The sequence below is a fragment of the Babylonia areolata genome, chromosome 21, assembly GCF_041734735.1.
Source record: "Babylonia areolata isolate BAREFJ2019XMU chromosome 21, ASM4173473v1, whole genome shotgun sequence".
NCBI lineage: Eukaryota > Metazoa > Mollusca > Gastropoda > Neogastropoda > Buccinidae > Babylonia > Babylonia areolata.
In genome coordinates this window covers 16946080-17018168 of record NC_134896.1, presented here as the reverse complement: position 1 = coordinate 17018168, position 72089 = coordinate 16946080, and the positions used below count along the sequence as shown (strand labels likewise).

The window sequence follows — 72089 nt, the reverse complement described above, 5'->3', positions numbered from 1 at the left end:
TTTCCATAGATAAGTATGTGCTTTGTCTTCTGACAAGATATGTTTATATGCTTGTCATCTGACAAGAGATTTTACATGCTTTGTCTCTGGGCGACGGAGAGGGTTTTTTTCTGTTTTGTTTTTTCTTCTTTTGTTGATCGTGTAGTGTTGACATAAACTTCAGTTGACAGGAGGCTGACGTTGTGTTGCGTTTTTGTGTGGCATGCAGTGTGATCTGAGACTTCAAACTTTCAGTCTTTTCCATGTTCTGTTAAGTAAAATTTCCTTGCCACCACGTAAAAACATAGAATACACTGAGCACAAAGACATACCCGCGCATGCAGCCCCCCCCCCCCTCCCCCCCCCCCCCTCCACATCCCCCCGCCCCCAACCCCCAACTCCACCCTTTCGACCATCTATGTTTGATGATGATGGTGATAATAATGATAACAAATACATTTATACAGCGCTAAATCTCGTGCGGAAACTAATTAAAGCGCTTTCACACACACCTTTCACACTCATGCATATCTCCTGAAACACAGGAACGAAAGACAAGGCTTACAAATTCATGAAGGTAAAAGGCTAGAAAGACAATGGGCAGAAAAAAAGGGGGGTGGAGGAGCTATGTTGTTAAGGAGGAGTATGTTTTAAGGCCGGACTTAAAAGAGCTGCATGGCAGTGAGTGCAGGGACTGACTCGGGTTGAGCAAGCCGGAAAGAGGGAGATCGTTTTCCAACACTCAAGATCTAGTCGAGGCGGGAGTCGTATGTGAGACTCGAACTCGTGGACACGGAGTCGCTTCCTAGTTTAGCGCACTTGATCGCCGCTCCACTGAGCTAGCTATAAATGAATGAGATAGTGAATTGATGTTCAAACCAAAGGGTATTCATCAGCACACAACGACTACTTGATCGACTCCGTTGATCAGTCAACCAACCAGTCAATCAAGCAAGCAAGAAATTTTGATTGACGGATGATTATGGATACATATATAGCGCCTGTCTTCAGTCAGTGACCAAGCTCTAAGTGCTTTACAAACATAGAATTATTTGCACAACAGGCTGCTGACTGGGAGCCGCCTGTATCGCTCCGTCGTTTCCTGCGTCATGTTCAGGCTTCAGTCATACAACACACTTAAACAGTCACTTCAACACACACACACACACACACACACACACACACAACAACAACAACAACAACAACAACAGTATCAGTATCAGTAGCTCAAGGGGGCGTCACTGCGTTCGGTCAAATCCATATACGCTACACCACATCTGCCAAGCAGACGCCTGACCAACAGCGTAACCCAACGCGCTTTGTCAGGCCTTGAGAATTAAAATAAATAAATAAATAAAATAAATAATTAAATAAATAACAACAACAACAACAACAACAAAACAACAGTTGTGTATATTTTTTTTAACCCATCAAACTCTGGGATAAGCTGATAACATCGGCTCATCACTGCACAAACAGTGCAAAGGACAACGTGAACACTTCAGCAGTCAGCAAAGGATGGCCGTCCTCAACATACCGTGCTGTCGATCAGAATCGGGCCATCTCAAAATAATCTTACTTGATTTTTATTTTATTTTTCATTTTATTTTATTTTTATTTGTTACCTCAAAGAGTCTTTTTAACTGACACAACGACAGCCTGCTAATTCGTTCACGAATTCACTGGATGATTCCTCGAAGTTCTCACCATCTTTAGTTTTAGACAGGTAAAAACATTGGCAGATTGGTCGTGGAACCTTTTAAAAAATGAAATAAAATAAAAACACTGAAGGGACTGTGAAAAAGCTCCGCAGCTTGTTTTGTCCCTACCATAACAACAACAACAACAGCTACTACTACCACTACTACTGCTGCTGCTGCTGCTGCTTTTAATTTCACAGGGTATGCCTGACAGTTGTTCTCAACATGCCACCACTGTGTACAAACGCGATATTTTCTAATGCTGTGCACTCTTCTGGAAATTCAGTGCTGCTGTCCACAGCGGATGCGTTGGTTTTCAATTTCAGTTATACATGTTCCTATCGTTTGAGAAACTGGAGAATCCTAACAAAGTCAGGTATATACATGTGCTTCCGACTGAACTAATCAAAACGATACAAATGAAGGGAGACAATCTGTGGACAACTCCTCCAGGTAGCAGAGTGCACCAACCTGGGTTGTTTCCCATTTCTGCGTCCTGCAAATCGAGCTTCACGACTCTGTTTTGCAGACATAGAGCAAGAAATGGTAGATCTTGATAATACTCATGAATTCTATGTACTGTTAATGGGAGATTTCAATGCTCACACTGGTTGTAGTAGTGATTTTATTGACTCAGAAGATGACACTGTCCTAGAATTATTGAATACTGACATGCTTCTTGACAATATTGATCAGAATCCCTCCCTCACATTGAGCAGCCTTGGTATCCCAGTCAATAGAAATACAGAAGATAAACATACTGTTAATAATTTTGGAAAAGCTCTCCTTTATGTATGCCGCTGAAATAACTTATATATTTTTAATGGCAGGCTAGGCGATGACGTTAACCATGGAAAAAAACAAAACACAAACGTAAAAGACCAAAGTACTATTGATTATGTTATTGGTGAAATTCAGTTAATGACACAAGTCCATGATTTCAGGGTAAATGAGTTTGATCCTACACTCTCAGATATTCATTGCTCTGTCCATACAAATTTTGTCATATCAAGTAAATCACGTGTAAATGTAGAAAGTACTGCTCAAGCCGCGGCTAGACATGACAGTGTTACTCAACTGACTTCATGCCAACGCAAGATTGTTTGGCGTGAAGAAAATGTACCAAATGATGCTTTTGTTGTTAGTGATGAAGACATGTTATCCTTAAATAATATGAATGATGATGATGTTAATGACATGTATGATGTCATGAAAAAGGTTATCTTGAACACTTGCGACAAGTATGGCATGCTTTAATCAACACCAAGACCCTCAACAAACACCAAATGTGTACACAACACTAACAAGGCCTGGTTTGACCAAGCATGTAAAATAAGTAGAGAAAGATACAACACATTCAGAAACGCTCATCTGAACGACAAGGACAATGTAATTCTAAAACAAGAGATGAAAGCAGCATGTAAACAGTACAAATCCACAATTCGAAAAGCTGAAAAAAGGTACAGAAAATCTATAGTTAATGATATAAGAAAAATGAAATCACATGATCCAAAACGCTATTGGTCTCTCATAAATGGGAAGAACCATAAACAAGAATACCAATTCCGTTAGACAAATTCAAGGAACACTTTGAAAATTTGTCCAAAATAAATACAAGTGAACAGACCATACTCTCACAGGAAGAAGAAACTGACAGATTATTGGGAGAATTTATCGAATCAGATGAAGCAAAAACAGTTCTAAATAAAAGCTTCACAGAAGCAGAACTTTGTTCTATTGTTAAGAAGTTAAAGAATAATAAATCCCCCAGAATGGATGGAATTATCAATGAAGCCATTTATCATACCTTTGATAAATTAAAACAGTTTTGGTGTAATTTATTCAATCGAATATTTGAAACTGGCACCTTACCAGATGACTGGCTCACTGGTACCATTGTCCCCATTTACAAAAATAAAGGAGACAAAAACGACCCGAATAATTACAGGGACATCACATTACTCTCGTGCAGTGCTAAATTCTTTACTGCTGTACTCAACGAAAGACTGTGCACCTTTTCTGATACTGTAGATATTCTTTCCGAAAACCAGGCTGGCTTTAGACCTAACCACTCCACAACTGATCACATCAGTCCTTGTAATGAAATGTTTGAATGGTATAATGAGAAGCAGGAAGAAAAAATTGTTCTGTGCTTTCATAGGTTATAAGAGAGCTTTCGACAAAGTATGGCATACAGGGTTATGGACAAATCTCATTCGCTCTGGAATCAATGGCAATTCCTCAATATTGTCAGGAACATGTATAAAGGAATTGTTTCATGCTTTTCCTCAAATGGTGCCGTTTCTGAGTCTTTTGCAGTTTACAAGGCGCTAAACGAACTAGAAGCATATTGTAATGACTGGAAAATAAGTGTGAATTGCTCCAAAACAAAAATAATGGTATTCTGCGGCAAGAAACTAAATTACCAGTACCCGTTCACACTTAATGGAAATACTCTAGAACACGTTACTTGCTTGGACTGACTTTCAATGGTAAGTTTAACATAGCTGTGAAACAATTAAAAGATCAGGCCAGACGAGCAATGATGGCACTGTTAAGAAAAAGCAGACAACTTCAGCTCCCTATTTCCTGCCAGTTAGACTTATTCAATTCACTGGTCATGCCAATATTAACTTATGGTTGTGAAGTTTGGGGTAATAACTGCGTTGACATCGCCGAATCATTACACTTGGAATACTGTAAATACATACTCCGGCTTAAGAAAAGTACTGCAAACTGTTTCATCTATGGTGGAACGGGACGTTTCCCCCTGTTTGTGCATGTATATTGCCGAATGGTCAAATTCTGGCACAAATTGTCCATTGACACATTGACTAGTAAAAAAAATTCTCCTCTCGCATGCTGAACACATTAACTGAATGTTTTAATTTACAAATACACAAAAATGACTGGTTACTTAAAATCAAACAGATTCTAGATGAAAATGGGCTGTCTTTTGTGTGGTACTATCCACAATCTGTATCAACCGCATGGCTGATAAACAATCTGACCCAAAGACTTAAAGATAGTTTTACACAAAAATGGGTAGAGACTTGTCGTAACTCTACAAAAGCCAACAACTACAGTTTATTTAAAAGCCAAATAACTTTTGAAGATTATCTAGACATTTTGCCATTGTGCCATAGCATCCCAATGTTGAAACTCAGAACAAGTAATCACAAACTACCAATTGAGAAAGGGAGACACATGAACATACCACAAGAAGCAAGATTGTGTCATCTTTGTGACACGAATCGAGTTGGAGACGAATACCACTTTGTCATGGAATGTCCTGCAATTCAAAATCTCCGCAATCAGTATTTACCTAAGTATTACAGAACACGTCCCAACTTCTACAAATATGCAACGTTAATGTCTATTAGTTGTAAGAAAAAGTTACTAAATTTTGCTAAATTCATTAAAGAAGGTTTTAATGTTTCGTTAGGAGCCAGTTTCAGTCTGGATACTTTGCCACTTATGCCTTGACTGTACTTGTTGAATAGGAATTAGAACAATGACTTGTGTTAATCTTGACACTGCATCCTGTACATATCCATTTGTAACTGCATGATCATATATTTTTTCATATGTCTTTTTCTCTCCTGTATATATCAAACCAATCCCAGTATTACTGGCAAATGGGTGCTAAAATAAGATGCAAATTATTGTGTTTTTTATTTTGTTACACCATGTCATTGTTATTGCTATGCTCCAACTAACCCCCCAGTTCCCAGTTCAGGCTCAACTAGTCAGACACAGAGCCGTATTGTAAATCTAAGTTGTCATCTGTGCATTTGTCTATTCCTATTGCATTGTACCAGACTGATTATTCCATTTGGCATTTTATTTCATTTTATTTTCCCCCCATTTGCATCCCCCCCCCCCCCCCTTTGTTTCTTCTTTTCAAATTATCTCCGCTCTTCCTCTGTGGCCGTCATCCTGTTATTGTCGTGTTTCCTTGTTTCTCTATGACTCAAAAGAGTTAATGAGAATAAACAAACTCTGAAACTCTGATGGTGGAAAATGGGACGTGTCAGATAAAAGACACATACAGCAGTACAGAATATCGAGTGCATTGCTAAAGCTGATGAGAGGGGCACAAATGAAAAGCCTATCACTGAAAGAAGAAACTCCCCTACATACAGTGAAGTCCGGATGTAGTGATAGCCCTCGGGACCAAATTTTTTTATCACTACATCCGGACTATTACTACATCTGGATGTCCGGTTATAGTGATATTTTTGTAGGTTTTATCACTACATCCGGACGTCCGGTTATAGTGATATTTTTGTAGGTTTTATCACTACATCCGGACGTCCGGTTATAGTGATATTTTTGTAGGTTTTATCACTACATCCGGCCAATCGCTTGTAGTTGTAGTGATATCTTCAAAGCTTTTATTGCTACATGCGGCGGCACATTTGGTAAACTAGCTTCAAGGCAGTAATAAGGTGATTTTGGAACCACTATTGATTTCGTTTTGTGACGTTTCTTCTGTCGTCTTTGTCAGGCTTGCAAATGTCCTTTGTTAACCTACCCCCGTCCTAGCAGTTTAACAGCCGGTGTGTGTGTGTGTGTGTGTGTGCGTGCGTGCGTGGGCTGGCTTCATATGTCACTGGTAAATTCTTTATCCCTTTAAAGCAGCGAGGGCAACGGAATTTTCCAATGACCAGCAGAGGACGTTTTTCAGTCCCTGTCATGTTGCAGCACATCGCTATTGTGACTCTTTCTTTGGATAACTTCCCCCCATGACATTTTTCTGCTTTGAATTCAAATGTGCGGTCTGGCAGCAGGCGCCAAAAAAGTCCACTTTCGTCCATGTTGAAAATGTCATTTTCATCATACTCGCTTAGAAGAGGCAAAAGGACATCACTGACCCAACTATCTGTGGCACACTCATCAACGCTGTTTCTCTCACCGCTGATTTTTCTGAACGTCATGCCGTGTCGAGCAGTGAAGCGCTTAACCCAACTTTCGGAACATGTCCAGTCACTCAACCCAATTTCCTTGGCAAACTGTTCTGCCTTCAACCGCAACACAGAGCCATTGACTGGCATGTTGTTGGCCCTTGCCATTCGAAACCAATCCAACAGTGCACTGTCTACTTTCGGTTCCCCAGGGCATCTCTCGCGCTTCCTCTTCGCACTCGTCTCACCACTATAAAACTTCTGCTTTAATTGTTCACCATTTTTCACAATAGTGCATACTGTTGACTGTGCAACCTTGTACTTCTTCGCTATTTCCGTCTGTGTACGTTGTTTTGTTTCAATGTCTTTCAAGAGATCAATCTTCCGCTTCAGGGTAAGCACATTGCGTTGCTGGCGTTTGCTCGCCATTTTGGTAAAGGGAGATTACTCTCGAACATTATCACTACAGCCGGACTTTAGCTTCCCCGGGACTTGAAAATAGTATCACTACAAGCGGACTATCACTATATCCGGCCTGAAAAATATCACTACAACCGGACTAAGTTAACAAAGAACATGAACAACTGGGACCGGGACCCAGAAATTCTATTACTACAGCCGGACTATCACTACATGGGTCTATCACTACAGCCGGACTTCACTGTAGTTTCACTTTCATGGATGCGTCAAAGCGTGCGCCTCCCAAGTCAGTGCAGGTGGACTGAGCTGACCGACCATAAATATACGCTACACCGCGACATCTGCTTTAATTAACTAGAAAAGAACTGGAAAAAAAAAAGAAAGAAAAAAAGAATGGAACAGACACCTGATCTACCCACACACCCAAAGCGCTGGTCAGGCATGGAGAGTCTACCCTAAGTTTGTATATAACATCAATGCCGACGGCGAAAAGATTGACTGACTAGCATAGTTATACTGACGACAAATCCAGTAATCGAATAAGTTAATATATTTTAAACTGACCATGATAGAATCAACATGAACCTCAAGCGTGATGATCGTGTACGGGAGGCTCAGAACGAGCGGCGTGGGAGTAATGCCACTGAAATGGTGCAGATGATCAATGGGGCAGCAGAATGAACTTGATGATGATGAACTAGTGAATGAACTTGATGAATGAACTTGACTTGATGAATGAATGAATGAATGATATAAATACCCGGACTAAACATCGACCGGTCACTCCATCAAGTTGTACACAATACTTTGCAGATCCACCTTTTCAACAACAAGGACAAGGAAACCAAGCACTGAGCCCCTCGATGGGAATAAAAGACTTACTAAGATGCCCACGGCTGACAGGCGTAGAAGACGGCGACTGACTCGATCTAAAATCACTGATGCTTGTTACGGTATTTTTAGATCGTCATAATGTGGCCGTAAATCGACTGAACCGATTACTATTGATAAGCTTTTCATTGGCTGGATTTGTTGGACGCACCCGCACTCACAGCACCGCACACCACATCAAACCGTACTTTGTGAACATGAAAACAAAAAAAGCAGAAATAAACACTTTTTTGTTGTTTTCTGTACTGCAGAGGGTCGCCACCGCCCATAGGTGACAAGACCTACATCGATAAGGATAACCACCCCTTAGATAAATAAATGAAAATAAATAGATAAATAACTTAGATGGCCAAAGAAAGGGGGGTTAATTAGGGGGAAGGGGACATGGAGGGGAGGCAATCTAGTAACCTGCCAAGACTCAGGGAATTATGATAGATATAATATTCTACCGGTTTGCAAGTTTGTGGTTAAGACCCTCTTAAGCTCTCATAAAAATGAATTTAAAAAAAACAAACAAACAAAAAACGGAAGCATTTCAATTCACTTTTGTGCGTTACTATATGATTTGTAGCTTTTTCTTCTTCTTCAATTTTTTTTTCTTGAGAGGTACAATAATTAGGTCTACGTCTCTCAGGCTTGCCGGCCCCCAGGCCCCACAAAACTGAAACAACGAATATTCATTTTGTGTAACACTTCAGTCCCAAAAGATTTCTCTGCTTGACTTTCGGGTTCCCCTTTCAAAGAGGATGATAAACTTGCCACAATCCGGTGCCATCTTTTCAGTTTCTTTACTTTCTTTTTTTCCCCGCCGGCACCTTTATTTGTTTTATCCTGATAACCTCCGTCATTCTGATTCCCTCGCATCTTTTAAATCTCGTCTCAAAACTCACCTTTTCCCTCAGCAATAAGTTCAGTTGTGGCAGGCCCACAACTACATGCATGTATATGAATGTGTATTGTGTGTGCGTGTGTTTATGTACGTATGTGCCTGTCTATGTGTGTGTATGTGTTAGGGTAGCTGTTAGATACACATGTATGTTAAAATGTATGTATGCAATGTGTGTGTGTGTGTGCGTGCGTGCGTGCGTGCGTGTGTGTGTGTGTGTGTGTGTGTGTGTGGTCACATTTTGGTGTGTGTATGTAACATAGATATAATGTTTTATGTTATCAAAAGCGTTTTTGTAAAGCACCTAGAGCAGATTTCTGGATAGTGTGCTATATAAGTATCCATTATTATTATTATTATTCATACTAGTTGTTCTGTGGTGGGTTCTTTTATGTTCGTTGTGAGAATGCTGGACATGGGATCTCGGGTTTATCGGCCTCAACTCAGTATTCAGTGAAAGACTTGCCCCAGTCTGACACGTGACAGGAACTCAGTGAAGACAGGAACTCCTTGTGAAGACTGACACACTGACACCGACAGTCCAGTTATCAAAAACCACTGATGCAGACTGAGGAGCAGGAGGTTGCATGGATCTGACCAGTTCCGATGTCTGAGTTGGGTCACGGTCAGCCCAGGACTTCCCCCTCGAACACCGCGACCGGGAGCGCCAGAACAGCCCACTGTGGACTTCATCCCAACCCCTTTACCCGGCAGCCAGAGCGCAACTCACACCCGTACCGGCAGATCCATTGAGGACCATGACCCCCTCCAACATCAGTACAACCTTCACCAAACTCACTGACACCTCCAACATCAGTACAACCTTCACCAAACTCACTGACCCCCTCCAACATCAGTACAACCTTCACCAAACTCACTGACCCCCTCCAACATCAGTACAACCTTCACCAAACTCACTGACCCCCTCCAACATCAGTACAACCTTCACCAAACTCACTGACACCTCGGACATCAGTACAACCTTCACCATCCTCACTGACACCTCGGACATCAGTACAACCTTCACCAAACTCACTGACACCCTCGAACATCAGTACAACCTTCACCAAACTCACTGACACCTCGAACACCAGTACAACCTTCACCATCCTCACTGACACCTCGGACATCAGTACAACCTTCACCAAACTCACTGACACCTCGGACATCAGTACAACCTTCACCAAACTCACTGACACCTCCAACATCAGTACAACCTTCACCAAACTCACTGACACCTCGAACATCAGTACAACCTTCACCAAACTCACTGACCGCCTCGAACATCAGTACAACCTTCACCAAACTCACTGACACCTCAGACATCAGTACAACCTTCACCAAACTCACTGACACCTCGAACACCAGTACAACCTTCACCATCCTCACTGACACCTCGAACACCAGTTCAACCTTCACCAAACTCACTGACACCTCGGACATCAGTACAACCTTCACCAAACTCACTGACACCTCGAACACCAGTACAACCTTCACCAAACTCACTGACACCTCGAACACCAGTACAACCTTCACCAAACTCACTGACACCTCGGACATCAGTACAACCTTCACCAAACTCACTGACACCTCGGACATCAGTACAACCTTCACCAAACTCACTGACACCTCCAACATCAGTACAACCTTCACCAAACTCACTGACCCCCTCGAACACCAGTACAACCTTCACCATCCTCACTGACACCTCGGACATCAGTACAACCTTAACCATCCTCACTGACAACCTCGGACATCAGTACAACCTTCACCAAACTCACTGACACCTCCAACATCAGTACAACCTTCACCATCCTCACTGACACCTCGGACATCAGTACAACCTTCACCAAACTCACTGACACCCTCGAACATCAGTACAACCTTCACCAAACTCACTGACACCTCGGACATTAGTACAACCTTCACCATCCTCACTGACACCTCGGACATTAGTACAACCTTCACCAAACTCACTGACACCCTCGAACATCAGTACAACCTTAACCAAACTCACTGACACCTCGGACATCAGTACAACCTTCACCAAACTCACTGACACCTCGAACATCAGTACAACCTTCACCATCCTCACTGACACCTCCAACATCAGTACAACCTTCACCATCCTCACTGACACCTCGAACACCAGTACAACCTTCACCAAACTCACTGACACCTCGGACATCAGTACAACCTTCACCAAACTCACTGACACCTCCAACATCAGTACAACCTTCACCAAACTCACTGACCCCCTCGAACACCAGTACAACCTTCACCATCCTCACTGACACCTCGGACATCAGTACAACCTTCACCAAACTCACTGACACCTCCAACATCAGTACAACCTTCACCAAACTCACTGACCCCCTCGAACACCAGTACAACCTTCACCATCCTCACTGACACCTCGGACATCAGTACAACCTTAACCAAACTCACTGACACCTCCAACATCAGTACAACCTTAACCAAACTCACTGACACCTCCAACATCAGTACAACCTTCACCATCCTCACTGACAACCTCGGACATCAGTACAACCTTCACCAAAGTCACTGACACCTCCAACATCAGTACAACCTTAACCAAACTCACTGACACCTCGGACATCAGTACAACCTTCACCAAACTCACTGACACCTCGGACATTAGTACAACCTTCACCATCCTCACTGACACCTCGGACATTAGTACAACCTTCACCATCCTCACTGACACCTCGGACATCAGTACAACCTTCACCAAACTCACTGACACCTCGGACATCAGTACAACCTTCACCAAACTCACTGACACCCTCGAACATCAGTACAACCTTAACCAAACTCACTGACACCTCGGACATCAGTACAACCTTCACCAAACTCACTGACACCTCGAACATCAGTACAACCTTCACCATCCTCACTGACACCTCCAACATCAGTACAACCTTCACCATCCTCACTGACACCTCGAACACCAGTACAACCTTCACCAAACTCACTGACACCTCCAACATCAGTACAACCTTCACCATCCTCACTGACACCTTGGACATCAGTACAACCTTCACCAAACTCACTGACACCGCGAACACCAGTACAACCTTCACCAAACTCACTGACACCTCGGACATCAGTACAACCTTCACCAAACTCACTGACACCTCGGACATCAGTACAACCTTCACCAAACTCACTGACACCTCCAACATCAGTACAACCTTCACCAAACTCACTGACCCCCTCGAACACCAGTACAACCTTCACCATCCTCACTGACACCTCGGACATCAGTACAACCTTCACCAAACTCACTGACACCTCCAACATCAGTACAACCTTCACCAAACTCACTGACCCCCTCGAACACCAGTACAACCTTCACCAAACTCACTGACACCTCTAACATCAGTACAACCTTCACCAAACTCACTGACCCCCTCGAACACCAGTACAACCTTCACCATCCTCACTGACACCTCGGACATCAGTACAACCTTCACCAAACTCACTGACACCTCCAACATCAGTACAACCTTCACCAAACTCACTGACCCCCTCGAACACCAGTACAACCTTCACCATCCTCACTGACACCTCGGACATCAGTACAACCTTCACCAAACTCACTGACACCTCCAACATCAGTACAACCTTCACCATCCTCACTGACACCTCGGACATCAGTACAACCTTCACCAAACTCACTGACACCTCGGACATCAGTACAACCTTCACCAAACTCACTGACACCTCGGACATCAGTACAACCTTCACCAAACTCACTGACCCCCTCGAACATCAGTACAACCTTCACCAAACTCACTGACCGCCTCGAACATCAGTACAACCTTCACCAAACTCACTGACACCTCAGACATCAGTACAACCTTCACCAAACTCACTGACACCTCGAACACCAGTACAACCTTCACCATCCTCACTGACACCTCGAACACCAGTTCAACCTTCACCAAACTCACTGACACCTCCAACATCAGTACAACCTTCACCATCCTCACTGACACCTTGGACATCAGTACAACCTTCACCAAACTCACTGACACCTCGAACACCAGTACAACCTTCACCAAACTCACTGACACCTCGGACATCAGTACAACCTTCACCAAACTCACTGACACCTCGGACATCAGTACAACCTTCACCAAACTCACTGACACCTCCAACATCAGTACAACCTTCACCAAACTCACTGACCCCCTCGAACACCAGTACAACCTTCACCATCCTCACTGACACCTCGGACATCAGTACAACCTTAACCATCCTCACTGACAACCTCGGACATCAGTACAACCTTCACCAAACTCACTGACACCTCCAACATCAGTACAACCTTCACCATCCTCACTGACACCTCGGACATCAGTACAACCTTCACCAAACTCACTGACACCCTCGAACATCAGTACAACCTTCACCAAACTCACTGACACCTCGGACATTAGTACAACCTTCACCATCCTCACTGACACCTCGGACATTAGTACAACCTTCACCATCCTCACTGACACCTCGGACATCAGTACAACCTTCACCAAACTCACTGACACCTCGGACATCAGTACAACCTTCACCAAACTCACTGACACCCTCGAACATCAGTACAACCTTAACCAAACTCACTGACACCTCGGACATCAGTACAACCTTCACCAAACTCACTGACACCTCGAACATCAGTACAACCTTCACCATCCTCACTGACACCTCCAACATCAGTACAACCTTCACCATCCTCACTGACACCTCGAACACCAGTACAACCTTCACCAAACTCACTGACACCTCGGACATCAGTACAACCTTCACCAAACTCACTGACACCTCCAACATCAGTACAACCTTCACCAAACTCACTGACCCCCTCGAACACCAGTACAACCTTCACCATCCTCACTGACACCTCGGACATCAGTACAACCTTCACCAAACTCACTGACACCTCCAACATCAGTACAACCTTCACCAAACTCACTGACCCCCTCGAACACCAGTACAACCTTCACCATCCTCACTGACACCTCGGACATCAGTACAACCTTAACCAAACTCACTGACACCTCCAACATCAGTACAACCTTAACCAAACTCACTGACACCTCCAACATCAGTACAACCTTCACCATCCTCACTGACAACCTCGGACATCAGTACAACCTTCACCAAAGTCACTGACACCTCCAACATCAGTACAACCTTAACCAAACTCACTGACACCTCGGACATCAGTACAACCTTCACCAAACTCACTGACACCTCGGACATTAGTACAACCTTCACCATCCTCACTGACACCTCGGACATTAGTACAACCTTCACCATCCTCACTGACACCTCGGACATCAGTACAACCTTCACCAAACTCACTGACACCTCGGACATCAGTACAACCTTCACCAAACTCACTGACACCCTCGAACATCAGTACAACCTTAACCAAACTCACTGACACCTCGGACATCAGTACAACCTTCACCAAACTCACTGACACCTCGAACATCAGTACAACCTTCACCATCCTCACTGACACCTCCAACATCAGTACAACCTTCACCATCCTCACTGACACCTCGAACACCAGTACAACCTTCACCAAACTCACTGACACCTCCAACATCAGTACAACCTTCACCATCCTCACTGACACCTTGGACATCAGTACAACCTTCACCAAACTCACTGACACCGCGAACACCAGTACAACCTTCACCAAACTCACTGACACCTCGGACATCAGTACAACCTTCACCAAACTCACTGACACCTCGGACATCAGTACAACCTTCACCAAACTCACTGACACCTCCAACATCAGTACAACCTTCACCAAACTCACTGACCCCCTCGAACACCAGTACAACCTTCACCATCCTCACTGACACCTCGGACATCAGTACAACCTTCACCAAACTCACTGACACCTCCAACATCAGTACAACCTTCACCAAACTCACTGACCCCCTCGAACACCAGTACAACCTTCACCATCCTCACTGACACCTCGGACATCAGTACAACCTTAACCAAACTCACTGACACCTCCAACATCAGTACAACCTTCACCATCCTTACTGACAACCTCGGACATCAGTACAACCTTCACCAAACTCACTGACACCTCCAACATCAGTACAACCTTCACCATCCTCACTGACACCTCGGACATCAGTACAACCTTCACCAAACTCACTGACACCCTCGAACATCAGTACAACCTTCACCAAACTCACTGACACCTCGGACATTAGTACAACCTTCACCATCCTCACTGACACCTCGGACATTAGTACAACCTTCACCATCCTCACTGACACCTCGGACATCAGTACAACCTTCACCAAACTCACTGACACCTCGGACATCAGTACAACCTTCACCAAACTCACTGACACCCTCGAACATCAGTACAACCTTAACCAAACTCACTGACACCCTCGAACATCAGTACAACCTTCACCAAACTCACTGACACCTCGAACATCAGTACAACCTTCACCATCCTCACTGACACCTCCAACATCAGTACAACCTTCACCAAACTCACTGACACCTCGGACATCAGTACAACCTTCACCATCCTCACTGACACCTCGGACATCAGTACAACCTTCACCATCCTCACTGACACCTCGAACACCAGTACAACCTTCACCATCCTCACTGACACCTCGGACATCAGTACAACCTTCACCAAACTCACTGACACCCTCGAACATCAGTACAACCTTCACCAAACTCACTGACACCCCGGACATCAGTACAACCTTCACCAAACTCACTGACACCTCCAACATCAGTACAACCTTCACCAAACTCACTGACACCTCCAACATCAGTACAACCTTCACCAAACTCACTGACGCCCTCGAATAACTTGACCTTAAGAGTGTCAGCCAATAGATCAGTCGTACGTTATAAGCTCAACTCTCTTCCATCTGAGTCACGGTGGAGATGCTGTTCAGTCAGTTGACGGCTCTGAAACTGAGTTTCTGATGCCGGGAAAGATTGACTGAATAACACAGTTATCAGTCTCCACTGAAACTCGGTATGTATACTCAGTGACGCAGTGACCAACAATAACTGACGTATTTCTTGGGCATAAATTAGTTTGTGCCAGAATAATGTATTACTTGAACGAAGGCAGCTGAGATCTCACTCTGTCCTCATTCAGTTGATCGTCACGCGCAGCAATGAATCAGAACCGTTTGTACAAGGTCTATTTCTTTATGGTCTCACAGACTCAGTGGACGGAGTACGGCGGCCGCCAGCAGTAGGACTGATTGCACTCATTCCTTTCATCATCCGTGTTGTGACGATTTTGTGACTTCCTTTCGGTAACAAAATAATAATAATAATAATAATTTGTATTTGTATTTCTTTTTATCACAACATATTTCTCTGTGTGAATTCATCATTTCAGTTTCTTCACGGCGGTTTCTCACTGAGTTCAGTTTTATGATACCCGGGCCGAACTGATTACCGGGCCTTTCAGTGGTCCGTAACACTAGTCTAAAACTCTAGTAATGTTGCTCAGTGCTTTTTCAAGTGACATTTTTAGATCTCCGTAACACTTGAAAAAGCAGCAACTTTTTTTTTTCGGATCTCAGTGTCAACTTGAGTCAGTTACCGGGACCGTAATCATTTCGGTATAAAAAGAAAAGTCTTCTTCAGTTTTTTTCCCCAGCTGGCGCCTACGTTGTTGGGTCAGTTGCATCAGTACTCCCGCAAATTTCCATGCAGTCCTCAGTCTTCAGGTATTACGGATAGTAGGAACCTACGTCCGGCAGAACCGGCTGAACTTTAAAATGCCTTGAATTTTGGTGTCAGTTCGGGTCACTGCCGCAGTGCCAGGAGTGCAGTGCCGGCAGCAGAGTCAGTGTCGGATCAGTGGACACTGTACAGCGGCTGCGCAGTCTTTGTCGACAATTGCTGGGAACGCACGGGTGTCACCAAAACTTTTTAATCGTCTTGGCAATACATCCGTCGTAACTCCGGCGGCTACTCTTTAGCCGCGGACACTGAATTTTAAGCTGGTAATGCGGAGTCACTGAGTCACGGCTAACGTCGTCAATGGAAACTTCAATTTTTCTCTCTCTCCTTCAGTTGAGAGAGGGAGGTAGAGGAGGGTGGGGTGGGGAGCAGAGGGTCACTTTTTCACACTAGTCCGGCTGTAACCTGGCTGGGCCAAGTCCAGTTACATGACTGAGGCGGCGATCTTTGCAGCCCCGGCGGCCCGGCTAAGTGTGCTTAGAGATAAGAACTAAACGTTCCAAAGTATATGTAATTCACTGTGGAGTTAGGAACATCCTTAACGATAAGCAAACTTAGCGCTGTTAAGTTCGCTCAAGCAACCCAAGCAATCCACCCCTGGGCCTGACCAGATACTTTTTTGTTTTTGTTAAGACTTAATGAGTTTAACGACCTCTTGACTGCGTATTCGATAATTTATTGTTGTATTAATCGACAGGGTGGGTTCTGGATGTCTGCCATCAATGTGTGAGGTCTTTCTGGTGTTCCAGGGGGGAGCTCTAGAATTTTCTGGCCTGATCTGTAACGACTGTTGAAAATGGTGTTCGACACAATTGTCAAAAGCACGTGGTTCGACAAGGAAGAAACGAAATCGTGAAACTATACAACAGATTTGAAAAATTATAGTTTTTTGTTATAAGACGATCAAAGAAAACCGATAGTATTATTCTAATAGTTAAAATATTTTAATGCATTGATGATTCTGAATTTGCGCGGGATAAAGAGACCACCGGTTCGCGTTTTAAATTCAGTGCGGGATTAATCATGACTGTTATGGCGGAAGCGCAGGTACGTTCGAAGATTTTGCTGCATATTTTGCTCGACATATGTCGTTTGAACCGTCAGTTTGAACTCGATTTTTATTCGAAACGTACTTTTGTAGTGAATGGTTTATTACTAACACATTATTTGTCATTTTCTGCTTCAGTTTGAGCTCACAGAAGGGTGTAGAGTTCCAGTTTTGCTCGGCAATGGAGATGGCTGGCGTGAGTGACCTCCCTTACTCGTCCTCTCTTTCTCTATCTTTCTCTTCAGCTTGAGTCTATCTCTTTGTATAATCTTTATCACTCATTCTTTTGACTCACTCTCATCTCGTTTTCCACAGTCCTCTTCATCTTACCCATTCACAGAGTACAAACACATGTCTTTATGTTTATTTTTTCTCACAACAATTTTTGTTGAAAGGTTTACAGAATCAAATACATTGATATGAAACCTTGGGAAGTGGAAATATAACACCCATCAGTTTGTTTACCCAATGATCTGTTGATTAACCCTTTCAGCCCTTTAAGGTCGTCTGCCTGTGCAGCCTTTCCAGCATGGCATGTTTTGGCCTGGCTGCATCAAGGGGAAAGGGTGCTTCACTTCAGGCACAGATTTATAGCAGCTGCTCAACCAGTAGCTACCGAACTTCACATTATGACTTAAATGTAATTTTGACACAAATTGCTGATCTCATGACAAAGGATGTAATAGTATACTGTAACTTTAAATTTAAAACATAAATAGTAAAATGTCAGCTTATGTTGGATGTTGATGGTTGTGGGCAATCAACTTGATTGTCTACACTGGTTGCTAATTTCATCTCCACTTTCCTGTGAATTGTCGAAAGAATTATAAAACAAATCATCATTATCTGGGTTGAATTCACTGCAATAGTCCATCATAATCTTATTGAGCTCTAAACTGTGCAGTAAGCCTTTGACATTTTACCATATTGATGCGGAAAACGGGAAAACCCCCCATTATTTATTGGATTTTTGGAGTAGAATGGAGAACGACGATCAGCAGCGTACAGCTCTCAGGCAGGCGCAGGGTTGAATGAGTTAAAGAAAGAAGTGGGCTGAAGACTGACCATGTAATATTATATGACATGTATTTTCTGTCTTCATGAAGCAACAGCTTCTTGTTTTTTTTTTTTTTTCTTTTTTACCCTCTGGTCGCAAATCTTCGGACTTAAGTACAGATGTGATATGTGCGTGTGTGCGCGCGCGCATGTGTGTCTGTGTCTGTGTCTTCATGTATGTCTTGATTTAGTTTAAATGTGTTCACATCTAATAGCATAAGAAAAATCCTTTGAACATTATCTAGGAATGAATATGTCTTTATGTGGCAAAATATTTAAAATTGAAGATGGAATTTAAAAAAATGAAGGAAAGAAAAGTCATGTTGGTTTTTTAAAAAAGATGTAAAAATAAGTTACTGAAAAAAAACAAAAGGTAATATATTTTTTAAAATGTATGTTGTACATCGTCCTGAACATCTGTTCCAGATTGGGCAGAAATCCTCAGCAAGAAGGAGGTCAATGGCAAACCATTGTATTACATCCATTTTGATGATTGTGAGTATGTTGTTTTGTTTTTCTTGTTGTTTTTTTTGTTGTTGTTTGAGGACAGCAGATTGTGAACAAATACCTATCATTGTTGCTGTGATTGGTTGAAAAAAAAAAATGTTTCCTGACTGCATATTATTGGGTTCTTTTGCATGTAAATATGTGGTCACTGTCATGTCTGTTACATGTTGATGTACCATGTGCAGAGTTTTTACTGTCATGGAAGCCTTGAATAAGTCTTAGAAAAATGGGAGAACCATTTCTACTATTCTAGGGCTTTAAAAGTTTCAGAAAAAAAAAATTTTTTTGCCCTTCAGGGTCAGGAAGAATGTTGGAATTTTGATGAAAATTAAAACCATTGTAAAGTACTGTTCAACAAAGTGTTTAATAAATTAAAAGAAAAAAAAAAGACAGACAAAAGAGTGATGAAAAATGAATTTACATATCAAAATATCCACCGATCTGCTTCATTAGCTGTGGAGCAAACAAGTATTTGAACTAGTATAGATTGGCATTTGGTATTCCAAATTTTTGGTCTGGTCTGGTAAAAGGATTGTTTGGTCACACCAGTGGGTACCCTGGTTAAGTGTATGTTTTTACTTTTACTTGTTGATGTGCCATGATCATAATGCATATGGATGAAAATCTTGTCCTGTTCAATGATCTCTTAGTCTTACATCTAATATGGGTTAGTGCTCCACCTTTGAGGACTTGTTACTATGGATATTTTTGATAACACTTATTTCATGATTTGAGATATTATTAATAATGCTTGTTTTATGATTTTGGACATTTAATATTATTTTGGATATATTTGATCGATCATTCATTTCAAAGGGTCAGTCAGCTTCATGTATCATTTTCAGCTACTGTCAGATTGATTGGGAAAACCTGATACGAAAATAAAATGTAAACAGCAGTTAAAGAAAACAAAAGTCACTTGCATACATGTACCAATAACACATTGACAGTTTTTGTCCATAGATGGTTTTCGAGTTACACTAAAATGTTTGTCAGTGCTTGAATATGTTGGTGCTGTAAGAATATTTATTGTAATGAAAAAAATAAATATAAGAATTATTGACACCATTGCCATATATAATTCACATATGAGTCTGACATATTAATTATCCAGATAGGAAATGATTATTTAGATTTTTTCTTCATAATAGTTTTGATATTGCATCATTTGAGACTTTGCTGATGAATAAATAGACACTGAATGAATACAATGATGATTTTTTTTTTTTTTAATAAAAAAAAAAGTAAAAAAGAACGTTTATGGATGCAGTTTGAACAAACAAAAGTGAAATGTGTTTCCCACTGTGTTTCAGTCAACAAACGACTGGATGAATGGGTGCCAGAGGAGCGTATGGATGTCACAAAGGCAGAAATGCCAAAGAAGGATGCCAAGACTCCAAAGAAGGAACCTCAAGCCACCAAGATCACCAATGGTTCACGCCCTGCTAGTCCTGAAGTAAGATTCTGAACTCGGAACATTTGGCACATTATGTTTTAACACTTTGTACCATATCATGGCATCAGTGCAACTGCACTGCAGTTTCTTTGGACCAGGCCTCCAACCTCTGAGTGCTCTGTTGAAGTGATACTTCATTTACAAATCACAGAGCACAGACAATAACAGTAATCATTTAACATGCTCAGTCCTATTGAAAACACTGGCAAATAATGTAGAGGTTAAAGTCAACAAGCTAAAAGCACCCAGTGAGGATACAGATGATAGAGAAAACACAACTGAATTTGCCCTCTGCAGTACAGAAATATCTGTAAAGAGTCCAAGGGAAGCAACAGGGTGTTAGGTCGGTCAGTATCCATGTTACAAATTGTTAACTATATGTACAAATATGGAAGGAATTGGTTACCTTGACCTGGGAAGATGGATGGATGAGTCAGGGGAGTGTTTTATGTTATAAAAAGGGTTTGTTCTTTTACCAGCAAAGTTTTTATTGCCATGGACAACACAGGAAAGGATACCAGTGAGTGTGTCATGTCATCTTGAACATATTTTCATTTTTACTAAGAGCAGTGGACAACCAGAAAATCAAAACATTTTGGAGAGTTTGGTTTTTGTGATAATTCATTAGTTAAAAAAACGAAGAAGATTTTGAATGTCTGTTAGGTTGAAATAATTTATCTTTTACACATGTATTAGGCCTATAAATTGATGATATGATGTGTGGATAAAAAGAAACTCAGAACACAAATGGAATACTTTGATATGAGGACACTTACACAATTGCATTTATAAATGACACTCATGAACCTTTGTCATGCAGTTACAGAATGGAGCCAGTGGAAGCATGCTCTTACCCTTGGGCGGAATATCCCCAGCCCCCTCCCCTCTTCCCCCGGGAGGGGGCGGCATGGGAGGGGGGTTGAGCCGAAAGAACAACTTGGTCAACAGGAAACGGAAATTAGAAGAAGACGTAAGTGCTGCTGTCGACTCATTATTTCCGTTGATTCCAGCGTATGGGGTTGTGGAGTTGATAAAGTTGTGGTAGTGGGTGAAAAAAAAAAAGTCCCCTTTAAAGTGCTTAATAAGCTTTGTCAATCAAATTAATGGTTATCTGAGTTGTTCATTTCCTTATTGTGTTGTCATCTTGTACCATATGCACAATTTTCATTTTTATTCATTTTTGTTGATCACACGTGCATGTGTATCACTAACCTTTCAGCAGTTGATGCTTATTTAAATTGTTCACTTCATATGTGTTCCGTTTTTTTTTTATCTCTTTTGTTTAGAGGTCAGTGGCTTGTTGCATGCTTAAATGAAACCCTTCCCTTTGTTTTTGGTTTTGTTGTTAGGTTCTGTGGTATTCAGCCTTTGTTTCAGTGAATGTGTTGTGTGCAAAGTTTGTGTTGTGTATGGACATTGTAATGCATGCTCTGCTTGTCTGTGTGCCTGTAGCCTGTGACCCAGGCTAGACCACCTGTGCCACAACCACCACCACCGCGACTCTTGCCCAATCAAGTGCTACTGGTAGGGCTTGCATGCAGTACTAACCATCACGTATTCATTTACCCCCACAGTTTCTTTGGGCTTGGGTTTGAATTCATGCCATTTTCAAAGTTATATATTTGTTTAAAAAAAATAAGTGTACCTGTGTTTTACCTGTGTGTTGTGCACCTGAGTGCCTACATATGTACTTTGTGAATGCATGCATGCTTACTTTCAAGCATTTGGGTGTATGTATATGTATGTGTGTTCATGCATGTGTGCATGCATGTTTTTTAAGATTGATTCATTGATCTGAAATTTAGTCTGTCAGTTGAGTGTAGTTCAGAATAATTTTTTTTATAAATGTTGACTGGGGTTCTTTACAGAATAAATGAGTGCTACTAACCATTGAAGTCATCGTGTTAGTAAAAGCTTATATCAGCACTGATGAGAAATTGAGCTAAATTAACACAGTGAGAAATTAAGTTGTATTTCAACTGAGTCGGAAAACTGCCTTGTATATTAAAGATGAGTTAGAATTGGGAAGGACTTTGGCTGCATGATAGCTATTTTTACTTGAAATATTTGGTATTTAATACAGAGCAATATGTATGAGTTGTCAGGTATAAAGCATACATATCTTAGAGTGAGACTGAGAGACATGTTCTGTGTGTGAGAGGGGTATTGCATCGAAGTGAATTTGCCACCTGTTATTTTTCTTGCTTGATCTAGACGTCTCGTACACCTTCATTTTAAGTGTGTTTACAGTGATGTATTTCTTGCATATGTTTGCAATTGTTCGGATCCAGTGTCTCTAACAAAGTAATAGATTGATCTTCAGGTATACTTACAGATATTCACCCTGCACTTGTGTTTGCATGCATATTAATGACTTGCATGCTCTCACAGGTATAAGCAATTAATGTAAATTTACAAGAAAATATATGATTACATGCATGCACACATAAATGTATACAAACCTTCGCATATGCACAAATATATACACACATTAGCACACAGATGCATAAATGTGTGCATAAATTGGTTCCCTTCCCCCACCCCTTAATTTTTCCACCTAATGCTCACATTCAAGTCTCAGTACCCACTCAGCTGAAGTCACTTATGTTTACTTTCATGCATTTGGGTGTGTGTATGTGTGTGTGCATATTATATATAATATGTGTGTGTGTGTGTGTAAGCATGCTTTTTTAAAAGTTATTTTTATTCATTTATCTGAAATACAGTCTGTCAGTTTTGTATAGTTTAGATTATAGAAGGAAAAAACCCCTAAATGTTGACTTGAGTTTCTTTACAGAACAAATGTGTGCTATTAACCTTTGAAGTCATCAGCTGCTTGCACAGTTATATGCTATTTAGATAGATTTAAGCGCTTTGATTTGTCTCAGCACCAGATTCAACGCTATATAAATACCATTATTATTTACAAGAAAATATATGGGTACACACATGCATGCACTGGTAAATATATACAAACCTGCGCATGCCTGCCCATAGTTCCCTGCTCCCACCCCTCATTTCTTCCTGCACATGCACACAATCACATTCAAGCCTAAACACCCTCTCAGCTAAAGTCACTAATGTGAATGGATATTTTAAAGGAACACCAGCACACAGTGTGATATAGTGATATATCAATAGTTGATCTTGCTTGAAGTTGAATTAGATGTGATACTGTGTTAGTGATTTTCTTGTCAACATGAAATGTTTTGAAGATTGTATTGTAAATTTTGATTTACAGTTTCTGAGTGAAAATGATACTGATTTGGTGAATGTGTAAACTGGCTGGTGTAGAAACTTTAAGTTTTCAGGAAGTGTGGTAAACATTGAGATGTTAACCTGAAAAAGCAAACTATGCTGTGGTTATTTTTGTTTTTATACCATGTTGAGGAATCCATGTTGTGGTGGAACATTTTCAGGGTTGGATTATTCCAATTGTTTTGACATTGTTAGAGTGACAATGGACACAGAGAAAAACAGCTTGAATTTGAAGGCTCTTTAGTCTGAATTTCTGTTTACGTATTACAATACACTTACTACTGATCTTGTCCTCTGTTCTCTCCAGCTGGAGTATAAGGTGCCAAGAAATCTTCTCCAGACACTTCGGTGATGAGGAAGCCAGCTGATTTTATTCAGGGTCTTTCCTGCTATTTTCGTCTTTCACAGTTTTTCAAATGCCCATTGGTCTGCCTTGTATTCTTTTCCCTGGTGGTGGCTGTCTGAGGGCAGGCCAGCGTACAGATGTCTGATAATGTTTATCCTCAAGAAGTGGCTCAGCCACCTGAGGTCTCTGCCTCAAAGATTTACTTCTTGAGATCATCATTGATATGGACACTTATATAGTGCCTATCCTCGGTCGGAGACCAAGCTCTAAGTGCTTTACAAATACGGGGTCGTTTGCACAACAGGCCACCACTGGACACTCATCATTCGTTTCCTGTGTCATTCAGTCAGATTTCAGGTGCGCATACATACACACTTAGACATGTAACATTGGACATGCATGACCGTTTTTGTTTATGTACCCCACCATGTAGGCAGCCATACTTTGTTTTCAGGGGTGTGCATGCTGGGTATGTTCTTGTTTCCACAACCCACCGAATGCTGACATAGATTACAGGATCTTTAACGTGCGTATTCGATCTTCTGCGTGAGTATACACACGAAGGGGGTTCAGGCACTTGCAGGTCTGCACATAAGTTGACCAGGGAGAACGGAAAAATCTCCACCCTTTACCCACCAGGCGCCGTCACCAAGATTCGAACCTGGGACCCTCAGATTGAAAGTCCAACACTTTAACCACTCGGCTATTGCGCCCGTCACACTATCATTGTGTGATATTTAAAAAAATAAAATAAAAAAACCATCAGGGGAAACTGATAGCAGCCAGTCACATTGTGCCTTTATTTTTATTCTATTTTGTTATATTTTTTTAAGTCTTGGGATTGTTTACTCATTGTTTGGCAGCCGCTGATTTTTTGTTGTGCCTGAAACATGCACTTTAGAACTTGGTTTGCAGATCTGTTACTGAAGGTACAGGCATCAGCCTCAATTCACTCAGCCTGTTGAGACACATTTGCATGTCAAGTGTTCTGACTTACAATGATAATGTGCTTGCCCTCTTTTTTTCCTGTCATATGCTCACACACACACACACACACACACACCAACAACAAAAAGCAACAAAAAACACACACACTTGCGTGTTTGGTATGCCTGTTATTTCATGTATGTAATGTGTGTTAAATAATAGGTTTGTGTTCACGTTATTTATTTGAATCCTCTGGCAAAGAGTTGACAGAACGGTCCACAACAGAGGCAAGTCCTAGATATATGATTGTACTTCGCAAAATTTTCTCATCCACATTTTGTTTTGTTGTTCACTTGTCTTTTTTTTACCTGTTCTTATCTACAGGGTTGATACTGATTTCCTTTTCAGCCCTGATACGGCTCTGTGTGTGCCAGTGGGGAATAAGCAGATATGATAAATAGATTAAAGTTTTTTGGATGGTGTTTATCAGTGCATTTCCTTGCATTGTAAATGTCCTTGGGTTGAACATTGACATGAAAGAGCAGTTGACTGGACAGAGTGTTTGTGTCCCCTGTGTGAACAGACGGACTCCCAGGATGGGCAGCTGATGCCACGACAGACAGGAAGCATGGTAGCCCATCACGACGATGTGGTCACTCGCATGAAGAACATTGAGCTCATTGAGATTGGCCGATGGCGCATCAAACCCTGGTACTTCTCCCCATATCCTCAGGTCAGTCCTCACTGTATGCAGTTCTCTCTTTTTCTGATGTTTGCTTTTTCTCATATTTCTGTTTGAATGACTTGTGGTTTTCTTACCCAGTCAGCGTTGATTTTATTCATCAAGTTGTGATACATATTTTTGTGAATGGTCATGATCCAAAAGTGATCACACTTTATATGTTTGATGTTGCATGTACTCAAGCCAAAAGACATTTTGGTGTCATATACTGTACCATGTCAAACTGATGCAAACTAGGCCTATTGGTTTGCTCCGCTTGGCCAAATTTCGCGCAGCTAACAGTGAAAAGACGACCCGTCTTGCCTGGTCCGCTCTTAGCCAGTCAAACACCTCTAAAAGCTGTAAGCGCTGAATCATTCTTTTGGCCAAGGCTCTCCACGCCATCTTGTCAGGTTTACGCTCTGTCTCGTCTTACGCTTTTTTTGGCTATTAAGCATATTCATTTGGCCTTATTTTTGCTGCATGCGGCTTGTGTTTATTGTATTCTTGCATTCTGTGTACTCGATTCGACTCGGCCCCCTCGAATCGTTCGTTTTTCTCTACCTCTAAGTTGATCCTGTCTTTCCTTTCTCTGTTGGGGATCGGATTTTCGCTGGGTGCCTAAGCGCAGGTACCGTGCCTCGTATGCCATCCCACGATGGCAGGAATCATGATGCTGGGATTGAGACCCAGCAGGAGACTCTCCCAGGCCCGGAGCTCATGATTCCTCCCGATAGGGACCGCAGCGATGCGTCTTTAGACACTGATCGCGGAGGCGACATTCGTACCAGTAAAATGGTCATGAAGGGGACTGGGGAAAAGGGGGTGCGAGCGTCGCCTCCCGAGGTGTCCCAGCGCGAGGCGGGGAGGGGGGGGGGGGGAGTGGCAAGTCCTCTCTTGGCGGTGGGGACTCGCGGCTAGACTCGAACTCCCAAGGGGAGGCTGCGCCCGGCCGTTACCCGGGTCCCCATACGGAGACGGCCCTCAGGGGCCCCATTGTTGTTCCCCCTCCTCCCTCCTCTGCCAACCCCCCTCCCCCACCTCCTCCTGGGGGGGAGAAAATTTTGGTTCCAGGGGCTGGGACCTCTACTTTTCCCACTCTCCCCATGGGAGGGGATTCGGGGGTGCGTGGCCACCTGCTCTGGTTTTTGGTTTTGTTCTTGTTTTTTGGGGGCGGGGGTGTGAGCAATCAGTCAGTTCAGTTGATGTGTGATTTACCTTTTATGCATTTGTTGCATGATGATGTGTATCAGAATACAGAGGTTTGCTTTGTGGTTAAAATCCATAAGTAGTTTTTTTTTAGAGTTTTAACTCACTGTGGACGAATAGTTTTCTCCCTTGCTTTCCCCTGCAGACGACCCATTTGTTAGGGTTGGGAAAAACCCCCATAAAAAATACAAAACACAAAGTAACTGAATGAAACTCCCTGTACTTGACCCACTGACTCTTCCCTCTCTTCACAGCCCTAAGAGGCTGAGTCACTGTCAATACTTTCTTGCTGGTAGCTTTCTTCACTGCAGATACTTTATTCAATGTCTTCATCATCCTTGTCAACGTTGAAACCTTCAGTTTGAAGCATTTCAATCACTTCAGCAGCAGTAAAAAGTTGCTGTCGTGATCTAGTTTGCTCCAAAAAATTTCCACTTGTATTGTCTGTGACACCATTTTCGATACGTATGCAGATTAGCTTGTCATGTGGGGTACCAAGGTCAATGGCTGGCCAGCTAGTGTATAGTTACGGAACCTCATGAAGAAACTTTCCATTCGACCCTTGACACATTCACAATGTCCGGTGTGGCTGTGATTTTTATGCTACCCCATGAGGAAAACGTAGAAAAGATTTTAATTGTCAAAACCACTATAGCGTACCGTTGTTCGGAACGCTACCTTCCGTCAGGAACGCTATAGCGTTCCATCATCCAGCGTGAGTTAGAAAAGTAAATACTTGATTAACAAATATGTATATATGTTTTTTTGTTTGCAGCTGATTAGATATTTGGAATTTTTTTGTTTTTGTAACATTGCTTTATTAATTTGCTAGTATGTGTATACTCAATCTGTGGTTTGTGTTTATGATGCTCTCTGTGTCTAGAGAAAATATAGTTCATGTCAGTAAATCATACCATTTACAGGAACTGACCAGCAACCCCATTTTGTACCTCTGTGAATACTGCCTCAAATACCTCAAAAGCAACAAGTGCTTGGAAAGACACTTAGTGAGTATTTCATGTTTTTTTTCTTTTCTTTTATTATGTTAGTGGTGAATGGTAGATTTGATATTGATACAGAAACCAAGTGGCAAATACGTTTTTCTACTGTTCCTGCATGCTATTCCCGTGGTTTCTATTTGCTGTATTGCCTATGTCTTACAAGTCTTAGTATTTTTATTTGAAAATACAAGATTGTATGCTTCACGAAAAAGTGGATGCCAGTGATGGTTTTTGTGTGTGTGTGTGTGTGTGAATGTTGTTTGTTTATTGGACTGGGGTGTCTTTAGATGAATTTACAAAATATCAGTGCCAACAGCTAGCAGTACAAATGCTGAATTAAGTTTGCTAAAAAATGGAGAAATTGAGAGCTTTGTTCTGTCTGCAGGCCAAATGTCTACATCGCCACCCTCCAGGAAACGAAATCTACAGAAAGAGTAACATTTCCTTCTTCGAAATTGATGGTCGGAAAAATAAGGTAAGCATAGTTGCTCTTTGTTGATTGTCTGAAAATTTTCCTTTCCATATTTGTTTGAAATGTTTATGGGTGTATGTAATTATATCCAGTGTTGATAGTTTTCTTTTCCCCATTTATGGTATAAGGATTATTCAAAACTGTGCTTTGATGAGGTTGTAGAGGCTGTTGATGGTGGAGGGGCGGTTCAGTACTTCTGCCTCCCTACCCGTAACAGACGTCATGGATGCATCCTCGCTCTGGGCATTGGCATCTCATCGACTTTGTCATCGTCAGGAGGAGGGACAGGCAGGACGTACGAGTCACGAGGGCCATGTGTGGCGCCGAGTGCTGGACAGACCACCGCCTTATCGTCTCCAAGCTCAACCTCCGCATCCAGCCCAAGAGACGGCCTCAGGGCATGAAAGCACTCAAATGCCTGAATGTCAACAAGCTGGAGCTAGGCAACATCAAGCAGAGCTTTGCTGACACCCTGGAGGAACGCCTTGAGTCCACTGTGCTGGACAACCAGAATGTGGAGGCAGCATAGGGTGCACTGCATGAGACGGTGTACAACACTGCCATGGAGTGTCTGGGGCCTTCTGTCAGGAAGCACAAAGACTGGTTTGATGAGAACTGCACTGAGATCAAGCAGCTGCTAGAAGACAAACGCCAAGCCTACAGAGCCCACATTGTAGATCCCAAGTCACAGTCAAAGAAAGACATACTGAAGAGCGCACGCAGCACCATCCAGCTGAAGCTGCGGCAGATACAGGATTCCTGGTTGAGCAACAAAATTGATGAGATCCAGGGCTTTGCAGACAGGAACGACATGAAGAACTAATGGCCTGAAAGAAGTCTACGGTCCCACCACCTCCGGATCTGCTCCACTCCTCAGTGCTTATGGTTCTACCCTGATCACTGACAAGGACGGGATCCTTGAGAGATGGGCTGAACACTTTGACAGTGTACTGAACTGCCCCCTCCACCATCAATGATGAAGCCATCGACCGACTCCCCCAGGTGCCTGTCAGTGAGTCGTTGGATGCCATTCCAACTTTGGAGGAGACCCAGAAAGCTATCCGTCTGCTATCCAGTGGCAAAGCCCCTGGCTCAGACTCCATTCCAGCTGAGGTTTACAAAGAAGGTGGTATGGCGCTGACTGAGAAGCTTCATCAGCTGTTCCAGCTCATCTGGCAGCATGAGGCAGTTCCACAGGACTTCAAAGACGCTTCCATCATACACCTGTACAAGCGCAAAGGAAATCGTCAGGCCTGTGACAACCATCGTGGAATATCCCTGCTGTCCGTCGCAGGCAAGACTCTGCCCAGAGTGCTACTCAACCGTCTCATAGCGCACCTTGAGCAAGGTCTCCTACCAGAGAGCCAGTGTGGCTTCTGGAAAGAACGCGGGACTATCGACATGGTGTTTGCTGCCAGGCAGCTCCAGGAGAAGTGTCAGGAACAGAACGCCAACCTTTACTCCACCTATGTCGATCTGACCAAGGCCTTCGATACTGTTAGCAGAGATGGCCTTTGGAGAATTATGGTGAAGTACAGATGTCCCAAAAGTTCATCACCGTCATACGGCAACTACACGATGGGATGCTGGCCCGAGTCCAAGACAACGGAGAGACTTCAGAACTATTCCCTGTCTCCAACGGAGTCAAGCAAGGGTGTGTTCTTGCCCCCACCCTGTTCAGTCTCATGTTTTCAGCCATGCTGACAGATGCCTTCAGAGACGCTGACATAGGCATTGGCATCAGGTACCGCACAGATGGCTCACTCTTTAACCTCAGGAGGCTTCAAGCAAAAACCAAGGTGAGGACAGACACCGTCAACGACTTCCTGTTTGCTGATGACTGCGCTCTCAACGCTGCCTCCGAAGCTGACATGCAACACAGTGTCGACAAGTTCTCTGCTGCCTGTGACAACTTTGGCCTCACAATCAGCACAAAGAAGACTGAGGTGATGCACCAGCCAGCTCCAGGAAAGCCTTACGCTGAACCAAACATCTTCATCAACGGGCAACAACTGAACGCGGTGGACAAGTTCACATACCTGGGCAGTACACTCTCTCGCACAGTTGTCATCGACGACGAGGTGAATGCCAGACTTGCCAAAGCCAGCGCTGCCTTCGGCAGACTCCATAAGAACGTTTGGAACAGGAGAGGCATCACCCTGGAGACGAAGCTCAAAGTATACAAGGCCATAGTTCTCACCACACTGCTCTGTGGATGTGAATCATGGACGGTCTACAAACGCCATGCCAAAAAGCTGTACCACTTCCACACCACCAGCCTCAGAAAACTTCTCGGCATAAAGTGGCAAGAGAAGATCCCTGACACAGAGGTGCTCACTCGTGCAAACTTGCCCAGCATCTACACCATCTTGATGCAGACCCAGCTGCGCTGGGCAGGCCATGTAGTTCGCATGCCAGACCACCAGCTCCCCAAGAAACTGCTGTACAGCGAACTCCAACATGGCAAGCGCTCCCATGGAGGCCAAAAGAAGCGCTTCAAAGACACTCTGAAAGCTTCTCTGAAGGCCTTCAGCATCAGCCACGACACATGGGAGCTGAATGCAATGGACAGACCAAAGTGGCGTTCAGCTGTCCACAAAGGCGCCAAATCCTGTGAGGCCAACAGAATCGCTGCGGCAGAGCAACGCAGACAGGCCAGGAAAAGCAGTGCCAGCAAGTCCCCGACAGCCGCCACCATCCCCTGTCCACACTGCGTCAGAACCTTCCGGGCGAGGATTGGCCTGACCAGTCATCTGCGCACCCACAGAGCCCAACCCACCCACCCCCAGGATGACTAGATGGTCCTCGTCGATCCCGACGGATGAACCACACAGAGGCTGTTGATACAAGGAATGCTATGTTTTGTACAAGGTGTAGTCTAACTTGTTGATGGGTATTTTTCAGTAAAAACAACTGATGCTTTATATATATATATATATATATATTTTTTTTTTTTTTTTTTTTTTAATTTTTTTTTTTTTTTAGGGTTTTGAATGTAGCAAAAGCATTTTCTGGTAAATACAATCACATGGATATTTCCAGGGTGTGGCCGCAAAGAAGGCATTGTTTTGACCGGTTGATTTGGAAACTTGTGTACATTATTGTTTGACTGACGGACAGGAGTGAACTGTTTCAGGCGTACGCTCAGAACCTGTGTCTTCTAGCCAAGCTGTTCCTAGACCACAAGACCCTGTACTACGACACAGACCCTTTTCTGTTCTACGTGATGTGCGAACATGACACCAGGGGCTACCACATGGTGGGATTCTTCTCCAAGGTCAGCACTCTTGATTATTAATTAGACAGCAGAGCTTTAACGTTTTTTTCCCACAGACTTCATAGTAGTGTGTGCTTCAAGAAAAATATTTTTCCTGATCTAGCACTTTTAATACCTGGTAAAGAATCATGTGTTAAAGAATGTCATGGCAAATGAGAAAAAAGATTAAAAGTTTTGAAATGTTAGGGTAGATTGCACCAAAAAACTTTAGCTGCACCTAAGCTGACAACTTTTTGTATGTGCTGCTGTTGTGGGTGTTTTGGCTTTCCCTTGAATTTTTATTGCCTTATTCCATTTGGGCTGGAAGTTTTACATTTAAGCATTTCAAATATTTGTGATTATTTTAAAGTAGATAAGAGGGAGCGATGACAGAATGAGAGGGGAAGTGCTTGCCATTTTGGAGTAAATGATGAAAGTATTTAAATGTTCTGCTGTGTCATTTTAAGTGGAGTGATGGCCTTGTGGTAACATGTCCCCCTAAGAAGTAAGACATTCTGAGCATACTGGATTGAATCTTCTCCCCTCCAATAGACCTTGAGTGGGGTGGTCTGGATGCTAGTCATTTGGGTGAGACAGTAAAGTGAGGTCCTGTATATGGCATACATTTTACGTACTCAAAAGAACCCTCAGCAACAAGAGAGTTGTCCCTGGTCAAATTTTTATCATAAAATCCACTTCTAAAATGTGTGTATTTATGATTTAAGCCTAACTGAATGACACAGGAAATGAACACTGAGTGCCTAAGACAGCTCTACCCAGGTAGGCAGCTTGTTGTGCAAATGACACTGTATTGACTAAAGATAGGTGTTTTGTAAGTATCCATATCAATCAGTGTTGATTAGACTCAAGTGATTGACAGTGTGAAAGGTGTGTGTACATTCTGATTGGCATGTACTGCTGATTTTTGCAGGAAAAAGAATCAACAGAAGATTACAATGTGGCCTGCATCCTTACCTTACCACCATATCAGCGGAAAGGATATGGCAAACTGCTCATAGAATTCAGTAAGTACCCCAGTGTTCTACAACTTGTCTCAATAAACACAAACAGTTGTTGTTTTTTTCTTGCAGTACTCACACGATATATCTCTCTCTTTGGTGTCACTTCAGCTCTAATGTTTCCTAAACTTCACGAGATGTGTTTTGACTTTGTGATGTATAAAATGTTCTGGTGGTGACAATCAATATTGATTGATTGGCACATGTGTGTCAGTTAGGTGATTTTTGTGGTTTATGCAAAGAATTTCCAGGACAGAAATCCATGAAACACTGGAGAACTGATCATATATAATATACCTTCTTTTTTAACTAGATGTCCAAGGATTACCCTGGTCGTTAACACATTTTGAAATCTGTGAACATTTAAAGATTTGTCCCAATTGTAGGGGTGTGAGAGGGAATAAAACAGAAAAAGCGTACCAAAGCCAGAGGCCAGCACGAGACACCTGGTGGGGTGCATGGGCAACATCCTCAAGGGTGTGGGGGAGGGTGGGGGGGCAAAGCCCCCTTCAAGCTGACAAAAATTGTTTTTGTAACTGCAGAAACTGCAGGAATTGCCACTGTTTCATTATTCTACAGGAGTTGTTATTGTTTTAAAACTTGCTCACATGCAAACACACAAAAGAAGGAGCAATGTTTCCAACAGGCCTAAAATATGAGAGCTGTCATGGCCTGTCTGAAAACCAGAGTAACATTTGTCAATTTCAAAGGAACAAGTTTGGATAAAAAGAAAAAACAATCTTAAAAAAAAAAAAACGATCTTAACACATCTGTATCATTTGTTCTATTAATATGTGTGTGTATGTGTTCAGGCATTCACATTTTTGTGTGTGCATGTGTCTGTGCGTGCATGTGTGTGTGTTGGCACTCACATTGCGTTTGTGTGAATTTGAGAGGATGGAAGGGGAATCCTGACACAATAAAATAGTGACCGAACAACTTCACCTTAAGGCTGAAAGCCAGTAGGTCATTACGTTCAACTGTTTCTCTCAGCATGGTTAAATGAGTGTTTTGTTTTGCAGGTTATGAGTTGTCCAAAGTGGAGTGCAAAACAGGTTCGCCAGAGAAGCCTCTGTCTGATCTGGGCTTGTTGAGTTACCGCAGCTACTGGTCGCAGACCATCATGGAAATCCTCCTCAATGCCAAGCCGTATGAACAAGGCGAACAGCCCACCATTACCATCAAGTCAGTCTTCGGGTTCATGTGGATATTTTTTTTTCCCAATCTTTTTTTTCTCATGTAGACTTCCCGACTACTATGTTAGGTGTCATTTACTGTACCATATCAAACTGATGGCAACCAGGCCTATCTGTTTGCTCCTCTTGGCCAAAATTTCACTACAACTCTGTGATAAGACGACTCGCTAAGAGTTTGTTGTCTGCTAGCCAGTCAAATGCGATTTCTGGCTGGAGCTAATTACTCATTCACAGTGGCTACAATTTCGGAGACAAGTACATTTGATTGTCTTGCTCTGTCTTTTTTTTTTTTTTTTTTTTTGTGGATGTAGTTGCTCAGCTGAGCATGAGGATGCTACATTGTGATGCTCACAGTGTACATGTATACTGAAGTAGCCAGAATTGGGCAGTATTTTCTGAAGCCAAAATGAAAAGTTTATTTAACAGAAGTAAAGAAAAAGGCAAGCTCGGATTGTATATTACACTGTAACTTGATCTTATTTTATGTAGTCGTCTTGATTTTATCTAGTAATCTTAGTTACATGAAATTTTATTGGTTATGATTTATATATAATTTTCTTGTTTTTTTTTGTAATGATCTTGGTGTTCTGTTGTTCTAGATACAAAACATGAGTACCAAAGAATCGATAGACAGAAATACGAAAAAACTTAGCCGTATGAAGAGCACAGGATCAGGAGTCAAGATGGCTGCCAGAAAAAGAGGGCGCTAGTCAGGGATACACAGGGGAGGTAACCTACTTCGGGAGGTTATCGGCTGTAGCTACTTTCGTTTTCTGCGCATAGGCGGGTAGTAGTTTGCACAGGACAGGAATCAGACCCCTGCCGGAGTCTGCACTAGTGGGTCACGGTAAGTATGTTACTTAAATGTAATTTTAGGAAGAAAATTTCCTTTCTCATAAGCTTTGAATTGAGGCATTCAAGTGGACAGACAGATGTACAGTTGTGTGTTTTCCTTTCTGTTTGCTGCAGTGAGATCTCGGAGAAGACATCCATCAAGAAGGAGGATGTGGTGTCGACGCTCCAGCACCTGAACCTGATCAACTATTACAAGGGCCAGTACATCATCACCATGAACATGGAGCAGATTGACTCCCACAACCGCGCCATGTCGCGACGCACCATCCGCATTGACCCCAAGTGTCTGCACTGGCAGAGCAAGGACTGGAGCCGGCGGGGCAAGTGGTGACGACTGTTGGGCGTTAGACATCTTCCCACACACATTCACATCTGTGTCTGCAAGCAGCTGGCAGGTCTCTTGGGGGAGGGAGGGGGCAGGTTGGTTGGTGGAACAAGAAGACAGCCAGGGAGGACCAATTTTTTTTTTATTATATTTTTTTATCTGGTGGTGGAAGGCAGACTGGAAATGGGGCACTGAAGAAAAGATTGGGGGAGGGTTGACTGGAGGTTGAGTGAGGTTTGCAGAATGGGGTTTTGATGCCCGATAAGGAGCAACAGTGTCAAATTGATAAGGAACAAGGTTGGTGGGTGGGGGTAAGAACAGGTCCAAAAGGCAGTGCTTCAAATCAGCCTGGCATATTTGAACACTCAAGTATTAATGGATGATGGATGGAATGAAATAATGCCTCAAGGAAACCATGTTTTTGTTGTTTTTTTTATTGAAAGAGAAAAGAAAAATACAAGAAAATGGAAAGAAAAATAAAAGAACAGAAGATGTGTGGGAATTGAATTGTAGAAATTATGTTATTCCTTTTTACTTTGGACAGCTCATGTTTTGAGATGAAGCTGATGTAAAGGGGATTGCACTGTCATAGAGATCTCTGACAATGGAGGAGCTGTAAGATGGGCAGATCAGTGTGTCACACAGACTTGATGTCTCAGGTTTTATTGTGTCGATTCCATGGTATTGCCTGCTGGATACATGTGCACTGGTGTCCCTGTCATGAGGTGTGTGTTGTGACAGGTGCATCCTCTGTGACCCCTGTCCCCTTGTCTCCCTATCAAAGTTGTCAACGTGCTTACAGTGTATGTCCTTGTCATGGAATATGACATAGTAAGTTGTGAATCTCCTTACTGAATACAGGGTTCATACATTACCAGAAACCCCAAGCCTTGCAAAGGATACACTGATAATCCACAGGGTTTGAACAGTCACGGAAGTCCGGAAAAATGGGAAAAAAGAGAGCCATTTCCAGTGCGAAGTCTTTGAAAAAATGAGAGAACCATTTCAAGTCTTTGGGAAAATATGATTTGCCCTTCAGGGTCTGGAAAAGTCTTGGCATTTTAAATAAAACCCTTGTACAGTGCCATTTAACAAAGAACTTGCTGCATTAAAAACCAAACAGTTGAAAGAAAAGGCAATGAAACTTGAACATCAAATCTGGGATCCATCAGTCTCTTTTGGCAGCGGTTTTTATTCAGTTGACCTGTTCAGGATAAAAGTTCAGTCTGGTCATGAAAAGTTAACGGAAAAAGTATGGAAGTTTATTTGGTCACATCTGTGGGAACCTTGTGAAAAAGCAGATCCCTAACTTAATGTGTCATTCTCCTTTATCCAAGTGTGAGTCGCATTACTGAAAAAGCATTTGCTGAATTACATTCACTTTTGTCTCGTTTTGTGAAAGTAAACAACAGTCAAAGAATATGTAAACAGTCCTTTCACTACACATACTTTACCGTGACCCTCCATTGTTGTGGCAAAGTGGTTAGCGCTAAACTACAGTCTAGAAGGAAGCAGCTTTGAATCTCATTAGATATCTATCATGTAATTGTGGGATTTGTCAGCCTGTGGCTGGTTCTTTAACCAGAGTTGAATGATTTGGACTCAAACGGGAAGACTGCAACTATATGGTCAAGAGTGCTCCACATTAGCAACACATCTTTTGAGACAGTAACTCAGTTTTAGGCCAGGGTATATTGGGAGATGTTGAGCTCAGCATTGTCATATCACCCCAAGCTAAAATGGACCTCTTTTGCAGTACTGTCATCCACATCCATCTCTGTTTGAAATTTATATTGAAAAAAAAAACAAAAACAAAAAACCCAAACATTTGCAGTTGTCCTGTATTTTGGGCCTTATGTCCTGTGCTGTTGTGGATTGGGTGGGGGATTCAGGATGAACTTGGTGCAGGATAATGTCACTGGAAGAGTTTAAAATTAAGGTAAGGTAGCAACCAAAAAAACAAAACAAAAAAAACGAAATCATGTGAGTGACCTGTTTGATCTGTATCACTGTAGGGACAGTGAGGGCAACAAGGCAAAACAGAATCCTTTCATGTGGTAAGCGTGTTGTTGATTTTTACTGCTGTTTGGTTACCAGCTTTGTGTGTGTCAGATACACATGTGGGTGATGTGCTTGATAATTTTGTGCTGATTTTAGAAAATGATGACACCTTATTCATCATGTGTGAGTGTGTGTGTATGTGTGCATGTCTGTCAAGCTGCATGGAAGACTTTGGAAGTGAGTGAGATGGTTGGTTAATGTCTGCACGCGTGACTGATTCCCGTAAATGTTGACACAGAAACTGTGAAGTGTTTGCTTTGTGAAGTACTTCTCATAGTGTGTCCTATGTTAATGTAAATGTGTACATGCATGTGAAACTGGTGGGGTTGCATATTACATGCTGATGTGGAAATAAACAACCTCAATATATATATATATTTAAACGGTCTCGGGTTTAAGTGAAGAATGATAAAGCATTGACATATGTAAACACTGCATTCTTTCCCCATATCGGTCATCAGAAATGGAACCTGAAAAAGGGATATAATTTGTTTTTAATCTATACAGACATTTGAACAACACACACTTCCAAGATTTTTTGTGTTTTGTTTTTTGAATACAAATACCACATTCACATAATTTGAACACTGTTTACAGCACAGCATGTCTGCAAACCTCACAACAGACATTGATATCTGTGTGTGTGTGCTCTCCGGAAAGAAACAAAGAGTTGGACAATGCTGTAAGTCTGAGCCTCAAGTGAGTAATCCATTTATATCTGTCATGCAACAACCCATCATTAGCACCACGTACATGCACTAAAGTAATACAAATGATTTTGGGAATGGGATTTTACATCTGTATTTTAAACCTGTTGAAAGCTTTTTTTGGCTGGCTTTAAAAAAAAAAAAAAAAATTAAGAATAGTGTTTTTACTTCTTGAAACAGCATTGTCTTTCCAGTTTCTGCAAGCTTGGGTCTTGAACACAAGCTATTTAAAATACATATATGAACTGACTTTACCAAGCTGACAACAAAAAATCTGCACTCATGTCAATTCATTCTCAACGAGACAAAGGAAGAATTATACTTTGGAAATTCAACTCATTGACATTGACGGTCAGTCACAGTACAAGTAACTGAAATACTGGAGTATGGAACATAAGCATGTACTTAACAGAAATGTACATGCTCATTGCACTAACTTTTTTCACATGATCAAAACAGGGAATGGCACACAGAAAAAAAGATAAAAAGGCCCTAAGCAAAAAAAAAAGATAAAAAGGCGCTAAGCAAAAGCCCATGGAATGAAAATCCGAATCTGTCCTTTGACAGGATAAATTGCAATGAGAGTCAATACAAAATAATACTTATACTGATAATTTTAAAGAAGCTAAGCTCTGAGGATCATCCTGCAGTATTGCTTTTAAACTACTCTCAAGCATGATTAAGTTGTAATCTTGTGTGCTTTTAGCTCTGTTGGAAAAAAAAAAAAAACCCACTTCAAAGAGGAGTCCACAAAATAACACAAATCTTGATCAGTCTTGATCATTTCTCAAAGCTGCATTTAATTATTCAGTGTCTGACATGATTCAGTTCTATGCTTAGTCACTTTACCATCATTTTACTATTAAAAAGATGCTGGCAGAATAACCAAAGTATTAGAATCTCTCTCCCTCTCTCATTTACATACAACATTCTGACAATAATTAACCTGCTTAATTTGAAAGACCCTCATCCAAAAAATAAACAATTCTGAATTGTATGGATTGTGCCCTCCCAAGAAAATGAAATGATTGTCAGCAAATTCAATCATTTCTTTGTATGAAGACATTTCACAAATGAACATGTTGCAGACTGCTTTTCCCTGAGCTGACGACATGATTCATAACTACTGTGGTTCTAAGGTGTAGAACACGATAATTATTATTCACACTGAAGAGAGAACATTATAGAAAATATCTTGAAGAAAATTGTACAAATGACAGTCACAAGTGGTCAGCACAATCAGTCAAGCTCTGGAAATTGGCAGGATGACAGAAAAATTACACTGCCTCTCAGTTTGCATGAAAGCAACAATGATTATTTAACATATGAACAAAGCCGGGGTCTGTTTCTCAGTGAGAATAATTCCATGCTCAGTATACTTTGTAAAGTCTGTACATAAGTCAGTCTTGAGAGAAACTCAGTCTTGGAAGTCTGGAAAAGTCTCAGAAAAATGAGAGAACAATTTCGGAGCCTGTTAAACGTCATGGTGCAGACTCTGGAAGGTGACTGACTCATGTCCTCCAGGGTCTGGGACAAGTCTTGGAATTTTAACCAGTTGAGTGCCTATAAGACGTCAACTGACGTCCAACAGAAAGTGTTGCCATAGTGCCTTTCCGATGTCCATGCATGTACTTCAATTTTTCCTGCATTGGAGTTTGATCCTATTCAAGTGAGCATTTGTCAGGTGGAATACCCTTTTTTTCTCAATGATTTGCTAACTGGACCACTTGGAGCGCACATGTAAAGAGGGTTTGCCTCATGCCAAAAGGCATCGGACACTTCTTCGGCAAGTGAAGACAGTGGTCCCAGTCAGTGGATTTACACAACTTTGCCAGCTGGGCTGATGATTATGTAAAACAATGAGAGTTGGATCTGTCTTGCCTTATGATTAGTTCGAACTTGATGATGACAATGACAGTGATGAAACTGACAACACCCCGCTTTCTTCAGTCCATCTATCCAGTTAGATCTGACTCTTTCTTCAGTCCATCTATCCAATCAGACATCATTTCTGAGCAAGTGACCATGACTGACTTTGAAGGCATGGTACTTTCAGTTATTTGAGAAGAGATGGAGGAGAGAGAGGAGTGGTGTACAGTAGGTCAAAGGCCAGAGGGTGTGGTAAAGTGGGCATGGCTCAGATGTCAATAAATTGTCTTTTCACAGTGATCAACTGCTTGGAATGGCAACAGCCAATCATCCACGATTGAAGGCCCGGTTGACGGACGATAAACGGGAATCATGTGTTTTTTACTTTTTCACACTTTTTTTGTTATTGATCATTTGACCGATTTATTTATAGAGGAGACAAACTGGATGCACAGCAGACACTTTGTCAGACCAGTTACAACCAGGAGGAAGGAAATATCACCAAAGCGCTCTCACCTCTAAAGGGAGATGCTCTTTAGTGTAAGAAAATTTTGACAGCTCACTCTCAGAACATGACTGAGTCAATTTTTATCTTACTGAACCCATGTACATCGTTATGGGACAGTTATTCACTTACATAACAAGTGTTGTGATTATTATCATTAACTTATAAGCTGTTTTATTTTCTTTTACATGTATATATCAGACAATAAGCATGCTATTTCCAGCTGTGTTTTGTTTTTCTTCTTTCTGGGTGTCATTCTGTGGAGGCTGAAATAGACTTTTTAATGCATAAAAATTATCTTCACTTTGTAATGCCTGCAGTTTCCTTCACAAAAACATTTACTTTCATTCTGCATCTCCTATAGTTTTTGTGCTAGAATTTTTTTTAAATCTTTTATCCACAAATCCTCAAAATTCCTTGGCAAGGGGAGAGCACTTTTTTTAAACACCAAATTCTCTGGCACTGAACTGTTAATAATAACAACAAAACCATTGACCAGTACCATTCAACAAAGAGCTTGAGCCTTGATGCATAAAACGGGGGGTGGGGGGTAGGATAGGGGATGAAAATTGAATGTGGATACAAGGATATCCACCAATTTATTTTGTAAGCAGTCTTGCAGGCAATTCTTTACAAAAATCAGTTTGGCTTTGTAAAGGTTGGTATGGACAATTTCATGCTGGTCGGTAAAGTCAGGAATCTTGAGGGGTCTCATCTGGAGGAATCCTGAATTAATTCTATGCCTAACACACCTAGTGTCTGCAACATCTGTACATTAGTAAGTCTTGCTGAGAAACTTTAAGCATTGCATCGCAAACAATGGTGACCCAGCTGTTCCAATATAATTAATTCCACCATCTGGAGTTGGTTTTTTTTCATTCTGTAGGTGATATATGTGACACATCATCACACTTCCTACACACCATCCATGCTTTTCCTTCAGCACCAGAACTATTCTTTTTTTCATTTTGATCTTTTTTTATATATATGAAAATGGAATTTATAACAGCAACATGAATGAAGTTTCTAGACATTTATACTAGATTGTCCAGGAGTCTAGAAATTTGTTACAACATTCAACACCCTCATCCCACCCCCCAAAAAAGAAAAAACCTGAATGATTTTTTTTTTTTTTTCAATAATAAATGCCTTGCACAGTATCCCCCAGCAGAATAACGCAGAACGAAAGAATAATGTGTAGCAGTGATAACAGAATAATTGGGTGGAACATCATTATTTGTTATAACACAACCAGCTAACTTCATCCACAAATGACAAACCTTCATAATCACAGTAAGTACAGACACACATACACACACACATTTACTTTGACTTTTCACCCCTCTTGGGGTACAGGTCATCAAGAAAAGACCTCCTTTGTCCCCTATCCTGTGCCTTTCCCTCTATCTGGATTAATGTAAGGCCAATTTTCTTGGTGTCTACTGAGACGAGGTGTTTCTTCGTCAGACACTCACACACACATGAACATGCACATGTCATGTGCATAGTTATGCAAGCATACATACAAACTCACCAAGAAAAATGGTAAAATGAAGAAAAAAAATCCGTATTTCCAGCAGTGTTAGAAACCATTATAATCAAATAATAAAAAAACAACAACAACCAAGACTGAAGATATTACAGAAGATGAAAAAAGTTACAAGAGACAAAAAATGTTACAGAAGACAAAAATGTCACATAAGGAAGGCAATAATGTTAGTCAAAGAGTTAAGTTTAAAAACTAAAAAACGGCAATCCTTTAAGATCAAGAACAGTGTGAAAGAAACATAATGTGCTAACAGAACATCCAGTCATTTTGGCAGTGGGCCAGTGAAGCTGAAGATAACTGACCATGCAGATTCAATGCCAGTCAAAATAAAACTAATGCTTCTTCAAACTGAGCAGGGGATGTTTTAATTTGTTGATAAAAAATAAAATAAAATAAAAGCCAGGAAAAAAAACAAAACCAAAACCTGAAAACAATGAAAGTACATATCTTAATAACACACATGGGAAGACAATAAAAGTACATGGATAAAATATTTCACCATAGTAAGGGAAGCATGTATATGCAAAGATAAAATCGTCACTAAGGATAAAGCAGTTATGGACACTTTCATGCCATGATACACTACCACACTGTACAGAAAGACAGAAACAAACAAAACAAAACCTGTACTAGCCTGAATCTGAATTTGCAGTCTATCCACTAATTCACACCTAAAAGTGGGCAAACCTTATCCCTCAGCTACTGTGACTGACAGCTGCAAAAACCAAATGGTTAAGAGTTGGACCTTTAATCTCAGGGTCCTGGGTTCAACCCCTGCCTTGTGAGTTAATAAGTACGGAGAGTTTTTCTCTCTCAGTTCAACATATATACATATCTGCTAGTGCCTTCATCCCCCTTTGTGTGTGCACACATGCAAAAGATCAGAGATGCATGTTAAAGATCCTGCAATCATTATTAAGGAGGAAGAAATCTGTTTAATGTCCCGTCACACATACTGGTGACTGTAATCATTATTGAGCGAGTTATGGAAACATAAACATACCCAGCATGCACACACCCCCAAACAGATTATGACTGCCTATATGGCAGGGTAACATAAGTTATGCCAACTTACAGACACAAGTTGGAGCTGCAGCCCACAAACACAGAATGAAAAAAATGAAAAACGCTTCTTCTTCTTCCAGAACAACTAATCCAAAGCACCAAAACAGTGAAAAAGGCATTGCTGGCTTTGGCAGCTCACACTAGCTGGCACTTCATCTTATCCATTTTTCTCTTTTTTTAACTGCACCCTTGAGTGAGCAACCAGATCCACTTCAGATACCACCTGATACCCACTTTTCACAGACTGTTTAGTGTTCGCTTTTCAGCTTGTTGGGTTAAGGACTGTGGGTGTACATCACTTTGTAAAGGCAGAACCCCCACCCCCACCAAAAACAACAACAATTTTATGAAATAATATGGTAAAGGAATGCTCCAACAATGTTTCCTGTGCTGAAAATGAAAATATTCCCCACATTCAGTTAACAGCTCTATTCATGGATCTTTTTTTTCCTTATGAAGAAACTGTCCACTACCCTCCGTTCACTACAGTTTCAAAGTGTGTGCTGTATGTCAATCTGTCAGACAAACATGAGCACTTGTGGATGTGAAGGGTCATCAAGGACTGGAAGAGAGAGCAAAAAATAATACATAAGAATCCTCTGAGCATGATGCTCACAACAAACCAACCCCCAACTCCTTTTGGAATTTTGCTGAAAACTGCTTTAAAAAAAAAATAAAAAAAGATTGCTCAACTATTTTGGGTCCATCTGTTTTATGTCAAAACTGTCATAAAATTGCAGAAACAGAGCTAAAGGTCAGTACATACCACATACATGGTTTAGACACGCATGAAAACAGCTGAAGACAAAAAATGATGAAAAAACAAAGGCAGGGATATGGAGCCTGTAGAAGGTGCCCAGTTTGGTCCAGAGGCAACACCAAAGAAAAGTTGTAGCAATCTAGAACCTTAAAAACGTCAGTTTTCCAGACAGACCTGTCCACTTCTCTCAAGAGACCCAAACCTATTATGACTGAACACATAATGAAGGACCAAACACACACTCTCTCACTCTGTTTCTTCACACTCACTTCAGCACAGAAGAGTGAAGGGAATGGGATGCAGAAGCAGCAACAAAAACCCCAAAGCATACCTCCCACATACACACCCAACAACCAGGTGAACAAAACCAAATGTATCCACATCCGTGCACTAACACACACACATGCACACACACACATGCACAAACACACATGCGTGCTCTCACATATTCAGATACCCTTGATATCCACACACTCACCAATACATGGCTGTATAGACAAAATCGCACATGCCCTGCGCTCATACACAAATATGCACTCTCACACACTCTAACACAAGACAGCCACAAACTCACAAACACATGGTCGTACACTCACACACTCGCACACGCCCTGTGCCCAAACACAAACATGTGCTCTCACACACTAAAACACATGACATGCAAACACTCATCAACACAGTCGTGCACACACACTCACATATGCCCCTTCAATTCATAGATCACAGAAGAAGACAGGGTTAAAGCATCAGGAGGCTACAAGTTGATGCTCTTTAAAAGTCCATTCTCATCCGCCTGGTCCATTAGATCACAGAGGAGGAGAGATTCCACCTGAGAGAAGAGTCAGCACTCATTTCATTAGCAAAACAGCAAGAGGCAAAGCCTTTATGGCTCATTCCATTATCACCATCAACAAGAAGAGGAAAAGCCTTTATGGCTCATTCCATTATCACCATCAACAACAAGAGGAAAAGCCTTTATGGCTCATTCCATTATCACAATCAACAGCAAGAGGCAAAGCCTACACAGCTCACATCTCATTCCTGATACTGAAATAGATGAGTTTTAAACTACATTTACATTTGTTTTGCAGGAGATATGAGAGGCCATTTGGCCTGACCAACTTTCCAGAAAATCTATGTCATGAGATCGACTTGCTGCCACATCAATAGGTTATTTCAAGTTTGTATAAAAATCAATGACAGGTGGCAGACACCAAACCTAAACCTTGACACAACATGAGATTTTTGTTTTAAACCCTTGCTATGGCAATGAGAATAGCAAATTACAGTGTTAGCATTTTCACAAAACACAGCAATAACAAACATCAACCATGAAGAAAAAAAAGAAACTGAGCCTTTGGTTTGACTAACTTCACTAAGTTCATCCATTTTGAAACTCCCTCTTCCTAAAATTTTCTCTTTCCTTTTTTTTCTCTCTCTCTCTTAAAAGGATTTTTTCCCCCCTGTATAAATTCATTAAGTTTTTCTTATGAGCTTAACATCTACTACAGTCATGCACTGAAATGGGCAAAGTTCTGAAATATATATATCCTGTGATTCCTGCCTGATCCCTGATTCTCTTTTTCTTGTGGTAAATGAACATGCATACCAAACATGACTTAATCCTACATGAAAAAGAAGTCTATTGGCATAACTCAGCCACAGGAAAGTAAAAACAGTCGCTTTGTTTTTTCACATTCATACACACACTAACCCACAAGCTCATACCCACACCCACACTCACATGCACATGAACACATACACTCACACATAAGCACAAACACACACACTCACATGCACACATACATACACACATACACTCGCAAGCAAAGACACACACAACAACACACACACACAACACTCATAAGCACACGCATACACTCACATTCACATACATATACACATGCACACATACACACTCACTCAGCCTCACACACACACACATGTACACACACAGAGTCCTATTGACCTACCAGCAAAATGTATTCACAGGTGACAGGCTCCGTCAAAGACAGGGACAGACTGTGTGTACTGCCATGTTCAGTCTTGTCTATACACCTGAAACACAAGACACATGCTTAGTTTAGCATTCTCAATGTTTTAACCTAACTTTCCTTCCTTTACTCCCTTTTAGCTTTATTCTGCTCTTCTTGTTTTGAAGTCACACACTCACTTGACTGTGCGCACACACACACATGTATACCCACACTTGGTCAGCCTCACAAACACACACATGCACAGAGAGCTGCTCAGTCAAATGACATCTCTTCGCAGCACGACCTCTACCACTTCAAATTTGTGCACCAAGGGTTAAGTTTAAAGGAAATTTTCTTCCTAAAATTATGTTTAAGTAACATACTACATGACCCACTAGTGCAGACTCCGGTAGGCGTCTGATTCCTGTCCTGTGCAAACTACTACCTGCCTATGCGAAGAAAACGAAAGTAGCTACGGCCTATAACCTCCCGAAATAGGTTACCTCCCTGTGTATTCCTGACTAGCGCCCTCTTTTTCCGGCAGCCATCTTGACTCCTGATCCTGTGCTCTTCATACGGCTAAGTTTTTTCATATTTCTGTCTGTCTATCGATTCTTTGGCACTCATGTTTTGTATCTGACGAAGACTTGTATCAGGTCACAAACTTACTTAGCTCGTTTGGCCAATCGAGCTAAAATTATGGCGCAAAAAATTTGTGCACCGTGGGGTAAGTTTCACCCCTTGACTGCAGCTGATGAGTATGCTCATCACTGAAAGGCTGCTGCTTCAGTGAGGTCATCTTTTTTCTGCTGCAAAATCAGTTACAGCACTGAAAAAATGCACAAGAATTAGATCTAGCACTTCAACTTTATGCCTTACTGATGTCATTTCACCATGGTTTGAGCAGTCAATGAGTAAAGAACCAAGAGCAAAAGCTAATCATTACATAAACTCTAATCAACCTTTGAGATTTCTTTTCAAGGATGTCTCTGTGTTTACTTTTCTGTGCCTATCATTTTCCTGTTCACAAACTGATGGGAAACACAAAGCACTAACGGCCTGATGCTGTGTGCCTTAGCCTCGCCAATACTGAATGGTAACAGTACTGTTTGTAAGTTTTTTCATCAACTTTTTTTTATTCAGACAAAGGTTTACAGAATCTAATACATTTCATTCACTGGAAAATGAAAATAGAATACTGTTCCGAAAATAGACCCTTCAACATCAAAAGAACAAGGGCAGAACAATAACTATTCATCAACATACTGATCCCACACAATATTACAAAGCTTAGTCCTCTACAATGCATGTTGTGTAAGGTGCCCAATTCTGGGGTACACTGTACTGTCTTTTTCATCATTAGTGACACAGTTTTAAATTCTAAAAAATCAAAAATACTCAGCTTGAAGTGCTACTCACTTCAGTCTCACTTCTACTTTGCGTGGTTTGCCAGTCACATCACACACGTCCCCGCCTGTGTACATGAAGTACAGGAATCTGAAACATATTCAACATCATGAAGGATGTGACACCCTGCTTCTCACTTTACTGCTACCACATTTGAAAATGAAGAAAACTCCTGTGATAGTCACAATGCTTCCTAAACATCCAACAGTTGTTTATCTTAAGCACACACACAAATAAAAACAAACAAACCCACATCCACTATGTGAAGTATTCTGTACAAATCATAAGGTTGAAGGAAACATCAAGGCCTGTGGTGATCCATATACACTACACCATTTCTGTCTTAGATTTTTTTTAAATCTAAAAAATGGGGGAAAAAAAAAGGAAGCAGATGCAAGATGTGTGCATTGATCAAGCATGCTGATCTGGCTTTTAGAGCCTATGTAATCATGTGTGTGTGTGTGTGTGTGTACGTGTGTGCGTGCGTGCGTGTACGTGTGCGTGTGCATGTGTGTGTGTGGATACTGAAGACTTTGACAGGACTTATCTCCAGCACCGGTGGAGGGGTAACTGAGACCACCATGAGAGCAAGGCTCAAAAGGCTACATAATTAAATTTTTTTATATATATAAATATACTGATGAAGAAGAAAGAGGATAACAGTGATGAGACTGATGTTATGGAGGTCCATTTAAGTTTGAGACTACGTGACAAGGCTGTACTCTACGCTTCCTGTCATAATCATATCCCAGCATAAAACAGACCCGAGAGATACAGACACCTGCAGAGTTGGTAAGGAAAACGAGTAACACACACAAAGACACTCTGTTAAGTGGATGATACTCGACTGTGTGGTCCTGGTCTTCCCATTTAAGCCCATAGCGCATTCAACTCTAGGTAGGAGATGGCCACGAGCCAAAAAAATCACCACCACTGCTTGGTAGGAGCAGGCTGTGGGCCCCAAAAATCCCACCTATGCTGGGAATCGAACCCACATCTTCTCAGCCGACAGTCTGCAACGCTAACCACTTCACCACTGTGTCTGCTAAACATGAAACTTCTTACTCTCTCCACCACTTCCCCCTCTCTCTTACTCCCCCCTCCCCACCCCACCCCCCTCTGCTTCGACTAATCCTCCTGTCAAAATAACTCCACAAATAAACCTAAGCCAACAGAACTTCAATAAATACATTTGTCATCAATAAGATGGTAGGGAGGACAGGAGATGTTTTGAGAGACTTTTTCAACTGAATGATAGGGAATGCATGTGACAGACTAAGAAAGGCAGTTTGTTCCATACTGCTGGGCTACGACAGGAGAAAGAACACTGGCACAAGATGCCGACACCTACTTGCGCTGGCCCACAGGTTTGGGGCGCTTGTTGGGATGTTCGGCAAGCCATTGTAGATGATGTTCCTCGTTGAAACGACCCAGGTATATGTTGGTCTCCCCAGTTTTGTCCTGGATGTGGAAAGGAAGATACGTTAGAAGTTTATTTTTTGTCATGTCTGCATCTGCATGTGAGGTGTGGTGGCATGAATGTGTGTTAGTGAGTGAACGAGTGTGTGTGTGTGTGTGTGTGTGTGTGTGTGTGTGTGTGTTTCTATGTATACAAATGTGTGTACATGTTTGTGTAAGCATGTACATGCATGTTTAACACTGAAACCCATCACCAGCTCTCCCAGGGAATAAAAACAGATCGTGAACATACCACAAATAATAATAACAATACCATCAACAGGAAATGTAGTCAAATTAGAGCAGGTGCATGGTTTCAATTCCTCCTACTTAACTTCTCTGGGTCTTACTCATTGAAGTCTGACACATGACACTATATACAACAGTGAAAAACACAGCCCTCTTTACCTTGTGGAACTGGCGAGCGTATCGTCCAATACATATTTCATGTTTCCACCATCCTACACCCTGCAACAAAGAGAGACAAAGCACACTGAAGTATTTTTCACCCCCTGACTTCTGACAGCAAGCCATCCCAGTCTGTTGATTCTTTGGTTTTTCTTTCTTTTTTTTTTTGAAAAGCAGAACATACCATATATAAATCCATTCATTCATCTATCCATACACCTGTTTAAACATCCAAAACGTTCATTCACTCATACATGTGGGAGGGAAGGGAGAGGGATCGGGGTGTGGGTGTGGGTGGGGGGGGGATATAGTTGGAGATGTGTGCATTACGAATGATGTCACACTGTTTTTAAATTAAAATAGTATTTTTAAGCAAGTTTGTATCTTGACATTTTAAAAGTTATATTCTTGTGTCTGATTCATAATACGTTATTGTTAAATGTACTTATAATCGCAGGGAAAGCACAAACTGAATGCACAATTTTATTACACACACACACATATTAAGGTATTACATCACATATCAAAACACTGCATTACACAACAGTGATCCCCAAGAAATGTACAAACTGCAGCCACAGAACACACACACACACACACAAAGCAAAAACCCAGCAGAACAAAGCAAGCAACCAGTCATCAATTAAGCCCAGCTTACCCCTTGTAAACAGTAATCTCCTGATATCAGTTCCCTGAGAACCTGCTTGTCGGTCAGTTTGTTGATGACGGTGCTGGTGTCGTGGACGGGGGATGTTTTGGACGTGATCACTTTGGGGATGCGGGCCCGGGTCGGCTCCTCCGGCTCCTTGACAAACTCCTCCGGCTCCTGCGTCCCAAACAGCGACTCCTGCCACAAGGGGTGTCATCACAGCACACATCACTGACAGCCCAGCCAGCTCCTGAAGCCGTTTCACAGCTTACACACACATGAACGCAGACGCATATGCACGTGTAATCACACACACATTTATAAACAAACACGCACAGACACATACACGCACTTGCTCACGTGCATGCACACATACATATATGCACGCAAGCATGCATGCATGCACGCACACACACACACACACACATACACACACACACACGCAAGCACACAAACACATACATGCAAACTTATACAGAGACCAAGATGTTCATTCTGCGCTACAACTTGTGAATACAATTAAACAACTCAAAAGTATTAGCGTGGCAATACAATCGTACCACAGACCAGGACTGGTGTTGAAGAAAGGGTTTGTACTCATGTCACTCATTTCAAAACAGGGCACAGGATTACCATATTGTGTAAAGGTATGACCATAAACGCTAATACATTTTTGGTTCACTGTGTGTGCTAACAGTTGTGGTTACATCACTGCTAAATACAGGGCATGCCTGCTGTGTTACAGGCATGGCTGCCTAGCTTGTAGACACAGGGCTCCCCAAATCATGCACAAAATGTCAAAAACACTCAACTTTGACCAATCTGATATATGCTAACCTTTCTTTCTGGTTAAATCCTGTGTAGTGATCACAGATCATATTTTCATTGTTGCACTCAGTTGTGTGAAAGACACAGACCCAAACATGCCTAGCAGCCAGTTTGTGCTGGCTGAAAAGACTCCCATGATGATGCCAGTTTCATTTCATGTGGCCAATATTCATTTCATTATAGTTCAATGTACCTTTTTTTTTGTTTTTGTTTCATCTGTTATTTCATTTTCACTCTTTCACTACAAAGTTTCTGTGTGAAAAAAAACCAAAAAAACACACTCCACAGCACCAAATATTTTAGACTCAAAACTCTCAGTAACACAACTTGGTGAATGTCCAAACAGCACAATGGACTTGTTCACTTCAAACTCAGTCAAGGGGCAAAGGTTAGTCATTGCTCTGTTGCGCAGGAAACTGGCTGCAACTTTCAAGCTTTGTTATAATTTTATAAACGATCCTTTTAACAAGACCCCTTATGTCGACAAAAGTTGCCTATGGTGGTGAGCTGTCTAGTCGACTATAGTGGCAAAAGAGTAATGCTAATGTTCTATGTAAACCAAAGACAGGCTCACTTGGCCTAACCAGCACGTTGGGTTTATGCACAGGTCTGCATCTGCTCCTGTTTTTGCTATTCTCATCTATCTATTTCATTCATTTATTTCTCAAAGCAGACATGGTGTAGCGTATCTGAAATCAATCCACATGCTTTCACACCTCTATGAAAGTGATAGTGAAACTAAACTGGTCAATGGCTGGTAAATACAGTGCAATGCAACATTCTCCACAATAGACGATCTTTCTCTGTTGCCAAGCATGTTTGTTGGAAACAAGGCTGAAAAAGCACAGTTCAGCTGCTGTGTGGAAAGTACTGTTGTGTGGCTGATGTAGCGACTGACCTGATGAGACGAGGCCAGCCGAGAGGATTCCTGTTCCCACTTCTCCAGCGTGTGTGGCTTGACCGGCGCTCCGGACAGGGCGTGACAGCTGATCTTGTTCACTGGGGGGTTCTTGGGCCTGGTGCAGTCACCATATCATGGTTACTGGCCCTGTCAACAGCTGTGTTCACTTGGTAAAGAACTGTCCAACACAGCCTTTTAAAGCATTCACTGTAATTAACCCCTTCATTGCTGCTGACGAGTACGCTTATCAGTGAAACGCTTGTTACAAAACGGTTATACAAGTGAAGTGTTACATGTCTGTCTGAGTGTGTATGTGTGCATGCCTGAAATCTGACTGCATGACACAGGAAACAAAGAATGAGCGCCCAATGGCAGCTATCAGTCGGCTCTACCCAGGTTGGCAGCCTGTTGTGCAAATGACCCCCGTGTTTGTAAAGCACTTACAGCTTGGTCTTCGATTGAGGATAGGTGCTATGTAAGTATCCAAATCATTCACTCATTCAGTGAAGGGCTGTCATCTCAATGGAATAGACTGAATTTACAGATCAGGATGTCAGTCACCATTCTTAATTTGGACTTCATCCTCTCTGGACTGCCCAACCTTTGTTCAGCAAAATCAATTATACCACTGACAAGCACGCAAAAGGTAGTCAGTGCACTTCAAAACTCATGGCACACTGATCTTACTTTACCATGGGTCAGCAGTTGAGGGGTTAAATGCAGTCACTCATTGTTAGCAGCAACTCTGTTTGCTTGAGAAGAAAAGAAAGGTATGTATCCTTGCACAGAACAGTGCAACACAACTTTAAAAACTCTTTTCTTGTTTTGCTGTTCCATCACCTGCACCAGTTTAGTAGCATTTCCCCCAAAACACTTATTCTCAGTCCCCTCCCATCCCTACAGTTATACCCTGGTTCATCTCCCACAGTGCCTGCAATCTGCAGCAAACTAATGATGTCAGTCACATGGACAAACACACACTCAGACCACTCAGTCAGTCAATGTGACTGACAATAAGGGAGGGAAAACCAAACAAAACCCCCTAAGAAGCAAATCATGAAAAGACATCCATCACTTTCACCTCTACAGCTGCCCTTCTCACTGCATCACCTTTTTCCAGTTAACAGTTTAAAAGTCAACACACCTCTTCTATTATGCCTACCATCTTATTTTGACTGATGTGCTTCTTTAACCAGTGCTAGCTGTGTGTGTGCATGTGCATGTGTGGCGTTTTATGTGTGCACACACACTTGATTGTATATGGTACATCACACTTAAATGCATGAAATAACTATGCATGTTTTACTGATTGTAAACGCTAGGAGCTCCCTGTCTGAGATGCATAAGCGTCAGTATGCATTTTTATGATTACTATTATGATTTAATTATCATTATTATTATCATCATTATTATTACAAGCAGTTTCAGTTCCTCTCTTCCCTTCTGTCCTTCCAGTTTCAGTTTCGAGGAGGTGTCAAAGTGTGTGGACAGATCCATATACGGTGTGCCACATCTGCTGTAAAAAAATTATTAAAAAAAGAATAAAAAGAAAAAGAAAAGAAATAAAATCTCCTCCACAAACCTGAACAGAGGGTGAGAGCACAGCACGGAGGTGAGGACCATCACTTCGTATTCGCAGGTGGACGTCTCCTTCAGCTCGTACACCTCCCCATGGCCGTCGGGCTGACACACATACAGCACGCGCGTCGCCCGGGGCTGCTGGGTCAGGTCGCAGGGTGTGCCATCCTGCATCACCACCTCGTAGTACGGGAGGTCCACCCCGTCCACACGCCTGTGTTTTATCTGAAACACACACACACACACACAAAATACGATGAATAAAATGTAAATATGCCTTAGCTTTCAGTTTCCAGTTTTAAATTTTTCAAGAAGGCGTCACTGCTGTGTTTGGACAAATCCATATATGCTACACCACATCTGCTCTGCAGATGCATGACCAGCAGAATAACCCAACACACTTAGTCAGGCCTTGAGTGCATGCATGTATATTTGTGTCCATATCAGAGTGGATTTCTTCTACAGAATTTTGCCAGAGGACACCACTCTCATTCCTATGGGTTCTTTTTCACTGTGCCAAGGTCATGCTGCACGGGGCCTCAGTTTAACATCTCTTCCGGATGACCAGATGTTTAGTTCGATTTTCCAGTCAAACTCGGGAGAAAGGGCGAGAGCAGGATTCGAACCCAGACACTCACGACTCTATACTGGCAGACCAGTGTCTTAACCATTCTGCCACCTTCTCCTTATTTATTCATTTATATATCTTTGTAGCTTACTACAAAAGATCCACTAAATCCACATGCCTGTGTTTTATCTGCACAAAAAATTAAAAAAAAACCCAAAAAAACCATGCTATTGCTTATTCATTTTGATTCATTTATCTTGGTAGCTATAGCCCAGCTGACTGCACAGAGCCATATCAGGGCTGATCAATGTGATAACTTTTCAGGGAATAAAATGATTAGCATACTAGCAGTTTAGATACACAGAAAAATACAGAAACACACATTCATTTACACACACATATATATGTACACATTTACACTAACCGCAAACACAGAGATTAAGCATCAAAAGTCAGAGACAGACAGACAGAAAGCGAATGAGAGAGAGAGAGAGAGAGAGAGAGAAGAGAGAGATGCAGGATGGCCCTCAGGATGTTCCTCACAAGACATGTGCGGCTGATTGGCAGAGGTTCAGCAATACTCACATTTTTGTCTTCTGCGCCACCCTCTTTAGAAGCTGGGGTACTTTCTGGGGTTTCTGCACCAAAGACAGAAATGCTTGTTCTCAAAAGGTGCTGCCATAAACCATAAAACACATAATTTTCATCCAGCACATCTATAATTATGAAATGAGCACATAATGCAATCAAAAACAAGATGATTAATAACACAATCAACTACCTTCCATCGTTCATTTTGCTTGGTACCTTTTGTGTTCTGAGTTTATTTACAGATTTATAATTATTTCTTACAGTGGTCTGTTTATGTTTATGTCTGTCAGACACCAATCTTTGTTCCTCTTGTAAGATCAAAGTGCTAAAATTCATGTGAAAAAGAATTTAAAAATCAAAAGTAAAATGACTGTTGAAATGTTGTTACTTGTTATGTCCTTCCCAGTTGACTATATATCCTCATAAAAATTGGAATGAGTGGAAATAACTTTAAAAAAAAAAAATTTTAACCAAATTTGGTGTTGACAGACACTATTTCAAGAGAAAATGATTTTGTTGAAGTTTACCCCTCCCCTGCCCCCACACAATGCACACATGATACATGGAAAATGAATCAGGGTTACCACATAGACTCACTCTGTTTGCACACAGAGGCAAAAAGAAAGGATTATGTTGCTTGCCCTGGAGAGTGCAAAATTTGGAACAGATGCTGCAGGAGATCATTATTACTTCTTTATTATTTCTTTTTTATCATCATCCTTTTCTTACTTTTCAAAACATATTTTGAAAGATCCCTGAGCTTATAAAACATCCAGAGTTATAAACATTTAACTGTTCAACTGACTGTGTGCCCAGACCCTACTCAAAGTGACGCACATTGAAATCACAACCAACCAACATACAAAATGGGCATTTTTGCTGCCCATCTTTAGCATGTTGCTATTCTGGATGTGAGTGTGGCATCAGATAGGTCCCTTTCCCCACATTCCTAGAATGGTTATCCTCATCAGTCTTATGGCCTGATATGGTGTCAATGTTAAAGGTTCCCCAAAACATGTTTTTTAATCTTTGCTGTCATGCAAAACCAAATGTTATTTAAAACCATAAAAATGCATATCTCACACTCATGCTGATTCAGTCATATTTAGCATAAAAACATAATCAGCCCCAGTGAATTTAATCTGCTGCCATGAAATCTCATTTGAAAAGCCTGCTGTGGTGAGAGCCTTTTGACATCAAAGATAGAACATGTACAGTCAAAAAACAAAAACAAGAGGCAAAGCCTTCAAGACTCCCTTGTGCTCTGCGCTTTATTCAGTCAAGGAATCATGAGGAGAAAAAAAAGATGAAAAAAATCGTTGAAAAGTGCTCTGTATTAAATATGATATATAAAATAAGCTTGGGAGAAGAAAAAAAGAAAAAAAAGGTATGTGAGTGGGATCAAACCATGCGAGTTTAGTTCCGAAACAAGCAGACTAATCCCCACTACTGCGGCACATCTGACGTCATTTGACTAAATGTCATACTTAAAGCAATGTTGATGTTTTCTTCTCCGTGCGATAGATAGATGTGATAGAAGTGGACATAATAACGCTGTTTAAATCATGTTCTTTGTGTGTTTTATTATATCTTGATTATTCTTTTATTTTGGCAGTAAAGGAGACTTTGTTATCCCTTCAAGCACAAAGCAACACATTGTAGACCTCTAGATCTGCACGAACCAGTCGAGGCCTACAACCAGCCGAAAGAAATGATCAATTCAATTTTTCTTTTATGTTCATTCCAGTTAATTCAGCTTCCACTATAGAATATTTATATGCAGTAAACACGTCAATGGTGTAGTTAGCATTACTGTATGTGTTCTGTCCAAAATTTGTATTTCCTTCCTTTCAATTGTGAACAAGAAAAACGAGGTCATATCTCCAAATACAACCTACCTGCTAGTAGGCCAAACTCATTGGGAAGAGGTTTTTAGAATTTTCGGATTTCAGAACAAACCTCAACGAAATAAACAGTTAATGATTTGGAAAAAATGGCTTAATTCAGGAGACTTACAAACTGTTATTGGCGTGACAGTGAAGATTTTTTTTCATACTATGTTTAAGTCAAATTTGGGATGGCAGACAAAGTATTTCCAGAGAAAATGGCAATGTTAAAGTTTACCATGGAAACACAGATATGTAGACCCACACAGACAACCGAACACCGGGTTAAAACACAGACTCACTTTGTTTACGCAAGTGTGTGAACAAGAACGAACAAAAAAACAACCAAGACTGGCAATATATCCAGTTTACAACCCCTCACAAAAATAGCCAAAACAGTTTGCTGCAGCTGGATGCGTGGAAAAAATAATTTAAAGGGTTCTATTTCATCATTAAATGGTTATTTGATCATTTGCAAACTTTATTACTGTTGGTGTCATTTGTAGTGTGTGTCCGCTCACATCACCTGAAAGAACATGACTTTAACGGTAGTTGCTAACAATGAAGTTTTCATGAGTGACCAAAATATGGCTTACAGTTACAAGAAGGCTCTGAACCATTTCAAAGTGTTTTTGCACCAGATAACCATGTTTTGGAGACCTTTAATGTTAAACCCCAAAGTAACAAACAAACACTTACCTCCTGACCCAGCACTGTCATCAGACTTGGAGGTTTCAGCATTGCTGTGTCCAAAGCCGAGGAAATATTCTTGCAGTCTGGGTTTCTGTTGTCAGGACCAGCATCAAGAACTTATTTCAGCATTTCAACTACTACAATGGAACACCAATTCATACACACACACAATCTACATTGTAAAAAAGAAAAAAAGAAATGAACAGCACCCCCCTTCCCTTTCATGAATGTATCCATTCAGTTACACATGCACAGACACTGAAGAACAGTAAATCAGTTTTATTGAGAGAGAGCGCGCGCACACACACACACACACACACACATGTACACATACACACACATACTCACAACAAGCAAAATAATCATACTAAGTGCGTGTGCTTGTGTGAACATGAATTCATGTCAGCACTTTCTGTGGGCGAGTTGTTGTACATATTATTTACATGCACTCCCTGTGTACTAATTTCCATGCCTGTTGCAGTATGTGAAATCATAACAGGAATAATTGTGAGCTTTTTGTATTGTATTGCATTGTATTGTGTTGTACTGTTGTGTTCTGTTGCATTTTATTGTACTGTACTTAAGTGCAGTGCAGTGCATGGCATGGTATTGTGTTGTATTGTATTGCATTCTACTGTACTGTACTGTACTGTACTGTACTGTACTGTACTGTCACCACATATTTCTCTGAGTGAAATTCAGCCTTGGGGAGAGTACTTCTCCACAGTACAGTTACCTTTATTCTTTTTTTTCTGTCTGCAAGTGTAATTGTTTCACCATCAAAATGGATTAAAAAAAAAAAAAATCTTTATCAGGGACAACCCTTTTGTTGTCATCGGTTCTTTTATGTGTGCTAAGTGCATACTACACAGATTCTTGGTTTATTGTTTCATCCAACTGTCTAGCATCCAGACAATCACTAGGCCATCATTCCAAACTCAATATTCCCTCACCTTCCCTTGTTCCTTCACTTCATGATACTGCCGAAGATGTTTCCCATGGCACAGCTCGTATGTCCAGTAGCTTTCCAGCTAAACCACACAAACACAACGCAAGGTCTCACTTTCAAGGAGGTGGGGGGGAAGCATGCACGCTGGTCCATACACCACATCTCTTGGATGAAAACAAAACCAAAATAAAAAAATACAGATGTCTGAACGATGTAGAAACCCAACATGGTAAGCAGGACTTCCAGAGAAAAGCTGTGAAGTAGAACTTTGTGGCAATACTGTGATCAATCCTACAGTAATTCTTTCTCTTTGCTCAGCACTCATTACAACTCCAAGCGGAAGTCTGACATGCAAAGTGTGTGAACAATAATTACATTTGTGTACAAATGTTATTCAGTTTAGGAGCACCTCATTTTAAGCAGTGTTACATATCAACATATAAAAAAAGACCAGAAAGCAAATCACATCAGTGTAACAGAATCATCACTCATGTATCACAAAAATGTGCACACAGCCATCTATGTGTGTATGTTTCACAGATTTACAATAGTTTCCAGAAAACAGACTACAGCTGTAACACCTGCGGACATCTGTGTGCTTCCAATCTTGGACTGCAGAGCCACTTGCGCTCCCACTGTTGAGAACACAAGACTGCATCATCTCAGGAGTATGTTGAACTACCAAGAAAAACAACAGTCTCCACTAAAACCAAAAAAACAGAAGACACCTTTCAGTAAGAAGTTGAGTCTCATTTGCACAATCTTAACATAGGGTTGAGTAAATCTACTTTCTGTTGTTGAAGAAAAGATGACCAAAAAAAAAAGCTTTGAACAGGCAACATGTTCATGAGGGAAAATATTTCTAAGTTACAAGACAAAAAAAAAAGAAGAAAAAAAAAAAAGACAGTTTCACGTTTCAGTTGTTTACTATAGTTTAAGTTTTTGTGCTCTCACTGTCTGGAATTCGCTACCCATCGATCAATGGCATCATCCAATACTCCCCCTGTTCAAATCCCAGCTAAAAACTCATCTGTTCTTGAGGCATTTTTCTGATTTTTAAAAATTTTTTGTCCACTGTTAATCTGAGCAGTCTTCTGCTCACAGCTGCATGTGTGCACGGTTGAATGTGGTCAGTTCTTTTCGGACGTGGCTGCGTTTGAGTGGAGCTTTGCATAAAGAAAATCACTATACAGATGCGTAAGCTATCTATCACACTGACACAAGCAAATAATCCCAAGTGAACAAAAAAACAGTACCAAGAAATACAAGTTTACCCTGTAGGAACATGTTGTCTGGTGAAACAAGGTATGAATCAGGTCAGTGGCTGTTGGACCTTGGTAGCTGTCCACAGTTTCCTGAGGTGTAAACATAACAACACAGAAGTTGAGAAAACAGGAAGATGTTACTGGATTTCTCCTGAAACATGAACAGAAAGAAACTAAATCTTTTACATAATGTACATATTTTATAAGAATTAATAATTCATAGAAAAGAAAATACATTTCACGGACAAAAACTATTTTCTGTCCATGTCTCCATTGTGTGTGTGTGTGTGTGTGTGTGTGTGTGTGTGTGCATCTCTGTCACCCACAAATGCATAAACACAAACACACATACAGACACACACACAGAGGTTTTCTTGTTGTTGTTTTTTGTTGTTTTTTTTTCATTGGCGCTTCCAGTGACCCAGTGATAAAAAGAGACATAATGCTTTAACAATCAATGAGTATAATATCAACATATCAATAATACTAGCAAGAACATTACTATAATTTACTGTTTTTCTGTTCTTTATGCTTCATCAGATCATGGCACCAAAGGGAATAATGAATATAATATCCATGTGGTGAGGATGTTTCATGTGAAGTAACAAGACACACCAATCTACTGCATTATGTGTTTAAATTACAAAATCAGACACTCAGATTCAATAAACTGATTAACCCTTCCTCATCCATACATTCATTTGTTTGTCATTATTTCCCCCTTCTAACACTGAAAAAAATAGCTCCTATTCAGCAAAGAGTGAAGTATACAAACCTGGCTCTTTTTGCCATAGACTTCTGGTAATATGCACTGGTACTGTTCTTGATCCTTGGTCATGACAACAACATTGTCTGCCTGCTCTTTCTGAAATCAGTCATTTGAAGACAATGCCAATACACCAGACTGCTCTTTTAATTAAACTAAAGTACAACAATTAGTGTGAAAAAAATGTGAATAAAGGACTAATATGGGGTGATGTGAATGCAGCGAGGGAGAAGGGTGGGGTCCATAGGTGGTAGTACATGCATTAAAACATGCTTGTGTGTATGCATACACTGTGTGTGTGTTTCTAAAATATTTAGAACTTATTTATTTCATGTTCTTGTTTTTGTCATAAATTTTCAGTTACTTAGATCTTTACTTTCTTTCATTAGTTTCTGAAAAAAAAACTGACATGCGCGGGGGGTTATCGGCTGTTGCTGCTTTCGTTTTCTCTGCATAGGTGGATAGTAGTTTGCACAGGACAGGAATGTCAGACCCCTGTCGGAGTCTGCACTAGTGGGTCATGGTTAAGTATGTGTAATTAAATTACAATTTACACTTCATAACCATCTTTTCCTAACATTAGACCGTGCTCTCCGCTCAAAGCTCCCAGTGCAATTTCTAGATGTGACTTCTCGAAGCCAAACACATGAGAAACTTTTTCAGTCATTGGAAGCCTGTTCTTGAACAGATGAAGTGTTTGAGTCTTTCTTTAGAACTCTACAATCAACTTATAAAGGCTTTGAAGATAGAAAACCTGTCAATATGTCTATCACTATATCAGTCTCCCCAAATCAAGTGGGTGTATAGCAAAAAAAGACCTTTAGATGGAGCTGATTTTACTAGCACTAAAATAGCTTGTGAAGTGGGCATTTTCTTTCCAGTACACAACTAGTGTCAGCTTGCTGATCATGACTCTTCATGCATTCTGTGCTGGGTGTCTTCCACACCCACTGATCTCTGACATGGATTACAGGTAATATTAAACTTCTTCTTCCTGTGATGTCCATCAGCAGCTAGTCCAGCTATTACTGACATGTGGGAGGTGATGTGAATGCACAATAAAATTAGGAAATTTTCTTCCTTTGCATATGTAATGTATGCATATATATGTATACATGTATACACACAAAAGGAGTTCAGGTACTAGCGGGTCTAAACATATGCTGACTGAGGAGATTGGAAAATATCCACCCCTCACCCACCAGGTGCTGTCAGAACTTAATCAGGATTCTCTGAATGAAAGTCCACCACTCAAACTCTATTAAACTCAAAGTCTAACCAGTCATGCTGTGGGTTGTACTTGTCTTGACTTCATTGAGTACAACGCAGTTTATGCCAGGCATGGTATCCTATTTGTGTTAAGTTCAGTGTTAGCCCTTTAACTAGTCGTATAAGTCAGTACAAATTGCTGTTGTGATCACTTGCTGTATCACAGAAAAATATGTTTGGCTTGTAGTTGTACACAAATAAATCAATTCTTTAAAATGTTCACACATCCACACATATATCTCATCATTTCAAAATGATACTCTAATCTCGTCCTGTTAAAAACGTCACATATCATCATTCTTACACCTCGATGTTCCATCCCTAACGAACAAAAAAAAATCAACGACAAAAAACAAATATAAGAACTAGAAGCTCCAGTAGCAGACGACTCACAGGCAGAGAATCCAGTAGAGGGCCGTTCCAGTCGATCATGAACATTGTCTGGTCCATGAAGGGATCAAAACTTCCACCTGATAAGGGTGAAAGCATTGAAAAAGAGAGGAAGACAGCTGCTAAAAACTGTCCAGCCATTGTGAAGTCTCTAACTTAGCGAAAGTACAAAACAAAACTTCGTTGACGTGGAGCGCTCTCGTGAAGTCAATGGACAGCCATTTTGTAAGTCCGCAGTAAATGGATTGTCTCAAAGCAGTTTGTTTCTTCTTTTTTTTTAATCTGCTGTTGGTTTTGCGTTCTCCGACTAAAATACAGCTGTGGTTTAGTAATGCTCATGTTGGCATATCATATATACATATATCTATACATAGGTAACATCCCGTGCGGGCCGAAATATCAATAATACAATATAATAAATAAAATGAAATAAAATTAAATAAAACTAATATGGAAATGTAGTTTTGAAATAAGACTGTTCTTACTGGTTGGATAATGTGCATGGATAGCAGTAGTAACAATCGACGTGTTGTCGTGCATGATGTACTTGTGCAGGTGTGCTCCAGCTGAACGGGGTCAGCCCGATACTCCCCCGTGTCGATACTCCCCCGAGTCGATACTCCCCCGGCTCAATCGTTAATCCCTCTCAAAAAGATTATAAAAAAAACACCAAAAAACAAGCAAATACACATGTAATTATACAGTTGTGACTGATAATATGTTTTCTGCTTGATCAAAGGTGTGTTGTAGAATGATCAATGTGTTATGTGTTCTCTTCTTACAACCGTCCGCTTTCAGAGTTGAGCAGCAAGACTGTGACTGGGGCATCTACATTCAGTTTCGCACAGATGACAAACTTTTCAACTTGCGGCGACTCCATGCCAGGTCCAGGGTGTTTGAGGTACTGTTGGGAGAGTTCCTCTTCCCTGATGACTGCGCGCTTGCTGCACACACCCATCAGGACATGCAGTTTGTCACGGACGACATAATGGTTCCGCTGTTGTTGTTTTTTCTTTTCTTTTACGTTTATGGAGGGCCGGTGGGTCGCTGGATTATTTTTAGAGGCGGGTGTAGTTCTTATGCACGTGCACGATGTTTTCCATCGTGCGTGTTCCCCTTGCGTTCGAGCGTAGAGAGAGGTCGTGCTGTTGTGTCATGTTTTCTATGGTTTGTAAGTGTCTCGTGCAATTGAACGGAAAAAAATATAGGAAGCTGAGTGAACAGAGTGAGCGGAGTTCTAGTGTTTCAAATGCTCCTCGCCGGGTTGTCCCTAGCTTCACTCGAAGGGAGTCAGTCCTTGGAGAAGGACGGTGGTAGAACCAGCGCTTAGCGGCTGATGTTCGTTGTTCTTTTCCTCTGTAAACGACTTTGTGTCCGCCAGTGGAACCGTTCTTCATCTGTGTTTCGATGTTAGCACCCGTTGTTCGTTTACGGAACACTGTGCGGTGGCCAGTGGGTGACTTTTGTTCGTGTCCTGTCAGCGTTTCTCCAGTTGCCTGGCGCGCGTCTTGAGGTGCTCTGCCTCCGTTCGAATCGTGCAGTGGGGAAACGTCACGTCGCTCTAGACCACCCGCCTCTCGGAGCCGGCGACGGATCCGCTGAGGACTCCGCTGACGTTCTCCATACTGGGGGCCTGTCTTCCGTCCGCCAGCGTCAGCAGCACTCCTATTTTCATGTGTTTATTTATTTTTTTTTATCGTGGAAAACAAAAGACCATCCTGTGCTTATAGTGATGGTGGTTTGACATCTCACCTACCAGTGCCCTTATGGAAAATGTGACAAGACTAAAGCTGTAGTTGTGCTGCCGTTTTTTTGTTTGGGTGGTTGTTGTTTGTTTTTTTTTTTTGTATGCTCTTGATATTTTTTTTTTTTTTTATTATTTACATACATCTATAGACATATACAATCATTAAATGCATTACTTAATTTCGTTTCTGTGTGGGCTTGTTGTGTTGTGGCGTCTGTAGTGGGGTATCTTGGGAAGGGTGCACGTCCGCTTTAGCACGCGTGACACAGTTCAAGTTATGGACAGGTTCTCAGCCTCCTGCAGGCGCTTTAGACTCACTATCACGGCCTCAGCAAGACCGAGTCCATCAGTACCAACCAGCTAGCTCACAGAACGCCAGTGCCCCCCCCCCCCCCCCCCCCCCCCCCCCCCCCCCCCGTCCCCTCCACCTGCAATCAAGATCGATGACACAGATCATGTCAGTCAACAAGTTTTGCTACCTGGGCAGCACCCTATGCCGTGCAGCAACGGAGCCCTTGATACAGAAGTGACGCTGCGCCGGCATCGCCAAGGCCAGCTCCGCCTTTGGCAGACTCAACAACAGGCTGTGGAACAACAAAAGCATCAGGCTCAGCACCAAAATCAAAACCTACAGAGCTGTTGTCAGTGCTGACCACCTTGTTGTACTGCTGTGAAACATGGACGACGTATCGCCGTCACATTCAACAGCTTGAGCAGTTTCACCAGAGATGCCTACGAAAGATCCTCAGCATCAGTAACTGAGTGGCAAGACAGGGTCTCCAACCTCCAGATCCTAGAGGAGCGGCCTGCCCAGCATTGAATGCCTGCTGATCCAGTGCCAGCTACGCCGAAGATCCTTTTGTATGGCCAGCTGAAGGAAGGCCACCGTGAACTTGGAAGACCCTGCAAGTGCTTCAAGGACACCTTGAAGACAAACCTCAAAGCCTGTGACATAGAAGTCGCTTCCTGGGAAACTGATGCCCTTGACCGCTCTCGCTGGAGGATGCTGTGCTCTCTAGTGGCATAAAGACGTTTGAAAACAAGAGAACACTGGCCATTAAGGAGAAGCGTGAGCGAAGGAAGCAGGGCTCAGCTTCTGGAGACGTTTTCCCTTGCAACACCTGTGGGAAGTGCTGCGCATCCAGAATCGGCCTCTTCTCCCATATGAGGACACACACCGACAGATAAGCCTGCCTGCCTACTCATCTGTCGGACCGACGGGAGACTCCATCACATGTTTTTCTATAACCTTTTGTTATCTTGTGAACGTTTTTATTTCATTTCTTTGCCCTGAGGGCTGGATGTAAAAAAAGCATATGCATGCTTATTCCACTTCCCTCATTAAAAAAGATTTGTTCGTTCGTTATCTCTCTCTCTCTCCCTGTGTGTGTGTGTGTGTGTGTGTGTGTGTGTGTGTGTGTGTGTGTGTGTGTGTGTGTTTGTCTGTACCAAGAGATAGGAGGTGAGGAAGGAATGGAGAAAGATATATATGTATTTATTTGGTGTGTGTGTGTGTGTGTGTGTGTGTGTGTGTGTGTTTGAAAATGTAGTAAATTTGGGACACTAGTTTACGACCTTAACAGTCTGCTTTGTGTTCCTCCGAAACCAGAAAACACATTGTTGGTCCTTATATTCGTTAATAGATTGTTGATCTGGTGGAGAAAATGTGAGGAGAGAGACAGACAGATAGACAGAAACAGAAAATGAAGGAAGGAGAGGAAGAAAAGACACAGAGAGATGGACAGAGACAGAGAGAGATACAGTGAGAGAGAGAGAGAGTGAGAGAGAGGGGTGTGGAGTTTCAAATGAATTGTGTGGTTAAATATCGTGTAAATCAATTGGGGAGGGAGGGAGGGAGAGAGACAGACAGACAGAGACACAGAGAGACAGACAGAGACAGACAAAGACAGAGACCGAGTTGAATATATCATTGGACTGATGTGGATTTTAATGAAGAAAGGGTGCGGTGAGCTGAAAGAGAGAACTAACGAGCGAACGAAAATGTTTTAATAAACTTTGGCTATGGACCACAATTCAAAACCAGGGGACTTGGGGGTGGCACGGGAAGGGGTATTATGATACTTGAACAGCATCACACAATTTTATTCTCTTCATGGACGCGACATTTTACTAAATTATGTCCGAGTAGATTGTTTCTCCTTTTGATCACGTGTTCACATTGCCCTCCCTCCCTCCTTCCCAAAAGCACAGTATTGTTAATGACAATAAACAATCAGTGTAAGCGTCAGTTTGTCTGTCTCTTGGTCTCCAACTCAGTTACTCGGTGCATGTGTGCGCGTGTACATGCGTGTGTGCGCACACGCGCTTTAAGTGTATTTGTATGTGCGTATGTATGCATGTTTGTGCATAATTATGACTGTGTAATTATGCATGGCGCGGATAGTCGCGTATGCGAATCGACGCACATGAGTATACATGTGTAAACTCTTGTGTGTATGTCAGTTGTGTGCGTGCGCGTATGTGTGTGTGCACGCCCGCGCGTGTGTGAACACAGATCGCAGTTACGTAAAAATATATTTTGTCAAAATCTTTTGATATGTAGTTGTTGTGTTTATGTTTAGGCCACATATTCTTTGTCAAAACCGTATATCGTTCATGTTTCACAATTAGTAGTAGCATTATCTTTGTCAACTCCTTTCCTATCGCCGGTGTGTGTTTCACCAAAAATAGATGCCAAATATCATCTTTGTCAAATTCCTTTGATATCCTGTGTAGTCCACCATATAGACGTTTTTCCAAGTGTCAGCATCCTTTGATGTCTTATGTGTTCCACCAGCAGTAGATGCAATGTATCGACCAGTTTCTAATCTTCCATTCCTGTCCAAACTCCTTGAAAAAGCCGTCCTGAAGCAGCTCAACAATTACCTTTGTTTCAACAATCTCATCCACCCATTTCAGTCTGCCTATCGTGCTGACCACAGCACCGAAACCACTCTCCTTCACATCCTGAATAACCTACTGCTAGCGTCCGATTCAGGACAGATCTCCCTTCTCACTCTTCTCGACTTGTCAGCCGCCTTTGACACGATAGACCATTCAATCCTTCTTTCCCGTCTTCATTTTACATTTGGTATCAACGGCACTGTTCTAAACTTGTTCAAATCTTATCTCATTGATCGATCCCAGTCTGTCATTGTTGATAATTTCCAGTCTGAACCCGTTAAAATTGAACATGGAGTCCCACAGGGATCTGTTTTAGGCCCAGTGCTCTTCACACTGTACACGGCTCCTCTCGCTGAAATTATCAACCGCCATAATGTCAGTCATCATTCTTATGCTGATGACACTCAACTCCAGAAGAGTGATACACCTGAAAAACTGTTGTCGCTCTTGCAAGAAACATCTAACTGCTTCCTGGATATTCAAAATTGGATGACTCTAAATAAGGTACAATCGAACGTGGACAAAACTAAAGCAATGATCATAGGAACTAAACAAAAACTCTCTTCCATTACAACTAACACAATCAAACTTGGCAGTACATCCATCCCTCTGTCCAGTTCAGTCAGGAACCTCGGCGTTGTCCTTGACAACACACTGTCCATGCAAACATTTATCAATCAGACATGTCAATCCTGCTACTGTCAACTGCGGCGCATCAGTTCCATCCGGAAATATCTGTCCATTGACGCAACATCTAGACTTGTCGTTTCTCTCATTCTCTCTCGCCTTGACTACTGTAACTCTCTATTGTCTGGTTTGCCTGCTTCATCCATTCAGTCCCTTCAGCGCATACAAAATTCTGCTGCCCGACTCGTCCTCAGAAAGAAAAGATCTGAGCACACCACTCCTCTTTTGCAACATCTCCACTGGCTCCCTGTCTCACACCGAATAAAGTACAAGATCAGCACTCTATGCTACAAATGTATTCACAAATCAGCCCCTTCCTATCTCTGTGGCTGCCTTCACCTCTACACTCCATCTCGCTCACTACGATCAGCTTCGGATCCACTCCACTTAGGCATACCCAGATTCAAACTCTCGACTGTTGGCCGCCGTTCTTTCTCTGTCTCTGGACCTTGCAATTGGAATGAACTTCTTCTTTCGCTTCGTCAAGTCTCCACACTCAGCTCTTCCAAGTCTGGCCTTAAAACCCACCTCTTCCCAAAATAGCCCCCCTTCCCTGCCTCTTCCTTGTCTTTAGTTTCTCCAGTTTTAGAGTTATGCGTGCGTGAGAATGACTGGTGCGAAAGCGCTTAGGTTTGTTTATGCACAAGATTCAGCGCTATATAAGTACCATTATTATTATTATTTATCGATGTATTTTGATATCGTGTATTGTCAATATCCTGTAATCTTTTGTATCTTCAAACAACATAGGTAGAGGCAGAGGTAGTTAGAGGCAATATAACACCATTAACAAGACCCTTCGATACCGTTTGTGATCTGTCATAACAGGCAGACTTCATTTCCTTTGTCAACATCTTTTGATACGGTATGTGATCCACCACAGCAATGCAGGTAATGTCACTTGTCAATATATCGTATTCTTTGCTATCGTGTGTGTCCAGAACAACAGGCAGAGGCCATATAAATCATGACAGTCCATCGCGAACGATGAAGACATAATAGTGACTCCGGAGATAATGTATGCAGCCCAAAGGCAGACGCACATCTGCGACCGCAGCACTGTGAGCAGACAGTAACGGATGGTGCTTCTCGTCTCCTCTCTTTGCGGGACCAAGACCCCTGCCCTGAACAACTTGACTTTAGGGGCGTAAGCCAATGGTTCGTTAAATTCAGCTTCAACTCTGCGGGACTGTTGCATCTGGTCGAGGTACTGAAGACGCCTCTCCTCAAACTCTGGAACTCCCTTGAAGAAAGCCAGACCAGGCGCTGTGGTTAGTGGCAAGGTTTTCCCATCCTTGGATGGGAATGCTGCAGGCACCTGGGCCATGTAGATACCTAGCTGATAAAGGACAATTATGAGTCTTCTCCTACAGGGCTGCAGTGACACCAAAAGACATGCAGTTTATTGTGAAATATTTACACCGATGTCAAGTGTCTTAAGGTTATGATGAGGTATACAACTCGTCATTTGTTATGGTTTGTTTAGTTTTCAGTTTTTATCGTTTTGTTTTGGCTTTTCAGTAAACGTTTCAGAAACGCATCTAAGCACAAAATGTAATCAGATTGGGAAGCCTGTGTATGTGTACTATACACACAAATAATACACATAGATAACACGATCCTCTTTGTTTTACACATACACACACATACGCACGCGCGCGCACACAAACACACACATGTAGGCACGCGCGCGCGCGCACACACACACACACAGAGAAAGTTATCAAATGCCACAATATATAATCTGTGACAAAATTAAATGGTTTTATTCACTTTCAACAGAACGATCCATATGATTATGAAAATCGCAAAGCATCAGATCCAGCGGTTGAGTTTCCATCCGAGAATTCGATCAAGTCAGGATGGGAAATTGTACTGGACCATAGAAAACACAGTGAAAGAATCGGTCAGGCATTGGACGACTGATCCAGAGTTGGCCAGTGGTCAGAGTGTGAGGCCCCATTTTGGCCTGGTACTGTGTGTGCCTTCGGAAAGGCAGTTTACTCTGGTTTCTCCCACTCCACCCAGGTGTGAATGGATTCCTGACTTCGGCTCGAAAGGTTGAATGGCGGAAAGAGAACATTTCATACTTTTAACCTTTTAACTGGACCATGGATGGTCCACGGTGAGAGTACGTCGTCGAACTACAACGCCATCCATTATCGTTTTTTTTTCTTCTGTCGGCAAGTGTATTTGCTTTACGAAAGAAGTGGAATTTTATACAGAATCATTTTTGTCACTGACAATTCTTTTGTTTTAAAGTCCCGGTCTTTATATGGGACTCGAATCCATGGACACTCGCTTCCTGGTCTGGCGCATTAAAACTAGGTCACCGCTCCACTAATTTCAAAATGTTGCTTTCATTGCAACTTAACCCTTCACCGCCAAGCTCGCATTTATGCACAGGCGTGGAAGAGGACCCATGTCACTGAAAGGTGACCATTCATTGGTCTGTTATCCATGAACCTACTGCTCTTCATGTTCGGTGGTAGGATAGGCCAAATCTTCTATACACTGCACAGGGAATCCCCAGTTATTCTTAGCCACTGTCTTTTCTGTGTTTATCCCACAAGGGAATTTTGTACTCTAAATTGACTGGCGGTGAAAGGGTTAATATTCAATGCTTAAATCAAAACAAACACCGAACAGTTTGGCAACACTGTCCAGAAGTCTTTGAAACTTTTTTTTTCCAGTACTGTACAACACTTTGTGGGGGTGAGGGTAGGGTGGGGGCTCACAGACACTACTGACCACAACCAAGTTGAATGTCTACACGAGAACTGGAGGGACTGAAGAGAGAAAAAAAAGACTCAATAGATTCTCTCGAATACGTTCCTCAAGATGGTTAACTGCGAACGTGGAAAACCAAAAAGCACCACATAATATAACAAAATCTGCTAGTTGTATCAGTCAATAAATATACACGAATTAACAAAAGATATACGAATTAACAAACAGAAAAATTGATATATGAATAAAAAAAAAGAATACATACATATCAATAGACAAATAAACAAGGACATCAAATAACAAACCGGCCGAACAACTGAGGAAAAAGGCTTCACAAATACCGTTAGCTACTTCAGATATATGCATGAATGAATGAAAGAATCAAAATTAACATTACAAAACAAAGCTGGGACAAACAAAGACTTGCCGAATACAGCCCGTGATCGAACTAGTTGCACAGCCTTGCAGCTTTGCGCAGTATGCCCCATATTAGCGCAATGCAACAAATTAATGAAATCAAAGTATACGAGACGTGTGTTCACAGCCATGCGGGCCAGAACGGTATGGTCCTGAACCCACACCAGTCCCTATACACTTCCAACATCACATAGCGTGGGAGCATGTCTATGTTCCACCTGGTCTACGTTCCCCCAGGTCTATATTCCCTCAGGTCTACGCTACCCCAGGTCTTTATATGTTTCATCAAACAAACACTTAGTAGTGGTCAGTGGTCAAAACCGGTGAAAAGGTACGAATCAATATTGCATGAGATTGTACTCATAATGCGAAAAAGATTTTAACACAACGCATACTGAACATAAAAACTTTGAGGGAGTCTGGACCTGGTGGAACATATAGATGATTTCCATAACGTCGTGCAAATAAACACACAGGGACTGAGGCCACCACAACATGGGTCCCCAAAGATCCTAGTTAATGACGCTGCCTGGATCCGCCGACTCCGGGGCTGAGGAAGGCTCGGTGGTGTCGTCAGTCGTCGTGGTGTCAGCAGCGCCTCCTTTGGCCGTCACTCCGCTCTGTACGAGGCCTGCTCTCTCGGCCAAGGATGTCCCAGTCTGTGAAGGCACAATCTTAGTAACTGTAAGCAGGGCAGGGAGTCTTATTATATATTTTAAAAAAAAACCGCATCAGCACATTGACGCGAGCTGTGAAATAAGCGACCGGTCATCAGACAAGTCAGACACACATTGACTGGCCCAAACAGCTAGCACGCACACTCAAACCGTGGTTTTGAGGTGGCGCCCTCTGAGAGGGTAGAATTACATGCGTGTATATTCATTTATTCATTCCTTAATTGTTGCTGTGATACTGGTGCTGAGAATTCGTTTTCGGTGGTGTGCGTGAGTGTGTGTGTACAATAATTACCAAGCATATGATGAAATATGCACAGAACATGTAGAAGCCAGCGCAGGGACAAGGATACCGAGACAGGGAAAAAAAGAGAGAGTAAAGCAGAAATAGAAGAAGAAGAGAGACAGAACTCAGAAGAACTCAAAACGTTTTTATTCAAGGATTAAGATTTTAGGCATTGCCTATTCTTCCAATCTGTCCTTGCTAATCTACATCTATTACAAATAGCACACACATAAATGAAAGGAAAAGGTTTTCATGCAGAATTGTATACATAATGAAGAAAACACCCCCCGGCCCCCCCCACACACACCCACATCCGTGCACACACATGCATACGCACACTGACGCTCGCGTGCGAGCGCACACACATACATACACACACGCGCACACACACACACTGACAGCACCCCCTCACTCCCCCTCCCACACTAAGATTGACAGATGGATAGGACAGTGAGTCACAGAGAGAGAGAGAGAGAGAGAGAGAGAGAGAGAGAGAGAGAGAGAGATGTCATCAATATAGAAGTTCCAGAAACACCCGGGTGTTCAAAAGGTACAGTATTGTTACTGTCTCTGAAATCTATGTTGGCAAGTGCAGCATACTACAGTGACTACCACCATCACCAATATTACTTGAACACTTGTCACCATTATGATAGAACGAAATGAATAGATTATGCATGCATAAGAAATAGAACGAGAGAAAAAAAAAGAGAAAAAAAAAGAAAAAAAAAGAGCAAAACAAAACACGATGAAATGAGAAAGCAAGGAAAGAACAACAGCAACAATGACTGATACAATAAATAAGACATAACTGACCCCTTTGTTACTGTCTACAGTAATTCAAAGATCAGAGTTATTTACTGTTGGAAGGGGTGAAGATGTTTATGCAGACTTGATTTGAAAATAGGAAGAGAACTGCCCGTTTGTATGTGCAAAGGAAGGGAGTTCCACAGGGATGCACCCGAAAATGCAAAACTAGTTTTGAACAAATCAATTCGGGTACGTGGCAAAATGTATTTGTTAGAGCCATATCGGCATGAAGCTCATGTGCGCAGGTGTTGGAGATATTGCGGTTCAAGTTATTGTGTGTTTTGTACATGAGTAATGCTTTGCTGAATTCTAGCTGGTTTTGAAGTGGAAGGATATTTAATCTGGCTTGCTTTTCTAACGTTGACAGTGAGTGATCTGGTAGAATTAATCTGGCTGCTCTCTTGTGGAGAGAATTTAGTTTCTTAAGATGAACATCTGCAGCACAGCTCCAGACAACAGATGCATAGTTGACGTGAGAAAGACAGTGAGCGTGGAAGAACATTTTGTGAG

At 41.8% G+C, this 72089-nt stretch overlaps 4 protein-coding genes across 6 annotated transcripts in view; 2 read left to right on the top strand and 2 right to left on the bottom strand.

Moving 5' to 3' along the window:
- LOC143295739 (kyphoscoliosis peptidase-like) overlaps positions 1-173 on the top strand; it is an 11813-nt gene extending 11640 nt beyond the window's left edge. The window contains exon 2 of the mRNA XM_076607360.1: positions 1-173. This exon is cut by the window's left edge and continues 1816 nt beyond it. The gene's annotated coding sequence lies outside the window, so the exon portion shown is untranslated.
- A 17393-nt stretch (positions 174-17566) lies between these two features.
- Positions 17567-41503, top strand: LOC143296442 (histone acetyltransferase KAT5-like). Of its 2 annotated transcripts, XM_076608373.1 has the most exons (13): positions 17567-17621; positions 17761-17818; positions 19105-19173; positions 20499-20641; positions 21462-21611; positions 22094-22165; positions 25756-25905; positions 28026-28109; positions 28489-28578; positions 31712-31852; positions 32763-32856; positions 33873-34035; positions 35016-41503. In XM_076608373.1, the coding sequence occupies exons 1-13, from the start codon at positions 17598-17600 to the stop codon at positions 35230-35232; spliced, it is 1455 nt and encodes a 484-aa protein (XP_076464488.1). In that variant the 5' UTR covers positions 17567-17597; the 3' UTR covers positions 35233-41503. The 2 variants fall into 2 exon arrangements, with proteins under 2 accessions (XP_076464488.1, XP_076464489.1); XM_076608374.1 differs by lacking the exon at positions 22094-22165.
- On the bottom strand, positions 38771-61547 carry LOC143296441 (endoplasmic reticulum lectin 1-like). 2 transcript variants are annotated; one of them, XM_076608372.1, is made up of 14 exons: positions 61328-61547; positions 59675-59764; positions 58909-58989; positions 57639-57716; positions 56692-56776; positions 54101-54153; positions 52952-53172; positions 51367-51484; positions 49650-49838; positions 48992-49051; positions 48477-48586; positions 47138-47215; positions 45716-45800; positions 38771-44571 (listed from the first exon to the last, which is right to left on the bottom strand). In XM_076608372.1, exons 1-14 carry the CDS (start codon positions 61463-61465, stop codon positions 44497-44499), a joined length of 1461 nt encoding a protein of 486 aa, XP_076464487.1. In that variant the 5' UTR covers positions 61466-61547; the 3' UTR covers positions 38771-44496. The 2 variants fall into 2 exon arrangements, with proteins under 2 accessions (XP_076464487.1, XP_076464486.1); XM_076608371.1 differs by having other exon boundaries at positions 49650-49842; positions 51368-51484.
- Positions 61548-69655: 8108 nt separating this feature from the next.
- The window catches only part of LOC143296573 (uncharacterized), a 47342-nt gene continuing 44908 nt past the window's right edge, over positions 69656-72089 (bottom strand). The window contains exon 9 of the mRNA XM_076608597.1: positions 69656-70468. The gene's annotated coding sequence lies outside the window, so the exon portion shown is untranslated. The remainder of the gene's footprint in view (positions 70469-72089) is intronic.

Coding starts and splice junctions, on each gene's coding strand:
- LOC143296442 (XM_076608373.1), top strand. CDS start 17,598: ATGACTGTTATGGCGGAAGCGCAG. Junction 17,819..19,104: donor CGGCAATGGAGATGGCTGGC/GTGAGTGACCTC, acceptor CATCTGTTCCAG/ATTGGGCAGAAATCCTCAGC. Junction 32,857..33,872: donor CAAACTGCTCATAGAATTCA/GTAAGTACCCCA, acceptor TTTGTTTTGCAG/GTTATGAGTTGTCCAAAGTG.
- LOC143296441 (XM_076608371.1), bottom strand. CDS start 61,465: ATGGCTGGACAGTTTTTAGCAGCTGTCTTCCTCTCTTTTTCAATGCTT. Junction 49,843..51,367: donor CGGCTGGCCTCGTCTCATCA/GGTCAGTCGCTA, acceptor ACACCCCTTGTG/GCAGGAGTCGCTGTTTGGGA. Junction 48,587..48,991: donor ACGCTCGCCAGTTCCACAAG/GTAAAGAGGGCT, acceptor TTCCACATCCAG/GACAAAACTGGGGAGACCAA.